Genomic DNA, 61,776 nt, shown 5'->3' on the forward strand with positions numbered 1-61,776 from the left:
GCATTCATGCAGCGGGTTTAGCAATGAACAGTTTATTTTTTTGTCTGGATAAAAAGAGAGTTTTTTGTTTCACTGTAAGGTACCAATTCATCATCTGCTGCAGCTTTATTATTGCAACTGTCCGTGCCAAACATTAAAATTATGAGTTTAAAAGTCCAGTGATCTCAGGGCATTTATTTGGCAGAAATTGTGTATAATATTCACAAGCATGTTTTTATTCGTTTATAATCATCTGGATATAAGAATCATGTTTTTGTCACCTTAGAATTAGCTGTTTATATGTAAATATGAAGCAGGTCCTCTTCGGCTGAGATCGGACAAACCAAACACTCTAAATAGGGCCACTGGCATTTCAGTGTTTTCAAGTGTTCACACTGGCCAACGTGGTTCTCCTACACGCAATCTGCAACCTCACTGTTAGATGCCAAGTCCTAGACACAAAATGGACCCGTAAAAGCAATGGAATCACCACTGCCACGCTCAAATAAACTGATGTCAATCCAGGTTTCAAAGGGTTAAGGAAGTTTTTCAAGATTTTGCCTCCAACATACTACAAAATTTGCAAGTGTCACTTTTCTGGCTATCATCTCCAGCACATGCATTTTTTTTATGTGGATCATGGCTCCCTTATATGTCTTGATGTCTTGTGTCACATACACTGAGGCCCAGCAGGACTTGTTTGAGACAATCAGAGTCCGTCTCTGGCTGATTTTCGCCCTCCTCCACCTCTTCTCGGTGATGGGCTTCAGATTGGTGTACACAGCAATTCCAATGTAGCGCTGCAGGCTCGTTGGCGGACACACTTGCCAGCATGTGTTTCCATGGAGACGCAGTTTGTTCACGCGCCCCTGCAGCTTGTGTCATTGACTTCAATTAGTGCAGAAGGCCGTCTTGCCTGAGCACATACTTACACAGAGAGCCAGGCTCAAAGGGCTGGAGAAAAATGTCTGTGGAGATCTGAGGGCGCGGAATACGTCGGAGAGGACTTCAGGGCTACAGAGAGGCTTCATGGTGTAATGGCATTCATCTAAATACCGGGAGACTGTCCAAATAAAACAACTGACATCTAAATTTAAACTAAGACCCCTACAGGTCATCAGTGATATCAGCTGACAACAATAAAACCTGTCCAGGTGAATCATATTTTCCGAAGATCACGACTTACAACAAAATCACTGTGTAGATTCTCTTTACTGCAACTGATAATCTGTTAAACCGCTCAGTCCAACTTTCACGTCTCTGCTGCCAGAAGAAGGAACAAGGTCTTCTTTCAGAGCAAAACCGAACAATTTTGACTTTTTTAAATTTGAACTCTTTCAGGAACATTTAGTTCAGCTGGTACGGCCAGCTGTCGCTAGATTTTAGGCCATTTTAATTATAAGTATATAATAAGTAGGACTGCATTATTGTCATATATTGCATAAATAATGGACAAAGCTACTGTGATGTTTGCAGACTCCTATTCTGAAGCCTCGAGTTTGACATTTTGGCAGTTTTGGAGCCATAAGTGACAATATTTTGACAAAATAAAATAGGTTGGAGCTGTGGAGGAGCGAGGGGTGGATCTGAATGATGAGCTGAAGACACAATTGGCAAATAGCCTGTCACTCAAGCCAACTTGCCCTTAAAAATGCAGATTTTTTTTATTAAAACAGTGTTTATTCTGCTGTAAAGTTGGATATTTTGACTTGGGGCTCGATGGGGATTTACTCTCAATGGCCTCAAGGGGCCATTCTATGAACTGTTGAATGAACTGTTTTTGGCACTTTTGCATTGGCTTCATTTGTAGCCTTGGAGGATGCTGCTGTATCTAAACACAACATCTAACTGAGACCGATAGGAATGTCATCAATTTAGCAGTTTATTGTTTTTTTTTTAAATTTCAAGGCAATCCATCCAAATTTTGTCAGGATATTTCACTTAAAGTCAGAGATAATAACTTTATGGTGGCACTAGAGGAAAAGTCATAGGAACCATATGTGCATATAATATGTCTGGTAAATGTTTTGCTGAATAAGTGCAAAGTTTGACCTTCTGGGGTGAAATGAAATGTCAAGAGATTTTCAAAGTCAGTGGGCTTCATCCTCTGGACACCATGAATGTCTTCAACAAATGTCATGGCAGTCCATCCAATAGTTGTTAAGGTACTTTAAAGTATAAGGCGGACCAATAAACTGACATTTACTGGCCCCTGGACGTCATTCTGCTGCTTTAGGGACAATTGTTGTCTTTTCTGTAGTTTTCCAAACACCCAGTGAGTCTGTTCCAGGCTTCATTTCCCCGTAGGTGACTTCAATTTCCACGTAGACAGACACAAAACGTTACTGGCAAAGTGGTGGGATGTGCCTTTAAAGTGATTCAACCTTGACTCTCCCAACTCATTACGAGCACACTCCCAGGCTGCATCTGTAATTACCGTGAACAGGTGCATCACTCAGCCGCATCGCCATGGAGTTAGAGATTTAATTTAGAGATGCTGCCCGGGATATTAACCCCGCTAATTACAACAGCGCACTCCACGTTGAACCACAGGGATGAAACGTTGTGGACCTCAGGGCGAGGAAAAACACACAATTACTTTCGCTTTTATTCTGAGGGGAGTACAGGTGGGGAGGACGTGGTGTTTACACAGAGGAGGCATCCAGATTCAACTTCTTTAGTCCAAATTGGGTGATCACAAGAGAAGATGACTTTTTTTTAAAAAAAAAAGATGGATGCATGTGAACAAAAGGTTTTGGAGTATAAAGGAATAATTCAACCACAAAATGACCATTTGTAAATCAACTAGTCATACCATAATACCTTGAGTTTGTGAAAGAAACTTTTTCTTGCATGCCTCCATGAAAAACTGCAAACACGTTAAATTACTGAATGATTTGGGACCACATTTAACAACCGCAAAACTTCCCCAAACAACAAATTCACAAAACCGGTGACATGTAATCCAGGTCTCATTTATCCAGTCGTGTGCTCACTTTCCAAACATTTACACCTTTAAGCTTTATGTTTTGTGCTTATTGGTAAATGTTAGCATGCTAACACAAGATAATTAATGAATTCATTTTATCCAGGTAAAGCCTCACATAGCAGCTAGCATAGACTCTTAGTGTTGTTTAAACATGGCTGATGCAAAACTCTAGGCTTGTAGCATTTATTGTTGGGAATATTTGCAAATATAAATATGTTTTCTTTGAAGGTATACAAAGAAATAACTGATAGTGGCTACTGAAACGAGAGCACCAAGCTCAAGATTTTCCAATAGCCCAAACAAGATGTGCAGCGGTAAAATAATGACTTCATCAGTAGATGAAAATTCAAACTTCTCAATGATAAGGGCACACACCAAATGAGCAAATGCTGGCTAGTGATTATTACAATCTGTGGCAATATTAATGCTGAATGTGGGCAGTGCCTGATATGACATACATGGAAAAGTATCTTTATAGCTTTCTACTAAATACTTCAAAATATGTTATATTTGGTACATTACCATTTTGTTATTTTCCATGCCTGTCTTATGACCATAGACTGAATGTAAAGATGAACAATGAGTCTCCGGTTCCTCCCATAAAAATGAAGCAAAAATATCTCAGATACATCCACTGCCATCTTGCGTTGATGTCATTTGGAGCCAGAGTCTGTGCAGTCGTGATTTCTGTGGTATCAAGTTTTTGCCCATTCACCCATCCGTCCTGTCACAAGCAGCTCCACTGCACACTTAACTTGCTCACACAGCTGTCAATCATGTCATCAAATCACCTTTTTATAGCATTAAATAACTAATTAAGATCAAACTTATCTGAAAAATGAACACTTGAATAACCACCAGAGTGATTAGAACCACCTAAAACAACAAAAAACATCTTTTAGTTTTGCCCATTTCTCATTACTGACCTGTAATGCAGCCAGTCACCAGGGGGCAATCAAGACGTTATGGCTTCACTTTTGGGGAGTTGTTTTATCGTCCACCTTTATGCTCCAAACTCAACGCCTGCCAGGCAGCATCTCTCCTGTGGGGCGGTTTGTATTTTTTATGTCCAATATCATACAATTATGACTGGTTAAACAAAACAACAATCAAGACTTCCTTCACACATAGCTTGTCACTTTTGTATTGGTTGACTGTGACTCACTAGTCAAAACTGAAGTTTAACTCCACACGATAATGAGATGCAAATTTGTTTTGCAACTTGAATGTTTTATTTGCCCATTCGTTCACATTTAATGGAGTGAACAGAAGGTGAATATTCGCCTGTGGTAATTCTGCTCATGGATGAACGTATCCTTAGACTGCATTTGTTGTTGGAGAGATCTTTGCTGCAAGTTTTAAGCACCCACCAATAGCAGTTTGTTAGGAATACAAAGAAGAACTGAGTGATTAGCGTGAAGAGCAGTATGACACATAAGGCCTATGGTCTTTTTTTCAGTGGGGGGATTTGAACCAAAGGAGGAAAGAGCTCTTTCCGTTTTGAAAGTCAAATTTAATCAACAGAAAATCCAATCCAAGGAAAAAGCCATTACAGAGGCCACCAATGACCAATAAGCACCAAAGAGGCCAAAATTCAACAAAAAAAGTCATTACAGTTTTTGCGCTCCCATGCCCCAAAGGACATTTGAAGAATCCTTTGAAGTATTTTGTCTTTAAACTGCACTGCTTATATCCTATGACTGTCTCTTTCTTAAAACACTTCATTCCATGTGCATCTGCGTCAGAATATTTTTCTCATTGGAAAACAGAATAAGCAGATACTGTTACTAGCCTGTGATCTTTTATTCATCCATTGGTCCTCTTCTCCTCACTTCTCGCCTCCGCACCAGGGAGCTCAGCATCTGACAGCGTTCACTGAAAACCACCAGCTGGAGTGACAACAAGAGGAAAGGAGAGGAAGAGTGTGTGTGTGTGTGTGTGTGTGTGTGTGTGTGTGTGTGTGTGTGTGTGTGTGTGTAAGGGACAGGAGGGCAGTAAGGGGCACAATGTGCTGACAGCAGCCCGGCCCTCGGAGCACAGCAGATGGTTGGGACAGGACTCGCTGTGGCTCCAGATCAGAACCTCAGCTCTCAAAGTAACAAGCTCTGAATAAAATTAGCTTTCAGGTTTCAGGTAACTTTGTCAACTATTTTATTATTGACCCCACTTTTGACAAGGATAATCCCAAAATGGTAATGTTTAGCAGGTGCGATGTTTACCGTGTTAATCATTTAGCGCGTCAGCATTTCAACATTTACTAATCAGCAAAAAACACAAAATACAGCCTTGAATTTCATGGCAGCTGAAAAATGTCACTCAATTTAACATGAACCAAAGAGACTCAAAATGACCACAAAGACACAGACGAGACAAACAGAGATGCAAAGAAACTGCAAAGAAACACAAAATGAAAATGGGCAAAACAACCCCAAAGAGACACAAAAAGACTAAAAGGACGTCCCCTGGAGCTGAAACCACCTGTCAGTCGCAGACTGTCCTCCATCTGCCGCTCATCTTACAACTCTCAGTTTTCGATGAGTTTTGTAGCCTATGTCTCTCTTCTCCTATTCTGTTCATCCCCAGCATCTCTGTATTCTTCTTCTAGTACCAACCTTACAGGTGTGAGAGCTTTGCAAGTTTCTTCATGTACGGCATGTCATCTAACATCTCACTGAAAAGACGAAGGCCAGTCACCTTAGATATTTCTGGCCTTTTTCTGTCCCTCACACACACACACACACACACACACACACACACACACACACACACACACCACAGCACACAACACAGAGCACCAAGTTGCCATGGCAATCAGATGATGAGGAGTTATGATTGAACGGCTGAGGTAGAAATGTACATGTGCTGTGATTGCCACAGTGTGCTGCACAGCCATTGATTTTGCCTTTCACGTCACAGACCTGCTGCAGTTATTATCGTTTCTGGGCTGAGGTAATTGCAGCCAATAAAATTTACTGCAAAATGTGTGACCTCATTCAGGGAGTGGTTTCTGTGAGTGCTGTTGGAAACATTTTGTCCCTTTTTACACCTTAAATAAAGGTGATGTTGTTGCGTTCCTTTTTCATTCAAAGTTTTCTGATGTGAGACATCCACAATGTCCGTCAGTTTACTTATTTGAGATGTTTTAGTCCTCTGAAGCGTGAGCAAAGTGGCCGGATTTCTTACAAAAACATGGGAAGATGGCTACGAGCAACTTCACCCCCACAATTAGCAAGAAATTACCTGAAAATGAGCACAAAAAAAAAAGTAAAAAAAAAACAGACAGGAAACTTACTTGAAGAAAGTTGTATGTATATATATATATATATATATATATATATATATGTGTGTGTGTGTGTGTGTGTGTGTGTGTGTGTGTGTGTGTGTGTGTGTGTGTGATGATTTTAAATGTAAACAGCTATTTCAAGTCATTTTCATCAGTGCATTTTTCACCTTTTATTATTATTATTATTTTTAGTAGTAGTAGTAGTAGTAGCAGTAGTAGTAGCAGTAGTAGCAGTAGCAGGGTTTTTGGTTTTTTTTTCAGTTCTCCAGACGTTTTTGCCAAGTTCCTCAATATGTTTTCCCCAAATTTTCTCAGCATCCATAGTTTTAAATGCTTCTGAAAGATATCAGAATACAGCACAAAAAAACTGATGGCCAGGTTGTAACGGGTTAAAGTAAGTTGGAAGGGTGATGAAATGATTTCCACAGGATGTGTTATTTTGAAGATAAAACCGAAAACCGTCAGTCAAGTTAAAGAGCTGCAGCCCGAACTGCAAAGCTTGTATACTATGACAGTTAGTTCACTCACTCAAGAAAAAATTAAACTCAACACTTTTGTTTTTGCTCCCATTTTTCCACAGGTGTAAATTAAAGATCCAAGACTTTTTTTTGCACACGGTAGATACATGTCTTTCAAGTTTGGTTACACATATCTGTGTTAGTGACCACTTCTCCTTTTCTAAGATTATCCATCCACCTGACAGGTGTGGCATATTGAGGTGCTGATTAAACAGCTTCGTTTCCGCACAGGTGTGACTTGGGATGGTCACAGTGAAAGGCCACTCTAAAGTGTGCAGTTTGATCACACAACACAGGCCCACAGGTGTCACAATTTTCGTGGGAAAAATATAGGAGGCAGGGAAATGTATCTATGGAGTGCATGAAAAGCCTTTAATTTCCAGTGTGTAAAATGTAGGGTTATTTAGTGGCAGCTGGCAGCGAGGACTGCAGACTGTGACCAGCTGATACTTCTCTTGGTAAGAATTTATCTTTCTATCTATCTTTTTTTTCAGAAGATTTTTAGTTGAAGTATCCACAAACTCTCCTTCTCTTCCAAAACAAATTGACCAGTTGATTAAAACTGCTAAAAAAAAAAAAAGAAAAAAAAAAAGCAGTTTTACGATTTAAACAAAACAAAACAAAAAAACGTTTTTTGGGGGGTTTTTTCTGATGCTTTTGTACCAGAGGGAACTACTACCAGACATGAATGACTCTATCTAGAGACAATGTTTTGTTTTGTACATTCTGGGCTACTGTAGAAACAACATGTCGGCCTTTGCAGGAGAGGACTCGCTCCATATGTAGATATGATAATCTCATTCTAAGGTAAAACAAACCAACATCACGATTCTTCTTTTCAGGTGATTATACACTAATAAAACATACATATTTTAGCTGATTTTTTTTTTAATTTCTGCCAAAATATTCCCCTAAATACTCCACATGGACCTGTAAGTCTTTGACTTAAACCTATAAAAAATTGGAGCACAAACAAACAAACAAACTTTTAGTATGAAATCAAAAGAAAAACAAAATTATCTCCAGTGAAAAAGATTTATTCAGTATTAGTATTCAACAGTTACATGTAGAGGGGTAAAAATAGGATATGAATAAAAATTAACTGCAGTTGAATACAAGTTTTAAATAGTTATTACAAACTAAATGCTAGAACTCCATGTTAATTATTTGTATTATCTCATATTCAAGGATAAACCTCTATATCTCTTTGTCGAACTGACGGATGTTAGCAATGCCAGCATTTGTTTAACAAGTCCTCATCAAAGTGATATCTTTACCCCCCCAAACCCACACACACAGAAAAGCTGCAGTGCTGCACAAAGCCCACATTCACAGTGTTTACTCCTAAATATTGGCACATCTACAAAAGATTGGGCCACAACACTAAATATTTATACTGTTAAGTTCCAGAACAGCAATGGGAAATATCCTTTTGATGTTTGTCCTTGTGTTAAAAAACAGAGGTGGACAGAAATTAACTAATTAATTATTGAAAACAAACCGCATTTAGGAAATCCTCTTAACCTTATTTGATAGTAGAATACTTTAAGAGACGTTGCCTTTTTCTTTTCTTTTTTTTTCCTTGAAAGAGTACGGCACATTGAAACAAATTAAACTAAATGCTCACCTGCACTCTGTCTTATGCTGCTAGTCTTGTTATGTTAACCTTAGCACAATTTGTATTTTATATTTGATATTTGATATTTACCTCCAATTTTCATTTGTACTTACAATATATATTAGCAGGTATTGTGATTTAAAGTAATTAAATAAAACTGCAGGAGTAGCGCAAGGCTCGTAAGTACTATACTATGGATAATATAGAGTTCCAATATATATGTTTTATATTTTCCAGGGTTCCTTATTTCAGACTGTTTCTGCACCCTCTCTATATATTTATATTCACTTGGCACTCTATATTATCCATAGTATAGTACTTACGAGCCTTGCGCTACTCCTGCAGTTTTATTTAATTACTTTAAATCACAATACCTGCACTGTCAACCACCTGAACTTGCATCACCATAAGTATATCTACTGTAGTATTGGATCTCAGCAGTAGCCCTAGGACTAGACTGTAGTTTCACTGCTATGTGTTTTTGTCTTATTCTTATTTTATAGTCTCTCTTGTGTATCTATGTTGTTTTTGCAAGTTTTGTGTAATAGGTTACCTACCTAACTCAAATATATATCCTGTAGCTATATCAACATTAGCAAAAAAAGACCTACTTTTACTGCAAATTGAGGAATATCATATATATTCACATACATTTTATTTTACATGAACGTAGCTGAATTCAGTGCAATAAGATGTTGTGACCTGACGTGTTCCCAAGCGCCCTGCCTGTTACTGAAATAGAAGCATCACAGTGTGAGCACGGCATGGGTTCATTATGCTGAAGTTTAAGATTTAATGAAGTACATGTATGCTGTGACAATACCTGTGAAGTAAACTGGGAACAAATGAGAGGCCAGAGTAAACTCTTTTGAAATGCTGCATCTGTTTTGTATTGGCGTTTAGACTTACCCTGACACTCCTCTGTTCATAAATAAAATTGTTTGCTCACTAGCTGTATGTTAGGAAAAGGTGTTATGCGTTGTCGTTGTTTCTTAAGTAGCAATGATGCGTAGATGATGAAGAAACCTCCTCTGACACCGACTTGGTTGCATAAGAATCAATTTATTACAACAAAGTTCAGCATCCACCAGGCACCATGGTCTGCCTGGGAGAGGATTCAAGATCAATGTGAATCTCTCTATCTTACAGCTCATGCAAGTCTCTTATATAGGTACAGGCATCAATACATTTGTCAGTAAAGCAACTCCTCACCTGCTGTGATCAATCACAAGACCCCACAAATATGTCCTTTTTTGAAAGGAGCCTCATTCCATGTTACTTTTAGCCTGGCGCCAGTATTCTGCACACTTGGCTCCCAGGCCTAACCATCCCGAGACCTTTGACCTCGAGGTCTCCTTGCCTAACCAAAATAAGAACCTTAAGAAACTGAGCATAATACACCTCAGCGTCAAGATAGAATTCAAAAGGCTGTCCCTGATTCAAGTGTCAAAATATGATGAAAAGGGATGAGATCATGTTAAAAGAGAGGAATGAATAAAAAACAGGAAACAGCAGAACTAGGTACAAATGTAAATGGTAAAGTACTTTGATAAACTGAGGTTCAAATCTTGTCATGATTAAAAGTAACAAAATGTGTGCTTAATTTTGAGAATTCAGAAATGTTATGATATCATTAGGATGGTGTTGATATTAAGAGTTTTGTGAGCTGTGAGCCATTTTAAGACATACAGTCTGTTTTCACAGTTTGACGTAGAAATTGTGCCTGTGATACATCATGAAAGTCAGCTGAGGACGTACGTTTTAAATATACATTTTAAATAAGCATTTCCTCTGTGTTCGCCTCATACATTTGTATCCTTTCTCCTTATCTTTTTGTTGTCCATTCATGCCATTAAGACTATTCATATTCTTGAGTGATCCAGCATTAGGGATACACAGGTGTTTTGCATTGGGGCTAATTACTTGTATGTCTGTCAATATAAACGCTGAAGTGTGCTCTCAGTCTGTTTGCCTGGTGCGCCTGGAAGGGCCATGCTGAAGCTTGCATAGAATTAAATAGTGTGCAGAAGTTATTTTTTTGTGTTTATTTGTGATTGTCCTGTAGCACCCAGCCATGGGGGGAGTGGACACTTAACTCGTAGCATAAAAATGAGCAGTTTGTATTTTCTAGTGTAAAATGACTGATGTGAGTTATTTTAAGGGATTTGTCACCACCATGTTTCTTTTCCAAAACCTTACCTACATTACTTTACTTACCTAAACCTAACCCGTGTGACTTTAAGTCATTAAGTCCATAATGGGAAAAAGCAATTTTTGACCAATTCGTTAAATTTCACATGAACCGTTGTTTGTGCAGTTTTGAAAGATATACAAATTGTTGTATGATGATATTTTGAGCAGTGACCACCGTAACACATTCTGACACCTCTGTTTCTAAGAAACTGTGCATGTATTGTATGTGAAAACATGTAAAAGAAAAAAAATCTAGTAGCAAGGTTAGAACCAGCACTATTTTTGCCATTTTACAAAATGTCACCTAATTTTTGATGTCTCATAGCAAAGATGACAGTGCACAAACAGTTCACAAACAGTACACAAAACTGTTTTGTCCGTTAAATGTCAACACTGAAAACAAAGTTTCTGCGAACATTCACCCTGAAAGGATTTTTCATAAGGTTTGTTTTCAGTGAGTGTGGACTAGGCCTTAGGTGTGCTCCTAATCCAAGTAACTCTAATTTTATTTTTTGCACATTAAATTGCACATTATGCCTCACTTTATATTCCTCATACATAATTTCACATGCAGAATAAACCAAAATCCTTTTGTATTATTTTCAACTTATTTTCTGTCTCTCAACTCACCAGACTCAGTGCCCATCTCAGCCTGCCAACATATCATGCTTGTTCGCATCACTAAGCTTTCGAGATGCACGGCATGTCTTTTCTTTTTTCAATCTAAACCAAACATCTGTGTGTGTAGGAAGGAACTGCTCACGTGTGGCATTTAATAGTTTGATGGCTTTTTTGTGGTACATCTCTTTATGAAATAAATACGCTTATCAATCTCTACACACGCAGGCTGATATCAAACAAGAAGAGCTTAGATCCTTTTACATCCGCCACAATGGGAAATTATGTAACTATTGTCTTCTTTGTATGTGGAAAATAAACACAAGACTGATTTTTCAAGCAACTTTTTACCTTCTGACTACAGATAAATTGAAAAATTATCCATACTTGTGGTTGATACAGAAATGTTTAGAGTTTTTACCAAGCAGATCCAGAACATAATATCTGCTTCATTTTTCATGCATTAAACATTCAGCCCAATTACAAGATTGAGTAATAGCTTGATTAAAGCAACGACCTCAATCACCGAATTAAACAAATAAATATAACAATTTGATTAAAGTGTTTACAAGGTTCACAGCGGCCTGATTTCCCTGATACCAGATTATATGATGTTATTTTTGTCCAAAGGGATGTGTGGAAGAAACCACAAAACATTTGGTCCAATGAGAGTTTCTTCGGATATTTGGGCCGTTGGAATTATGAGCCATCACAAAACATACATTGTCATCGCAATTTGTCAAAAATCGATGCTTGTCTACATATGATGCACTAGGTACCCTCCTATATCTGTTGTTGATGTTTAGGGACGATGTGTTAATTTCTGCTGTTAGATGCATTGTGTCTTTTTCAAAATATACTTACAATTCACAGGAAATGTATAGACTCTTTTTCAAAACATACTTGTAATATTTGTAAATCACCTCCTTCTTACGTTTATTTCCTTTTGGAACACAAGCATATAGTTAGGTTCAGGCAATGGAAGCAAATGATTAGGTTTAGAGAAAAACATTCTGGTTTGGCTCAACCTCAAGGTTTGAAGAGAGTTACTGCCCAAAGTTCAAGTAGGGGTCTTGCTCATGAGTGAGGGAGCATGAGATATATAGGAAGTTATCTTTAAAAAGTGACATAATTTTCTTGTTTCCCCAAGCTCACTGTTGACAGTGACATCATCACTTATTAGTACTAACCTCTGTTTGAATAAATCAGCTTGGTAATTTTTCTGTTGGTTGCAGCAGGATGACCTATAACTGCGGTAAAAGACCACAGAATTGATCTATGGCTCGTTTCTTTTGCTACAGTCTGTAGCTCACTTCACCTCAGTACTTTTATTCCCTCCTGTGTTATCTACAGGAAGAGCACTAATAATAGGCTGTGAGATTTGGAAAAACTATTGCTTCTATTGTACCTTTAAAATCCCCCAGCAGCAGATATTAATGGTCAGTGATTATTGTAAAACTGCAAACTATTTGTCATGTTTGTGAACATTGTGTTATTTTTGTTTCTTTTTTCTGGTAATGTGGATTTTATCCTGCTAAAACTTAATGTCCTCTGGTTGGTGCAAGTGTAAGAAAAAGAGAAAACTCAGTTTTAATGTCTGTTTTTGCTTACAGTCTTTATACATCTCTCTTTTTCTGTCAGATCTAAAAGGAAAAGACTGCCGTCTTAACTCTGCACATAACCAACAAATACTGTATATGTAAAGCACTTCAGACTCTTTTGGTCTCCATGACAACAGGGACGTTTTGTTCCTTTTTTTTTAATGCAGTGGGAGCTGCATCCATACTGTGCGTGACTGACAGAAGTGTGCTATTTAAAACGGCTTTGTACTTTTATTCTCAAACATTTCTACTTTTTAGCAAAGACGAGAAACATTTTGGATGCGACACAATATACATTACTTAAAATCATTATCTCAAATTCTACCAATACTTTAATAATGCGTGGTTCTCTTTAGGCACAGAAACCGGATGGTTAGAAATAGAAAAAGATCATTATCCTGGTCGAAAATGTACCAATGGCTCTATTTAAAAGGAAGAAGGAAACAAAAAACGCTTCTCATGGCACTATCTCAGCAGGAAACACCGTGATGGTGGTAAAACGACCCCCTTCACCTCCAGATGACAAAGTCAGCTCATTTACATAACTCTAGAAATGCTGAAATGATAGTAACGTGGTTATGTTTAGGCATAAAAACCACTTAGCTATGGTTAGAAAAAGTTTTGGCTTAAAATACAGTGTTGGTGGCACAATTCCAATTGGAAACGCAGTGCTGGCCTGGTAAAAACAAAAACAAAAAAAAACAAGTCCTTTTCTTGGCACTATTCTAGCAGACAGCGCAGCAATGGCTCTGTAAATAACAACCACTTTTTTAAGGCACTATCCCTGCAGAAAACTTAGCAATGGCCTGAAAAAGATCACTTTTTGCAGCATTATCCAGGCAGAAAATGCAGATGTGGCGCAGTTAAAAAAAACACCCCCTTTTCTTGGCAGTATCCAAGCAGAAAAGCAGCAATTGCTCTGTGAAATAAAGGGGAGGGGGGTGCTTTTCATGGCACTATCCAGGCAGAAAAGGCAACAATGGCTCTGTAAGAATGATAACTATCCCCACTGAAAATACTGTGATGACTCACTAAAAACAACAAGTTTTGCTTTGGTATCACCATCTACCATCCCATTCACCTCCTCATGATATTATCAGCTCATATAGGTCACTTTGGAAACATTAATGTGATTCGCATGAAACATGTATTCATGGTTTGCAGAAATGTAGAGTGCCAACATTTTCTTTTGGCGACTGGGCTGGATCACCAACAAGTAGCATTCAGTAACAACTCTGTGATGGAGCCTCGGGTGATTCATGAGATTTCAGTCATCAGAAAAAGGCCAAATGGTCATTGTAGCGTATTGAAAGCTCCAGCTGGGTGAACAAAGCCCGGAGGTTGCGCAGCTGGCTTTCACTCGCCTTATAATTAGTTGTCTAAAGCAGAATGACAGTGATTACTATGTCTCACATGGCAACCATTAATCAGCAGAGCAAGTGAAAAGTGATCTTTGTTCATGCATAGACCTGTTCGACTGTAGTCTGAGGATGTTGTTAGTAAATGTTTAGAATGACAAGCGGTAGTGTAGAAACCCTTGACAAAAATATAAAGCAGAACTGATAAAAGATGGGGAAAAACTATCGCAGATTTTGCAGCAGAAGAAAAGTTTCAGATTTACTCACAGCGACGTCATCTAAATAAATGTGCATTTAGCCAAATTATTCACGGATGGTGAGAATTACCCATAATTGTCTCCCTCTCAACTTTAATGTGTGCATGACGTGCACAATGTTTCAAACAAACCATTAAGTTTAGATACAATCTGGTAAACGCCATTTAGAGGAGTTTGTGACGCTGTTGCCTGACTTCATTAGTGAGGCGATGACTAAGAAATAAGAGTCATAGTGGTGAAAACAAAGACACCAATGCCATAGTGTTTTGGAATAAACAGATCCACGCTGCATATGAAATTAAGGTTCTTAAAAGGGTTTCATTTCCTGTTTTTTTTCCTGATTTTCGGTGTTACAGGCATTTCCATATCAATGTCCTGCTATTGTGTTTGTCTCTTTTTGTTGCTGAAAATAGGATTCCTCCCTCTTCAGCACTCTCAAGTGTTTTCAACCAAAACCTTTTTTCAACCTTTTGTGACTTTTTAACATAAAACAGGTGTGTGTGTGTGTGTGTGTGTGTGTGTGTGTGTGTTCCAACATCAGTATTTTGTGGAATATCAGAGAAACGATCAACCATAACCTCATTCATCTCTTTGTTTACAATGCTAGCAGTGAAGGGAAGCAGAACCTTGAGCCAATTAATCCCTCATGTTGATCCTCACATATTTTGGCATGATCCATGTTTTTAATCAACTTGAGAAAACAAAGAGTTTGCATACAACAGATGTCTCACAAAAAACAATGTGGTGAAATTCAAAAGCTCATCACGAAAGTTTTCAAAATGAAAACTTACAGAGGCATGACTGTCTTTCATGAACTTAAATATGTGATCGCCCTGACAGATCAGTGTATTGTAAATTCAGAAAACACATGCAATCAGACACAACACAAGCAAATAAACAAACAAAAAGTTAGATTTTATAAATATAATTTTGATATAAGCTCTTTTTTTTTTTTTTGCTCCTTGTACCAGCAAGGATAACTATGTACATGCATGCATTCATTTTTGCCAGTTGACAACAACAGTTAATCAACAGTCTTTTGGTTCAGGACCAATCTTTTATTACTAAATATTGAGACATCTGTGAACCCATTTGGATGTTAAATGAAATACCACCTCATGCAAGAGTAAAAAAAATTTTGCAATAAATGGGTTTTTTTTTAATTGACATGTTTCCATTAGGCATATATTATATTCCCAATTTCTGTTTTCCCAATGTGAGGGTTGATGGAAACCTGCCTTTTGTAACATCTCAGTATACAGTATTTTTAAAAAGAAGAGATAGCTTTGTCCTGTGTAGTAGTGCTGTGCATATTTAGGCCTAAAAATGGCATTTGTTCTCCTTCATCTGCCTTTATTACTACTGCTGCTTAGATTGCAACAGTGGAAATGCCTGAACACGGTAACTATCAATAAATACAATAAACACACACTCATACACACTAAAATCTCCCCTACTGAGTCTTCTGAGGCATGATTTGCCGTTCTCCTCTCCCACACCAGTGAAAGGACCTCGTGACGACATGTGTCATCCATTACAGAACATTTCGTTGAGCTGCTTTTCTTTTTTTCTTTGACAACCTGCAATTATATCAGCATGCTCTGAGAAGTCAATCCACACTGCCAGCCGCACATTAAAGGCAATCAAAAGCTTTTGAGCGGACTTGTCAGGAACAAAATGGAGGTCCAGGCCCTACACTGTCATGCCGACACAGACTTCAGAGCGTGCCTCTTAAAGACCCTTTAAACATCATGAAAGTCTCTATGTGTTACATATCAACCTCAATATATTATTTTCAGATTACAGTTAATAACTTGGAGTTGAAGAGTCCTGAAATAATGACATTAGCATGTGTGTATTTGCAAGAAGAACAGATATATTGTGCTGTTTAGCTTAAGAAAAGTTATTGAACAGTTTAGGCAATTATTAAAAAAAAGTGACCAAATGAGACAATTCATCTTACGTAGTGGTGGTATTTTGTTGCTTGGTGCTATTGCCTCATAAAATTAACAACACATTTCCCACAAGCTATGTTGTGTCCCTCAAACTGACTGGCATTCCTCCACATGCATTTGTTTTTAAGAGCAAGAAAGAGGGCGAGAACTCGTAACTGAGAATTTTTGCTCATCTCACCATCTGCCATTGTGAGAAAACATTACGTCCTTCTATGCTCGAGGATCAGCAGCCTTCTTCCTCTTCCTCCTCTATTTTCTTTTTTTTTTTTTTTTGTGCCATAAAGCGATCCAGCGGACCTCCTGAGAAATCTTAACCCTGTAGAACACGAAATGTAGTGGCTAGGCCGGCTGAAGCTGCCAATCGTCTTGGCAGTGATCTCTTTGTTTGTGGTAATTTTGTTAGTTTGTCAAAAATAATGGTGGTAATGAGTTGTTAATGTTAAAATGCTTCACATAGGACATTTAATATTTAAAAAACACCTATTCCAATGACAACAAATAAAGGCAGCTAACTAGAAAAAAAATGATATTTATCTAAACTCACAGCAGCATGTAACTGCTATATTTTAGGCCAATTGTTTGTGTCACAATGTGAAAACTAGTGTGAAAGAATTTTACCATCTCAGCAACCAAGTGTTTGGAAACTGCAGAGACTAATGTCACTATGGTAATTCATGTTACTTGAAGACATGCCCTTTTCTTCAAGAAAAAAAAACTCCACACAGAGTAGCGGGAGCATTTTGTAACTAAAAGGTGCCCAGTGGGGTTTTCTTATGAAGACAGAAAGTTTACATTCAGAGTCGCTCACCAAACATCAAATGCATTTCTGTTAGCATACAACATTTGCAGAGCTGTTTTTTGATATTTTAAATCCTGCATTGTTTTAAATTGTGTATCTGCGTACTGGTTAACACTCTCTATGGCTCAGGAGGTAGAGCGGGTCTTCCACTAATCATACTATCAACGGTTTGATTCCTGTCTCCTCTGGTCCACATGTTGAGTTATCCTTTTGGAGAGATACTGAACCCTGAATTGCTCTGTGTTCAAGCTGAGTAGCATGTTGTACCTTGTATGGTAGCTGTGGCCAGCAGTGTGTGAGTGTAAGATTTAGACAAAAACAAAGTAGGCGGCGGTGGCAACATGGTTTCATCATAAGTTGTTACATATTGACGCTTTACAGTGAATTTCTGCGTCTACATATTAAGCACTATGTATCATTTTGATTCTGCTATTGATGTTCCAGGATACCGCTACCATGATGTCAACACAAGCACATGGTGGGATTATGCTGCACATGGTTACGTGTAGGCAAAAAAGCATATGGCCACCAACAACAGGAAGCAAACACCACGCTCCTGCATGAAATTCCAGGGTTTGTTGGACCCATCCACTACCCTTCCCAACCACCCGACCTATAGGCACCTTTGTACTCATTATAGTACGTCATTACCGGCAGCGTTTCACCCTGATGCTGTCCAGCAGTGTATCATGCTCCCACGGCAGGTGCCGTGTAATAACACTGTGAATGGTTCTGTCCAGCTGCTTTCTCAGTCGATATAATCCAGCTGCATATCATGCAGATGTAAAAGCTGGCTTTTGGCGTTTGAATCTTATGCCAAAAGTACTGCAAAAGCAACAGTATTTGACGATTTTGGAATGAGAACGGGCTGGTGGAAGAGGGACTAATAATGAATCTTTTAATGGACACAGTGTTGTAAACGGCAGTGGTCTGTGAGGCCATGAAACACACTGTGACGTTGACAGATAATTCTTTTCTGTACGTTAGAATTCTTTTCTATTCTGCCATTTTTAAAATGTCTTCATCATCTCCTATAGTCATATCTCGCTTGAACCGCGCAACTATTCACTGCCCCCACGATCTGCAGTGGCAGTGGTCCGTTTCATCTCTATCCATAACTGTTCAGAATATGTGCACAGTCCTTAGGCACACCTGAGAGGACAGCTACAATATTGTCATGCTCCTTTTTGTGTTGGATTTCTATGTTAAAATTTTGGGCCACAGGAGCCCAGAGCATCAGTCAGTATTTACTATCACACATCCAATTTAGAGACAAAACACCAAGCAAAGCGACGGTGGAGGAGGTTGCAATAATTTACATTTTAATGGAGGCTGTGTTGTAGATGGTGGTGGTCTGTGAGGCCGTTAGATACATCTTGATATGTGGACGGGGAATTCTTTACACTATATTGCTGATTTAAGTGATTAAAAAGGTGAGAAAATGAAACAAATGTAAAAAATTCTTGAGTTTTAAATTGTCCCATGAAACTCAACTTCTCTTTTATCTTCTGTCGACAGAGCCCTGCCTTTTTCTCATATGCATAGCTTATTGATTAATCCTCTACAAGAGGGACACTCAGTGGGACACAGATATGTGGGAGGAGAATGACGAGGGGACGGGGGTTAGGACGAGGTCTAGTTCCCCACAGAGTCCTCTTGAGATGAGGTGGGTAGGTGGGCTTTGCACTCAACCAATTGATGCTTTCCTGTCAAGCTCTATCCAAGACGAGTCGCCATGGCAATCCAGTGGTCTGTTTGTTGCGTGATGGCAGAAGAGAGACAGACAGAGAGAGGGAGATGTGTCCTGTGGAGAACCTTATCGAGTGGCGGCCGATGGAGCATAAACACCGACAAGAGACTGACTTTTGTCAATAAACCAAAAAAACAACAAAACAAACTTTTTGGCAACAAAAAATCTATTTTCATCGTTATTTACGGTGTGTGTGTGTGTGTGTGTGTGTGTGTGTGCGAGCGTGCATGCATGCGTGTGTGTGTGTGTGTGTGTGTGTCTGCATGTGCATGCATGCTTGTGTGTGTGCAAGCGTGCGTGCGCTCTATGTGTTCCAGGTGCAGCTCACTGACTTTCTAATGACAGATAACTGATCACCTGTGTGAAGGTGTGGGCTGGATCGATACATGTAAGTGGCTCTTTTTGTTTGTTCGTCTTTTGATTTTATTTATTTGTCTTTTTGTAAACGAATGCTACTCTGTTTTATTTGTTGGTGTTGTTTTGTTCCTTACTTTCAAGTCGGTAGTAACACTGCACAACTGAGTATTGATTTGCTCATAAGATTCAAATCTTTAGGGCCTTTCTTTGCTTCCAAATGATCTTTGCGTAAAGAGCATGATTACTCTCTAAAGACATAGAAAGAGTGAAGGCTCAGGTGAAACCAAAAATGACACCTTTTAATCATTTAATCTTGAGGTATAAAGCTTTCTAGAAATTTGCTGTAGCCTACATACATTTTGCTAAAAAAAAGAAATTATCCCAAACCTAATCTAAATACTTGTCGTGGCAAAATAAGTCCACAAATGTAAATAAAAAATGAACTGCCAAAAGTACATTGAATGAAAAAACAAAAACAAACATGTTATCCAGGTAATTAGTCTATGCAATACAAAAATACATATAATTCAAAGGATGCTCCTCTACCTGATGTATCCCAGGCAAGTTTTTATTTGAAGTTTTCATTTGAATATAGGAAATAACCATCTCCAGTGTTCTGTTCTCAGCGTGGTGAGGCCGTTTAATAGCCAGAAGGTTGCTGGTTTGACCTTTGACACTGACAGACATTTCAATTATGATGTCAACCATCAATGTCACCGTGTCCTTGAGTTAATGCCTGAACCCTTGAATCAATTATTCTGTGCTGTGAACACAATGAGGATACTGTCTATGAATATATTCCAGAAAAAAATCAAAATTCAGACAAAAAGCATTTTTAATTTTTTTTGGCTTTCTCTGTTTCCATTCTGCTCACACACAGTTGTAATTATCACGGCAGCGTCAGACTGCTTTTGCCTCACTGCTTCGTCTAAAGTTCAGGCTGGAAGATGCAGCTGAGTGTTTTCCATGGAAACAAGCTTCAAATCATTGTCTTACCTGCTATTATGCCACAAAAATAGCCTGCAGATTGCTGACTGCAGTAGCAGAGAATTTTTGAATTTCTCTCAATGGGAGCATTTCCATGGATGTCCTTGAGGCCAGTAACAGTGTTAAAATGTTCTGGGAACAGCAGGAGACATGCGTCACTACCCTCCATCCAATCAGGCGTTTCCATGGATTATTGTGTCCTTTTTTTACTTCCAACATTTAATTTATTTTGATAGGGTGACTGTCTTCAAGTCAGTGATCAAAGCATTTCCTGTTTTCTGTTTTGTTCTACGGGAATATCCACATCGTGGCAGGGTTTAATACTTTTTATGCCTCATTGATTTATGGCCAACCCATCAAGAGAACCCAGCTGGGTGATCAATCACCGCAGCTCTCAGAACACTATCCTGCATATTGCTGCCACTGGAAATTGTCTCGCCTAGATCCAGGGGCGGGTTTAGAGACTGAATGAGGGGGCCAGACCGAGGCACAGTTTCAAAGAAGGGGGGTTAAAAAATGAATAAAAAATGTGTAAAGACTTATATTTAAAGCCTTGGTCCATGCCAGTGATGAGCTTTCAGTCACCACCCAAAGCTCACGACTATTTGTGAGCGTTGGGACCTAGATGGAGCATTAAATCAAAAGCTTTGCCTTCCAGCTTAGCTCCTTTTCCCCCGCAAAAAATCTGGCTCAGCACCCACATCATGACACATCATTCTGCCCTCACTCGTGAACAAGATACTTGAACTCCTTTGTTTGGAGCAGTAACTCTCCCAACCCAGAGCGAGCCATCCACCATTTCCAGCAGAGAACCATGGCCTCAGACTTGGAGGTGCTGACTCTCATCCTGACTGCTTAACACTCACCTGCAAACCACCCCAGTGCATGCATGATGAAGCCAACAGAACCACATCATCTGCAAAGATGCAAATCTAAATATGAAGGAATTTCATTAAATAGCTTCTGTTTGGGACTCCACATAGCCTACAGCCATGGCCAGATTGCGAGGCAACTGGCCCCTGGACACAGACATGTGAGAGGCCCCCCCAACCCTATAGCGGAGCAGATAGAAAATGTCTACAAACATCTCTGTGATCATGTTTGCAGAGCTTTTTAGTTTTTAGCAGGTTTCTTTGTCATTTTTCTCTTTTTGGCCATGCATTTCCTTATGGTTGTTTTGTGTCTCTGTTGTAATTTTGTGTTTCTTTTGTTTTGTGTCTCTTTTTTTGTGTCTCTTTGCGGCTGTTATGCATCTTTTGTGGGTGTTTTTTGTCCCTTTGTTGTCATTTTACATCTATTTGTTGTTGCTGTTTCTTTGTTATTTTTGTTTCTTTGAGGCCTTTTGCATCTACTTGTGGTCTCCTTGTGGTCACTTGCTGTGTCTCGTTGTGGTTGTTTTTTTCCTCTGTGGTATTGTTCTCTTTTGCTTTGTGTCTCTATCTTTTTGTCTTTTAATGGCTGTTTCTTTGTCATTTTTGTCTCTTTGAGGCCTTTTGCATCTCCTTGTGGTTGGTTTATGTTTCCTTGTGTTTGTGTGCTGCATGTCTTTGGGCTTGTTTTGTGTTTTTGTATGAATTTTTCTGTCGCTTTTGTTTTGTGTCTCTTTGTTTTGTGTCTCTTTGAGGCCATTTTGCATCTTCTTATGGTTGTTTTGTGTCTTTTGGTGGACTTTTTGTCCCTTTGTAGTTGTTTTGCATCTCTTTTTAGTTGCTGTTTCTTTGTTGTTGTTTTTTATCTTTCTCTGGCTGTTTGCATCTCCTTATGGTTGTTTTATGTCTCCTTGTGGTCTTTTTGTGTCTCTGTGGTAATTTGTGTCTCTTTTGCTTTGTGTTTCTTTATGTCTTGTTGTGGCCGCTTTGCATCTTCTGGTGGTTGTTGTCTATGATCATTTTGCATCTCTGTAGTTGTTTTTGCATGACTTTGTGATTGTTTGGCCTCTCATTGTGGTCGTTTTATGTCTCTCTGGTAATTTTGTGATAATTTGGTATCTCTTTGTGAGCATTTTGTGTATCTTTGTGCTTGTTTTGAATCTCCTTGTGGTTGTTTTGGGTCTTTATGTGCTTGTTTTATGTCTCCTTATAGTTAGTTCTCGTCTCTTTGTAGTTGCTTCGTATCTCATCGCGTCATTTGGCCTCTGTGGCCATTTTGCATTGGTTTTAGTACCAGCGTGCATGTTTTGTTGTTTCTCTTTGAGATCGTTTTTCATATTTTTAGTGTCTTTTGTGGTCATTTTGTGTCTCTTTGTAGCCATTTGATTGACTTACCAACAAAAAAATAACAGCCACTTTATACAGAGACTTTTGATCAGTCCTGTTGAGATTGAATTAAAGCAGCTCTCAGTGTTCAGATTGTTGTTTATTTTCAGATAAAATGTTGTAATGGACTTTTGCTTTGAGTCCATCATGCCCTGGGGCTGTTGTTTGGTCTCTGTCCGTGGTGCTGAAAGTAAACAAGATTGCCAGCGGCAACACATGACGCTACAAATCACTTTTATGGGAACATGGCTGCTTTTTGGAATAAAATGTCACATTACAGCTTGACTAACCGGTATTTTGGATTACTGCGGAACACAGGTGGGAATTCAGATGTTAAACTTTTGACTAAATGTGAGTCATACACATCAAGGGGTCGACTCAGTGCATCACAAATTGCACCCAGCAGGGAACCGGACCTTGTGCCTTCTGACGCGTCTGAGCGGCCCAGGCGCAAATGTCAGAATTTTATGAATAGTTTCTTGTCTATAACAAAGTCCCACGCATGAAGACACGTTTTATTCCCTTTCAGTAAAACACCCCAGTGTCCAGACTTATTTTTTAAAAACATGTCTCCCCCTCCAGCGGCATTTGTAGACTGAACTGTTGTCTCACTTTGTTGTCCCTGTGTCTGACGAGGTGCGAATCCCGAAGGAGCTGACTTCCCCCTCCTCCTCCTACTCCTCCTCCTCCTCTTCCTCCTCCTCCACATCGTCGTGGTGCCGCAGCAGCAGCAGCCAACGCGGTGAGTGCGTCCTGCAGCAGCAGCAGCAACAGCAGCAAAGGCACCTGTCGTTTTCCGGACGACCGTTTCGGGAGTAAAGCAAGGTGTTCTCCAAAAAGAAAATCATAGCGGTGGGGATCCGTGTATATCGATGGCTTCATGTGCAGATATTCCCGCCTGTGAAAATTACGCATCGGTAAGTTCTCTTTGACTTGTTTTGTACGCTGCGAGCTTTTACTCACATCTCTGGCTTTCGCTGCGGAGGAGCAATTAGGAAGGCTTTCACTGAACCCAAGGATATATGTGTTTTTTTTTTCTTGTTTTTTTAAAAGCAGATTTCTCTCTTAAATGACAAGAGCTGGGGGTGAATTTCGTCTGAGTGTTCTGTAGGTAGACGCTTTTCTTGCTGATGTTTTCCATGTGCAAAGCGAAGGTCATCCACATGCACTGATGAATTTAACGTTAAGGGGGGAAAGGCTGGGCAAAATTAGTGTATTGATTGTGCACCACCAAGGGGGAAATCATTTGTCACTCATTGATTGTAATTCAGACTGTTGCATTTTTCTTCCACAAAGCGTTTGTGACATTTTGGAAGCAGTAATTTAAATCAATGACTCTATAGATAAACTGTTAATCCTGTAATGCAGCCTAAAGTATGGCCTTTATGGCACAGAAACATCAACTGAACGTATTATCAAAGCTGCCAAGAACTGATGATTTTCATGGCTGCGTGACTGCACACTGACAGACATGCAATCCCCCTTTTACAGGCATTAACAGGCTTGCATTTGGGTTAATTGGAGGCGTTCTCCTGTCTTACTGGGATCGTTTTAAAATGAAGATGAATTATTAATGCAGCACAATGTTCAGAGGAATTCAACACAGGGGAAGGAAGCTGATGCGTTAAGACAGATCTTTAAAATTCCCTCTACAGCGGAGATGAATCATTAAGGAGAGCTTCTTGTTTTGTTTGGGTTTTTTTTTCTGTATCTGCAAGCAGTGTAATTCATTTACACTCAGTTACACAACCCAGTGATCCCTGTGCTAATTTTAGTCAATGTGGTTCCTAATCTTCCCATCAAGGGTTAGAATCTGTTCTCTTGGGTGTTCCTCACTAGTTTTTTGGTCAAGTTCTGTGGCAAGTTCAGCCAATATTTATGATTGGAAATCCCCATGAAAACGTTTATATCCATGTGTCTTTTATTTAAGTACTACTGGATAAAATAAATAACATTTTGAAGCTCATTTCATGCCCACCATAGAAGGAGAAGGCAGTTTTACTAAGCTCTGTGCGCACCCTGAGGAAATTTAAAAGAATGCTTTTTGAAGAAAAAGTGCAATAGTTGACGGTATGAAAGTATAAAATGCTGGAGAAATAGATAGGTAGTTTACCTAACCATGCTTTGGCAATGAATAGTAATGTGCATTTTTCTGCTCTGATGCCAATTTAGGAAAAAAAAAAAGTTTTTTAAATAGGGATGAGACTTCATGCATGTAAATTACATCACCATAGTCTACAGTGCAATTCTCTTTCTGGCCTCCAATGAAAAACATAATCTAAACGAAACAAAAAAAACTGTTTTGGTCAAAGTTTTCATTAAACAGTTGTTCACGCTGCACATTATAAGACAACTTCCCATTCTGAGATATTTGTAGAAAGTGACTCTTTTAATACCAGCCCGTTCTCATTCTGAAGTCATCAAATACTGCTGCTTTCCCAGTGATTTTGGCATAAGATGCCGACACCAAAAATCACCTTTCACAACTGTATGATACGCCACTGGACGGCATCAGCTGAGAACACCACCAGACAGAACCATTCACAGTGTTATGATGCTCTGCTGGACAGTCGGTCAGCACTTACCACAGCAGCATGACACACAAACAGCCAGCGTTAGTTAAAAATGTGGATCAACGAACCGTGTTGTATCCGCATTAGACACCGCTGGCTCAGGTTAAACCTAACATTCATGCCCTTGTTGGCTAATCGTAAGCATGTGATTTGTTGATATTCCAACTTCAGTAGCAGCATCCCAGAATGTCAGCAGCAGATGCAGAAGGTTACCTAGAGCTTAATATGTAGATGCATAAGAACAATGACAAAGCAGCGATATGTGACGACTTGGGGTGAGGAAGTGTTGTCAATACATGTACCTTCTAGGGGCTGGAATCACCAGAGGCCCTAAAATACAATATTATCAGGACACTTCAGTAACGATGCAATATTATTGCAATTTTAAACATGTTGTGATATGCTGATTATTGTGGTAAAATATATTGTGATTTGCGATTTATTACCTTTTTTCAGTTGCAAAATTATGTCTCAAAAGGAAAAATTATTCAGCAAAATGTATCTAGTGGACTGAAAATGCAATTTATTTCAATATTTTAGTAGGCTACTGAGAGTTTCATTTGCATTGTAATATTCATAATTTATAAGATTAATAATAAAAAAAAACAATGTAGGGTTCGTGTAATGATTTGATATTTCCACACAAAAATATCCTAATACTATGCTGTACCCCTAGTCCCTTCTAGTATTAAAATAATAGGATCAGCTGTCTTAGAGTGAGCGAGTCATATTTTTAGTCTTTTTGTTTTTTAAATTTAGGATCAGTTTTAGTTTGAACAATGAAACCTGCAAGAGCTTTATGGCTTGATTCACAGAGGGTGCCACTGTATAAATGACTGTGTCATCTGCGTACATATGTGTCTCGTCTGGGTTTATTCAATGATCTTTTTAGCTTACAAAAAAATTATAAAATTAGATAGGGGCTAAACTTGATCCCTGTGGGACACCTGTTTTTACTGCATATGATGCTGAGGTTTAGTTTTCTGCTGAGACATACTGAGTTATTTCAGATTCTCACAACATAGCTGCAATATTAATATGAAGGTATTGATTCAAATACATTGGATATTTGATTTTCTGGACCATTTAAATGTTCCCTAAATTCTCATCACTTTCTGCTCATATATCCAGTTCTGAGTAAAGAGCAAAGCAAAGACTCTCTTGCCTTCCTGCCCTCAGGATAGTTTTGATGTTTAGCCCCTTCTGCTGTTTCCTGCACCAGTGCTTCCTCAAAACCAAAGCCATATGGATTTGTTCTGGATCCCAAGGACTGTTTTTTGCCTCCAGCAACATGACTGCTGTGACATTTTGGGTTAAAGCGATTGAGAGAAATGGAGCTAATTGATACCATGTCTAGAAGGTAGATTTCTCTGTCTTCCTTGTGTGTTTTATGTTTAAATGTGCATTACAACAGTTTGATTCCTGCCCTACTTGACACATGTTATCCCTCGTCTATATCTGCGGGTTTTTCCTCTGAGCACGGCCTGTCCTATTACTTGATAAAGCATCCGAGTGATGCTTTAGAGGTAATTGGATTTGGTACTAGAGGGAAGGGACACAGAGAGGAATTCGTCTGTGTGTGTGCATGAATTAGCTAAGCTAGTTTATATGTGTTGTGTGTGTGTGTGTGTGTGTGTGTGTGAGTGTTATGTGTCTTCTGTGCTGGTGCTGGCCAGTGTGTTTTGTATTGGTGGTGAATCATTGTGTTTTCAGGAAGAAAGAAGGGGGGTTGGAAATTGAATGTGTGTGTGTGTGTGTGTGTGTGTGTGTGTGTGTGTGTGTGTGCATGCGTGCGTGTATTTTAAAGTCTTACCCATATAAAATCAGAAAATAGGGGGAAAATGCTCAGCACTATTTCCAGAATAACAGGTAACAACCCAAAATCCGAAGATACTCACTTCACATAAGAAAATAGAAATCAGTAAATTATTACAATACTTTAACGACTATTAGAACATTAAAATACTTGCTGATTAATTATTCTGTCAGTTCACTAATCAATTTATCCACTTATTTTTCTGGCTTTTCTTTCACCAGTTTAACATGTAGTAAATTTCAAAGGTAATATAAATATAAATAAATAAAAATATAAATTTACAAGTTCAAACATCCACCAATTGTCTTGATTCACAGACTAAATAATTTTTGGCATCTGTGGTTCCAGAAGTTAAAGTTTCATTTATTTTCCTTGTAGACATAAAACTCTCCTAAAAGCGACAGTAAAAAAAGATTAATAAGTGTGTCCAAAAATATCAGATTTTTTGAGGAGAAAGGTGAAGATACAAGCCTGTGTACATGAAAACTTCTTGGTGGCAGTTGGCTACAACCCTAACCCTTATTTATAGAGACCAAAACCATTCAGCCTAGGAGGGTGCAGCTTGGTCAATGGCAAGAAAGAAAAGTTTAATCCCAAGTAAAATCAAATTGGAAAGAATATAAAATGAAAATAATGGAAATGGAATAAGAGTAGATATATACTGTAATAAACTTGCAAATGTATTCACAGAAAATAAGAAGAATGGCATAAAATTAATGGAAAATCTGACAAAAATACTATATGTAGTATAAATGTTATAGAAAGTAACATTGGGGCTATTTTTAAGGACATTTTTGATATGACAATTGAGGATAAAAACACCACTTTGCAACTAGCATCTCAAAAGCTGAAACATTTTAACCACTATTCACAACAAAAGATATTCAATACAGAAGTTTCCGAAACACCACATCACACCACACATATCAACCACGAGTTAAGAATTTCAAAATATTAACATAATATTATACTAAATCACATCATAGTATATCTGCATTTTGCTTTTTGTATTCTGGCTCTCACTAATAGAATAAAATAACAGAGTCACACATTGTGACACGGTGACAACACTCTTGTTACGTTGTTGTTGTTGTTTGTTCTCTTACCAATCCTTTTTTTTCCCTGTGTGTTGTATTTCAGAGCCCTTGATGCTGAAGTGTGGTGACGCTGAGGGGAGCAATTTCAGTGCATCCCTGTGAACGCACACACCCCGATAAACACACACACATATTGTGGAGCCTTTTGGATACACACAGGAGACATGAGAGGCTACCTGCTGACTGCAATCTTTCTGCTGCCCTTGGTGAGTAGACTGTGTGCATGCATCCATGTATTGTGCACCACATGTGTAGGTGTGTGTGTGTGTGTGTGTGTGTGTGTGTGTGGGTGGGGGGGGGGGGGGTGTTCTGGAGCATACAGGAATGCGTAAGAGATTGAGTGTGTCTCCATCATCAGCCAGCTTTTTCTCTGCTTCAGATTTGGTTTATTTTCACATGTGTACTCTATGTGTTTGTGACAAGCGCTGGAAGCGTGGAAATCACCATATGCCGCATCAGCACATCAGCATACGTTACAGGTCCTGGATCAGCTCTCTGCTAAGACGACCGGCCGCCTGTTAGAACAATAACAGATGGCCCGGCTGACCAGAGCGCTGCCTATCCATCTGCTGTGACTCACTTTTATTAGCGGTCTCATTGAAATAAAAAGCAGAATGGAAGAGTTGTGCAAGATGTGTGGGAGGAATTATATCCAGCACTGCGATGCGGCACAGCAGCAGTTTCCCTGGTGAAGCTACACAGATACATAAATTGGTTTTGCTTTATGCAAAAATAACTGACATCATCCTTTATCAATGAACTTGACGATGATGTCTTTATACTTTTATACCAGCACCAGAATCAGTTTAATGACGGTTTCTAGGAAGACTGAAATTAATTCACAATGCGATCTTGCAGTTACTAACATCTCTTCTAACCTTTAAACCTTTTAACGCTGCCCCCTAACAAGTGCAACGGGTTCCTCCAGCTGACATCTCTGCACTGCGCCGTCTCAAGCTGACCTTCAGCAGCTGATGTGGCAGAGACATCTGTGGTGATGTACTTATTGTGTGTCAAACGGGTCTGTACGCCGGGCCAGTGGTCTGCGACGTCATATTGGAGTTTTATTATCTGTGCTGCATGCTGCTGTGGGAGCAACTGAGTTATCTGGCCCTGGAAAATAGAACCGGGGGGAGGGAAACATGGCTCTGCAGCTTCAAAATGGACGGTTTATCTGGACAGACATCTGTTCAATGGAAAAATGAAGAGTAACTGGGAGAAGAGATTGAGAAGCACAATTTAAAAATATTATTCATCTTTCCTTTGTCGTATGCAATGTTGTCATGAACGCTTTTTTAGCAGTCCTCAGTTGACCCAAGTTGGGAAGCACCAGCTCTTGGTAAATTCAAGCTTTCTTTGTTAAGTCCCCTCTTATTTCTGCCAGCTCATTTTGAATTTATTTAAGACTGGATCATTAAAATTTTGCATTTTGGGAAATATGCTTATTTGCTGTCTAGTGGAGAGTGAGATAAGAAAATTGATCCTGCTCTCTCCGCCCCCTTTAATATCAGCAGCCAACATATACTCATACAGTGGTTTGCATGATATCCAACAAATTAGCACCCCACGGATGATATCCATGATTACATCCCTGAGGTGAAGTTGCGTAATTAACGTGAAGTTATGGAGGTTAGCTTTAGAAAAGAAACATGGTGAGGACGTACACTAAAATGAGTTAAAGTTCACTCAGAGTTTACACCGTTTACACCATTTTTTATCCATCCAGCACCCCAAATTGCCTCCTTATTGACCACTCAGCACCGCTTCATTCTTTACTCCTGTCAGCGCACTCGCCATGTCATGTTACCAGCTCATCGTTACGTGGACTGTGATCAAATTTGAGTGCATTATTTTTCAGCAGGTTTTCATTAATTTTCACCCAGATAACTACATTTTTTCCTTGCTGAGTTCACAAAGAAGGTAACGGATATACAAGGCCAGCACTGAGAGGCTCAGGAGAAACTTCTACCCTCAGGATCTGACATGAGTTCACTGCGTAAGGGCTGATTTATGCCCTTTTTATGTACCAAAATAGACTGGTCTGTTTCAAACATTGTAAATGTCACTGTCCTCATGCTTCCATGTGTCCTTTATGACGGCATAGATACATCCAATAGCATCCAGTGGCAATAGAGGGCAGATCAAAAGTTTCAGTTGACAACAAACAAGGCGACGCTGGAGGAGGTTATAATAATGTGCCTTTTAACGGAGGCAGCGCTTTAGGTCTGAGGCTGCCCAAGAAATAGTTGGACACATAACCCCATCATGAAACAGCAAACATCAGCTACAGCTGCTCTCTCTTCAGGAATAGAAACAATGTGTCTGTGTGTGAGGTAGAGTGAGGTGTAAATGCAGGGTGTATTCTGCCGTTGAATTTGAAAAAAACAGTAAAAACCAAGTGTAATAATAGTAAAATAAAACCAAAACCTGAAATAATAAATACTGTCATACAGGCTTATCTGCACTTGTGCCAAACAGATATTAGTCCTGCATCCAATTATTTCTAATTTCTGGGAAGTCTACCATATGTATTGGCTCCTCGCTGGTTACCTGCTGCTTAGCAACATGGGTGCTTGCTACGGTTAAAAAAAAAGGTTTTACTTTCAAGCAATGCCAATGTCTGTTTTATTAAATAATATCAAACACTATTGACGACATGAAAAAGTGGCTCCTTCAATAGCTGTTTTTTGTGTTTGTTTGGCTAGCGTGGATTCTGTCCAGCGTCCAGTATTTGTTGTCTGGAAATGGAATCGTACCAGGATCTAGATTAAAGATGGCTCTGATGATGTTTCACGTAATTCACGCAGTGTTTAAAATTCTGCCCACGTGCAGCAGGGTAAAGAAAGGAAGTGAATCATGGGACATCTTCACAGTCTGTTGATGCCCCATCTTATCTCGGCAGAGAGGCCTGGAGTGAATTCATAACGGAGGGCAGAGAGCGAGAGCGATGAGTCAGCCATGGCTCAGAGGGCTGGGACATATTACACCTATCAGTTCACTGAGTGAAGGAGGAGGGTGCATGAAAGTTATGGGTGCAAAACAGAGATTGGCTTTAAGAGAGTGAGAGGGAGAGTTATAGATAAGTTGACATGCAGTAACTCTGCTACCTTTGGGTAAATAGTTTTTCTGACTGCACATTGGAACCAGGCAATGTTGTGTTTGTGAAGTGAAGCAGAATATGTGGGTGAAATACAAATTTAAGATAAACTTGGAAAAAGTTGTGTACCGATTTGATTGCTCAAAAGTGGATGTAAACTGGCAAATATCTGCAGAACCACAATTTGGAGCCTCCAATTACAACTCCCTCATCCACCAGTGTGTTAATCACAAGGCGAATAACAAGAAAAAAATGTTTTACCACTAAAATGACAAACACATGGTATCAGCCTGCCAGCATGTTTTCACGTCTGGGTGAAATTAAGGGTTTATTTAAACCAAACCAGAGTTGGTTGTTGTTTGAAGATGGTTTCTGAGACATTTATTTGTTTCTGTCAACTTTGAATAAAGTGTGTTTAATGTTGATAAAATAACTTTTTATTTAAATGGAGTCTGGTAGGTTTTGACGATAATGACATGGAGGCTGTTTCTCTTCCTCTTTAAGAAAAGGTCTGTCTATGTAGGGATCTTTTTTATGTTTTCAAGCACTTAAAATGATTATTCTAACATGGGCCAAAACAAGCACATTTGTGGACCTAAATTGAAAGTGCACAAATGCAATGCATTACATTGAAGCCTTTTCTGTTTCTGCAGCACTCTCACTCAATACTGGACCAATTTCAAAAAATGTTGTCCCCATTAGTCACTTAGACACAAAAACATGGCCTGAAAAATACAGAATTTAACCTTTAATGTCGCATAAAAAGTGTAATTTTGAATTTGGCAGATATTACTGTGTTTATATCGTACTTTTTGGCAAGAACAAGAAGCTGGTTATGAAATATTTTCAAGGCCTTTAACACTATTCTCCATGGTGCAGTGAATCATTATGGTTGACATTTATTGTGTGTGTTTTTGTTTATTTTCTCCAGGTGGCCTCAGAGTCCGAGCATTGTATAATCAAGCGTGAACATGAGAAATGCATGGAGAGGATCATGCTGCACAACCCCAGCGATGACCTTGAATTAGGTAAGTGAGGATTTGTCTGTGAGTTTATGTGTGTGTCTATTTTTGCAACCTCCTGTGTGTATAATTTGACATGAAGCCATTGGTTTTCATGGCTATGCCGCTGTGATCAAATTGTTTTTCTCCAGTTGCTCTGAAAACACAGAGCTGCTGATGAAAGTCATACATCTCCTAACTTTCCGGGAACAAGGGAAAAAAAAGGACTACTACTACTACTCAAACAAATTGGCATTTTTCAGTTTATGCAATCAGTGTTTGAAAAGGTCATAGAGGGACATGTGAGGATGAAAGATTGGTGCAGTTTTCTATCATGTTCATATTGCAAATACATCACCTTGACAGGCCGCTATACTGAACAGGCGACCATCCGGTGATACACAGATCACAAACCAAATGTCTGCCTGTAATGTCACGCTGAGCTGCTTTCACATTTCTCACGTTCCCGTTTCCAAAAAACAGTGGAAACTTGGTGTGTGATTCCAGGAAGCAATTATTTTCTTGGCTATGGATTGTGGTTTTCATTAGCAACTGCTGCCGGCCTCCCGCTGCTCTAAAGTCGCCAACAGACTGCATCTCCCAGACTGCACTGTGACTCACGGCTTCACTGACAGCAACGAGGCTCCGTGAAAAAAAACATGAAACATAAAAGATTTAGCGTGTAAGATAACAAGTTAGAAGAGGAGAGGAGCTCGTTTTTCATCTGTAGATCTTAAAGGTCGACCTGCAGTCTGCCTTCCTGTGTGCACACCAAACTGCTTGTGCACTTTTTAATGAGTTTTTATATGCAGGTTTTGTATTTTTAAATCTTTTTCATGTCAGGAAGATTAGAGCAAAGGTGCATGACTTTTAGTCAAGCATTTTGTTACCATTTTATTCCCCTCCTCTTCTGCAGCATGGTTTTGTATTGAGCCATGCATTTTTAGACCATATATCCACACGTGTTGACCTGTCTCAACCCTTTCACTGATCCTTGTTTCCTCCTTTCCCTTTAAAAGGAACCATTCTGTGTTTCTGCTGACAGCAAATCGTTGGAGAGGAAATAAAAACGCCTGGTTTGCAGAAATCAGACTCAGGGATTGAGAAAAACAGACCAGGGAAACAATAAATAAGAGAGGAGAAAAAGAGATACTTGTTTTAGTTTGGTCAGATGTGTTTTTTTCTGGATTTATCAAGATCCGCTTGATTTTTTTTTTTTTTGTTTTACCGATATATTTTTAATTGAAGTACTCTGGCTTTAGATTGATTTGCAGGCCATGTAAAAATGGCTAAATTATGATTCGCTGTCTGGTTTTGTAATTACCATCCAGCTGAATTTGGCGCAGTGCAAAATAAAATTATGACATAAAATGGCCTGTGCACTATGTTTATTATTTCATAACTAAATCATCTTCAGTTCAGAGCTTGTCTAAAGCTAGATGAGACTACACACTACAGAAGAAGATATTTGAATACTCTTTAAAATGTTTTAAATCTAGAAATGACTTATTAGTTCATCAACAAAACGTTGATCTGTGATTTTGACTATCAATTAATGTTAAGTAATTTTTCCATTTCGCACTTTCTCCAATGTGAATTTTTTTTTTCCCCCGTTTAATATATAGACGTATGAAATAACACATAGCCATTCTGAACCTTTGAGTTTGGCGTTTGGCCTCTTGGTTTTTGGGAGCGAGAGGTGACAATGTTTGGATGAGAGGGTGAAACTAGATAAACAAGGGTGGATCTGATTCATATACTGTGGCGATGCCTCACAAACAGCCTGTCATGAGGCCCCGCCCCTCATGTGCATAACTGCAGGCATGCTGCCTTAATGAAATGAAAACATCTAAGACATGTAACATGTAAAAACCACCCCCATACAGATGTCATGCCTGTTGAAACTAGTTATAGACTGAAGCCATGTTTTGTACCAGACTGTAAACATGTTTATTTCTGCTGTAAAGTTGGGCATTTTTACATAGGGGTCTACAGAGACTGCCTTGTTTCTGGAGCCAGCCTCAAGTGGCTGTTTAAGGAACTGCAGTTTTTTGCACTTATGCATTTGCTTTATTATTCAGCCCTGGAAGTTGCTCCTTTTTTTAAAAAATTATTATTATTATTATAACTATTTTCTATTTAAAATCTTTGTGTGTTTTGGACTGTTGGTCAAACAAACAAGACATTTATTTTTTATCTTCTTGGCTTGTAGGAAGTTTTTTTTCCACTATTCACTGATATTTTATAGACAAAGCAACTAATCAGGAAACTAATTAACAGAGATAGTAATGAGAGGATTTGCAGTCCCACTTAAAACTTAGGCTGTTGCTATTAGCACCCAGGTGTGTGTAGCCAACAATGCTATTTGCACCCAGGTTGGATATCCTGAGTGTCAACTTCTAAATATGATGTTAACCCAAACCGGTCTGTCCAGTGTGGATTCGGCAGCTTTGTACTAAAAAGTGGGAAAAAAAGCTAAGTCTAAAATTAATAAACCAGTGATGACTTATCTGGGACTCAAACCCCAGTCTTCAGGGCAAAAGTCCTTTGCTTGGCATTCATCCATCATGTCTTATTTTTCCATTGACTGTGGAGCGTTTTGTACTATGTGACTTTCTGGTAGTACATTTGTGAGATTTATCTCATAAGTTTATCATGTTTATTCTCAGAGAATATCTGAAATTGGCTAGTATTGGCCCTATCCATGATCCATGAGCCAATCACAGCACACAGTGAGATCCATAAAAATTTGTCGTAGGAATGGTTGGACATAGACAAAGACACTGCATACATTTTGTAGCTTGTTCTGTCCTTCTTAAGCTATTTGTAAGATTCTAATAAAAGCAACTTCATTACATTTAGATGCAGATCTTTCTATGACATGTTTTTCCGTTCAGACCAGTGTTTATTAAACAATATGAATGAGGAGAAATCGGCTCTCATCCGTATTCTGCTTCTCTTGCACTTACACAGCAAACAATGACAAATCTCATCCAGTTGTCTGATTAGATCAGCTTTAAAGAGAACTAAAAAAAAAACATGCCTGTGTTTGTGTCTATGCATGTGCAGTATGTGTATAGATGCTATACGATGTATCTTTGTAGCCCGGTGAAGATTGAGCTTACTGTGGGATCCTGTGTGAGATAGCCAGTGATGCAGACAGAGTGCTTTATTAAGCCGGTTACCTCTGTAGCTCAGTGCGGCTCATTTGGCTCCGATTTGCCCTTTAAAAGGTAATTGGCTTTGTGTCCGGCTCACCAGACAGAACCAAAACAGATTAGAGAGCCAAGCAGAATATAGAGAAAGGTCTGCAAACACATGCACACACATGCATGTTCAGGAACACACAGATGCACAGCAAGCTCAAAAACACCCTCAAAATGTATGAGAGCGAACACACATACAATCAGATCTGTACCTGACTCTGCGACTCTATTAAACCAGCCGAGCATAAACAGAATGGTTAACCTGGAGAGATGGGGGAATAGAGAGGGAAGGGACGAAGAGGTACTGAAGATAAAGGACAGAAAGAAAGAAAGAAAGAAACAAAGAAAGATGGAGAAATCAAAGGAAAGATGGCAGGACTGAAAAAATACAGGATGTGAGATCTGTAAGTGATGGTGAGTAACATTATGATTGACGCTGATGAATAGAAGACAAAAACAAAACAGAATCAGCGTTGACATGACGCTAACATTAACAGTCACGTATGGGTGGACAGCTGGCAATTGATTTTAACTGCTGAGATCCGTGAAATTTGCAAACTTGTTTATTTCTGCTGTCATTTTCAGCAGTACCTGAAACATTTAAGGATATATAGTTTAACTCTTTAACCTTTATCGACATCACTTTTTCTTTTGCCTTTTAGATGCCTCTAAGTATTGAAACCTTTGAAATTGCAGCAAATTGATTTGATTTCTTTCAAAAACAAAAAAGGCAATCAGCATTTTGGCATGAAATGCTCCGCAAATTGCAAAAAATAAGTGAAAGGTGATGAGAAATGACCTGAAATGTAATGAAGAAAAAGAAAGAAGAAAGAAAAATAGGATAACAAAAACAGGAAATTACTTTTAACCACAAAACAAGTAAAAAAAAAAAAAACTAAAACAAACAAGGAATATATGTATATATATATATATATATATATATATATATATATAATATATGCTGGAGATGATATTCTTCTGGAAGCCGTTTCAGTGTTGAAATTTAATTAGTAAGGAGGTTAAACAGTCTGCTAAACAACTTACAGCATGCTCAGTAATATGGAGACTATCACTGCTGCCAAATACTGCAGCATAAGAGTAACTGCTGATTAACACAAGGGTATTTAGCAAGGATCTTTGCACTCATCCCTTTTTTCAGCTCAATGAAAACAACAAAACTCCCAAATGAACTGCTCTGTGTGTGTGTGTGTTTTGGTTAATCTAGCAGGTTAAACCAATTGAACATAATCTTAAAACTATGTGAAATTTAATTGTTACTCCTCAGGGACACAAACTGCTCAGAGGAGTCATTGTGTGTACACTATGTTGTTTTCAGAGTATTCTTGTTGGTGTTGTGGTAGATCAGCTGCTCCATCAGTGATAGTGACAACAGGTTTGCATCATCAGGTCTAATTGGTATTGAAGATTTGGACACTCCTGATGAAATAGGTAAAACAGTTCAGCAGTAAATGATGTTCTGATAAGGTTGGTGCTCTCATAGATGTTGGTATGTGAGCATAGATTAATGATGTCAGCAGCAACAATTATTTTGCCTTTCTTAAAGCTTTGCATTTGTCTTATATTAGAGCAGGTGGTTCAAGTTAAGATGAGAAGGTAAAAACTGGTTCTTGGTCTCCAGCCCTGAATGCCTTCTGAACAGCTTTGATCCTGCAGTGAGAGCAGCCCAGATTATTATGTCATGGATTCAAATGTGGCAGATTTGTCAGCTAAAAATTATTTATGTGAAATCCAGCATAGTATGACATAATCAAGTTTCAAGATTATTCTACCGGAAATTTCTTGGACCCAGTACTGTTGTTTACTATGAACTTTTATGATTGAAATGTCATCTAGGCCTACAGGCCTAATGGATAAAACCCAACCTGGCTGCTAAGAGTTGCATGTTGAGCAATTTGCATAATTAGCATAATACGCAAAATAATAACCAAAAAACATAAATTGTTATGGTTTTGCTTTTGGTTAACTTAAAAAGCTGTCTAAGAGTCTAAATTGTGATGTTTGAAGTTTATTTATTCGTTTGTGATGTCCAGAAATTCATCTATTACCATGCTGCAGTCATGCATAAAAAAATGGGTAAAAATAAGGAAATAGACATATTTTGGCACTTTTTTCGTTTGTAATTCTATTTATGTCCAATTTCTACCCGACCTGTGTCATGTATCTAAAAAATAGTAATTCAAACCTGGAAACGTCTTGGAATTACAAAAATCCTAAATCCTAGGTTTCAGAAAGTCAGGGAATTTTGTTTTCTGAAATGAATTGTTACAATTAGCTTCCGTGGCTAACCGTCCTTAAAATGTAACAACAGCAAATTCAATTCTTCATTTTCTCCCACGTTTCATCTCTCCCTTTGGTGCATCAACAGTGTACATAGTTAGAAGTATTTGAAGTAAATATGACATCACAAACTACTAGAAACAATAAAAGGTTGCCATTAATTAACTTCATAATTACTATACAGTTGTGTTTGTGTTATATGTTGTGTAATGTCCACAGACTTTTTCCTCCTTTTTCGTATAGCAGAATTTTTTTTCAATTTTGTCTGTGAAAACATGTCCAAACACAGAGGAACACCAGACAGTTTATTTTGATCGTTTTTTAGGTGGCAAAACTGGAAATTAGTCTTCCTCAATATTTGTTGTGTCATGCTTTTAGAAAGATGAAAACAGTGAACAGTTAGATACAAAATAAGATGGGGGCTCAACAGGATGATTTTTAGCCTTGGCAACTATCATGTCTTTCCTAAATTATGTGCAGTTTTAAGGCATTCTTTCAGCTCAAACGGCTTTAGAAATAGTGCATATAGCTGCCGTGATGGGGTAAAAAATCGCCTCAGGGGAACGTGCCCAGGGCTTTGGGCTGAGCCCCAAACGTTTACAACATCTGGCTCCGTCCCAGATCAGTAGCTCCCCCGGCTTTATGGAGCATGATTGTGAGATTCAGCTCATTGTTTAACTGTCTGGACTGCAACTTTGAGGTTCAGTCTTACTGTTCTCATAGTTACTATCTCTTCAGCTGGGGGTGTTATTTCAAACACCCCAACTTTAAAATCCTCTCCATGTCCCCCTCACTTTTACAGTTTGTTGATTTTTATTGAAAAACCTCTGATGAGTGACACTGAAACTTGGTGATTGATAAGTATAAACTCAGGCTACCTAAAATAAAGTGTTAAAATGCGAGAAAAGAGATATTCTTACATCAAGAGAGATAATGAGATTTGAAAGCTGTCTCCATGTTGACAACGTTTGCAATAGTTTTATGCATGTGGGTGTCATGAAAATGCTCAGTATCTTTATTACCTCGCCATTTAATTCAGTCAAATTCATTCAGTACTATTAGTGTGAGAATCATTTCATCACTTTTACCACAAGAGATCGACTGACAGGAACTCCACACTGACCCTGTTGTGTTTGTGTTTGTGTTTCTCTCAGTTTGTCCGTGGATGTGGGATAACCTGACTTGCTGGCAGGCGGCAAGCGTCGGCGAAGTCGTGGTGGTCAACTGTCCGGAGCTATTCAACGACCTCATGGACCCCGAGGACGGTGAGCTGAACGAGGAGATTATGTCTCTCATTTGATCTCATCTGTGTTTAAAAATTAATAACATTCAGTGCAGCTTAGCCTGAGGCGTGTTTTTTTCCTTACAGAGATGGGGAAGGTCAGTCGAAACTGCACCGAGGACGGCTGGTCTGAACCTTACCCACACTACGTGGACGTTTGCTTATTCTATGACAACAGCACCAAACTTGTACGACCTCTTTTACCTCGTCTAAATTTCATATTCCGCTTTTCACAGAAACACTTGACTAACCTGCTGTCTCCAACATCAGACAGATGACTTGGTGCATACGTACTACGCCTCAGTGAAGGCCCTGTACACAGTCGGCTACAGCACGTCGCTGGTGTCTTTGACGACAGCCATGGTCATCCTCTGCAGATTCAGGTGAGCATTGCAAAGTCACGTTTCTCATTAAAGCTTGTTCTCTGAATTTGCTTTAACCATCTGAATCCATAAACTTCAAATCAAATTCAGTCCGAATGGAAGTAAGAGTGAAAAAAACAGTAACAGGGTTACAAAATTCATGAAAATTAGCCTTTTGTTTTTACATATAGGTAGGTTTAATATCAATATTTGGAGGGACACATATGAAGACGGTTTGGGGTCCTACAGGAAATTTAGAGCATCAAGCACAATTTTCTGCATTCTGGTGATTTTCTCAATCAATCAATCTGGATGGGAATGTCCTCATTTTCATCAAAATTAAAATCCTGTGCTAATGTTTGCATTGGTGGGACGAAATGCACATGATCTAAATATTGAGGGGAACATGTCTCCTGTGTGTCTCCAAAAATCTGTGCCTGTGATTTTACAGCACTACGGCAAAAGTCCTCAAAATACTTTACTAGTTTGTAATAATGAATCTGCAATAGGGCTAAAACATTTTTGGTAATCATTTATAATTTTTCAAGCAAACTTGCCAAATATTTTAAGTTCCAGCTTCTAAATTTTAAGGATGTTTTTGTCATGTGATACTATACTATTTATCTTTGGTTTTGAACAAAATAAGTAATTTAAAAGTGTAACTATCAGTATTTTGATGGACTTTGATGGGTTTTCGTAAACCTTTTTTTCACATTTCCTAAATCAGACAATTAATCATTTACTTGAGAAAATAAGGCAACGGACTAATTGAGAATGAAAACAATCAATAAGTTGGTCAGTGCTCTTCTGGCGTTCACCTCTACATATAAAGATGTTTGCTGTGTGCTAAAAACAAACAAACTCTGGACTTTCGCCCTGGAGAGTGCTGTTTGTGTCATGTGTGAAACCAAATGTCAGTTGAGTTATGTACAGCATACTGTGCTGGTGACAGATGTCACATGGTGTTATATTACGTGGTGTTACATAAGAGTCATGGATGGATTACTGAATGGACCTACTGGAAACAGGCCCAAGGGCCTAAAGTGTCAGGGGTCCCTCCAGGGCTTCACTTACAAAACGTCAAATATCAAATTAACACGTACGAACCAGAAGAGACTCAAAATGACCACAAAGAGACACAAAATATTCACAAGAAAACTCAAAGTGACAGCAAAGAGAGACAAATTCACATTATTATTGAATAAAATCCATAAATAAATTTGCTTTGATAAATTTTTAAAAGTGAACACAAGATAAGATATAATAAATTTGATTGCTGTCTCTTTTCTCTAGGAAGCTCCACTGCACCAGAAACTTCATCCACATGAACCTGTTTGTGTCCTTCATCCTGAGAGCCATCTCAGTCTTCATCAAGGATGGTGTGCTGTACGCTGAGGAGGACCACTGCTTCGAACACACGGTCAGTAACAACAACCTCATATACTGTGTGGTCATTCAGAAGCCATAACACACACATTATCTGTGACAAATTACAACCTTATAAGGTTTTCATCCACTGGAAACAAAACAACAGTGAAGGCACGTGTGGTTAATAATGGAAAAGAAGAATTGTCGATTCAGGAGGCTAATTATTTCATTAATTTAAATTTGAAGCAGATAATTGCAAAATGAGGCCTTTATTATTCTAAATGATCTCTAGTCGGATCGCTGCCAGGTTTACAGTCAGTATAAGAAGTTTGCAGAGTATTGGCAGTTGCAAAAATGTTTTCAAGATTAATCGGTTCCAGACAACATAATTAAAGGATTTCATCGAATTGCAGCCACTCATTTTCAAAGGGAAAGCATGCGTGTAAAATGTGATCAAGCCTGTTCTGTTTAAGATACAACGAGAGCTTCACAGACAGAGGAGTTGAAACACTTCTCCTGTTTGATACGCACCTTTGAAGGAACTTCAATCACATGCAAATTTTTACAAAAAGCAAACACGCTATTAGATGACTAATACTCCCTGATTACAAATGCAGAACAAGCTCTTAGCCTTTGTCTGGTAACAACACATTGCTCAATGCTGTTAAGCAGGCATGATAAATAAACCTAATTAGGTACGCTAATGGCTCCAGCAAGGCCGGTGGAAATCTTCTACTAGACACTCATTAACATATCAATGGTTACTTTGGCCTTTTTTACAAACCCGCTGCTTTACCGTTGTCACTATGGTGATCATAGGTCGCCATCGTGGCATCGTGCTGTAATTGGTTGACTCCGCTCAGAATATGCACTCTTTCATTAACGTGATGTCATTAGATAACAGTCCACCTGACATGTTGGTGGGTCTCTACTGCCGGCTGTGAAAACATTTTTAATCCACACATGGTTGCTAAATGCTACATTTTGAGGGTAATTGCAGTGTTGTGCACCGTGTTGCAAAACTGTCACCTAAGCGACAACGATCTCTGTTTACACTGTGATTTACGGGAATTAAGGACGTTTGTCACTCTGACATTTATTGTCTTTAGCTTTTAAAAGAAAGGCTGATGATTTAAACATGGATTTTACTTGTTAAAGCTGCAACAAGATGCTTTTACTGAAGATTAAACAACCACCTACACCTCGGGAACATAGTCAAATAAAAATGTGAAGCTCTGGCAAATATCTGATGATGCCTTGCATCTTTTTAGGTGCTTGAATATGATATTGTGTCACTGGCTTCTAAAGGACTGTACTATCAGAGGAGAAGGCTGTGGTGTGACTTTGTCTCTCTTTTTTTATAACCCTCCCAGGAGCTGCAAATATTTATTTTCTTGAGTCTTCCTGAGTGACTGGGGGAAATGCATGACCCTCCCTCCACCAATAAACTTTTTTTCCCTTTTTTTTTGAATACTCACTCCAAATATATGTATTGGAGTGAAATATATGTGAAATTATGTATTGGAGCAAACAGTTTGGAGGAAGGTATCACCAAAACAAACAGCTAATTTTGTAACAAACTGCTTATACTCCTTACAAATTGCATCACACAAGCTGTGTATGCACTTTCATAGAATGTTGTTACTTCAAATTATTTATTTTAGGCAAAAAAATTTTAATTTGCAGGTAGTCTAAAGTGATTTTGATGATTGATGATGAAGTGTTTGCCATGTGTAATGTGTGCAAAGACTCAGAAATTTGAAAATCCAGCTATGATTTATGTTTTCACAGTTTCTGGTTGGAATAAATTGTGTTATTTAGGCATTTTTTAAAAAAGAAAACATGCTTTTCAAACCCATCAGTGGCATTAGAGATAAAGAGGGTATTTAAAATAAACATAGAATATTACTATGTAAATTTATATACCCCTTTAAGCCCATTGAAAAACACAAGTCCCTCCCTAATACTTTAACCCTTTTCACCACCCACTCCACCTTATAAATAATAAACAGTCCCCAAGTGAGATGATAATAAATTTAGGCTGCCTCAAATACTCTCAGTTGTACAGAAGTGAATTCACTGATAAAATACATTTCCTTCCCTCCATGTTTCCCTTGTGCAGGTGGCGTGTAAAGCAGTGATGATTTTCTTCCATTACTGCGTCATGTCCAACTATTTCTGGCTCTTCATTGAGGGTCTGTATCTCTTCACTCTGCTGGTGGAGACTTTCTTTCCAGAAAGACGCTACTTCTACTGGTACACAATCGTAGGATGGGGTAAGTGTCCAGTCCTGAGTCGTTATCATTAGTGGTGGTATATTTCCTTTTGTACAGTTTTAACTTTAAAAAGTTAATTTGCTTGTACATTTTTTGAGTACTTTTTTCCTAATTGCTTTGAAATGGTGAATACTGTTGTATTTTGAATAACATAGAAACTCTGGATTCTTATCACAATCCTGTCTCCTAGAAATTACGTTAGTATGTTACTACACTGCTTTCTTAATTATGTTGCTGTGGAAAAAATAATCGCTGCCTGGAAAATGCTCAGACATTTCTTTTTGGTGATAAAACACTACATTCATGTACCGTACCGTGTAGCCTACACGGTGAAGGAAAGATGTGATCAGAGAGGGTAGCGAGCATACAGAGTGCAGATCCTTAACACCAAAACTTCAGGTTCATGTTCAGACTCCTGTCTTACATTTACGCAACAAAAGCACTTTGGTTAAAATTAGGAAAAGAAACTGGATATTGTATCGCAAGGTTGCCATTTTGGCTGAAAACAGCTAAAATACATTTTTAGTCAACATTTTGATGATATGTTCAGTATCAACATATTTGCAACTTGACAGATACATAAATGAGCAACATTTTAGAATCAGAATCAGAAATACTTTATTGATTCCTGGGGGGAAATCATGATTCGTTACAGTGGTTCTAAGGTAAGGCATGGAAAAATGAAAAAAACAAAAAAACATAATTTCAAGGAGACAGAGCTACCCTTTATCTATTGGAAGGATATTTAACTATATTATTCAGGGGGCCAAGTTTTCAGAAAGCTAAGGGCCCAGGGGCCGGACATTTCCCTGAATTATTACTGTCGTTATGAATGTACACTCTACACCTCACACACTGGAAAAGTAGCCTAATCATAAACAAGCTGCAACAAGAGCAGCATGCAAAGGAGAGCTTTTGTTATCAATAATGAATGTTGTGATTGGCTGTTCCTGACAGCACAAGACTGCTCTGCTGGTTTGAAGGATTTATTGTGGTAATTTGGTCAGGATTTACATGATTTTTTCTTTTAATTGTTAAGGTTTGAAATTGTATGTTTTTGTTAACTGAAATAATCAGCGGGCCGTTGTTGGCTGCCCGTTTAATGAGCCTGATATATAGCTACAAATTTATCTTGTTTAAACAGTTGTCTGTCTATTTATTTACCAAGATCTTTAAGACTTCAGACAAACTTTCCAATAAATGTTCTTTTAACACCATGATAATCAATACAGCTATAGAGGCAGCACTTGAGACAAACATTTTAGGAAATGCATTGTAAGAGTGATCTTTGATCTGATCTTTACAGAAATGAATGATGTAAATTCAGGCTTAGAGCCACTAAAATTTGAAGCTGTTGCTATGTATTTGCATTTCTCAGTGTGTTCAAACAAATGACTAAGTATTATTATTCTAAATGTACCACATTTTTTCCATTGTATTAATGATTACTGTTATTACAGGAACTCCCACCATCTGCGTCACTGTCTGGGCAGTTCTGAGGCTCCACTTTCACGACACTGGGTAAAACTCCTCTTTCAATATTGGATTTAGTGTCAGAAAAGGAAGGAATGCATGTTGACTGTTGGCCATGTTCATAGTGTATAAAGCACCTAAAAACCTTTTGTATCAGAGCAAAGCAGGTCCGGGCTGAGAATCACACCCAAAAATTTGAAATTTTTGTTTGTCCCATGTTGTAAAACATTAGATTCTAATTTTTTTTTAATGTGAAGTATACTTAACATATAAATATTCTAAAAGCAGAAGAAAGAAATGCACACCATCTGTATTTAGAAATTGTGCCTTTAAAATGAGCCATCAGAACCTTTAAGAGGGTTCAAGTAGATGTTTAACAAGGTGTTAGCTCATTTTTATCTTTTATCATTTCTTATACACAATATATAATGTAATATGTGAGCGAAAGCAAACATCATTTAGAATTATTGGATAGATTTTTCCAAACAGGTAAAATTATCATTTTAGTCCTTTTCCTCTTTAAATCCCCCTCTTCCCTCTGACCCTCCCCTCCACCCTTCTTATTCTGCAAAAAGCCTCATGCCTGACATGTTGTTTGCTGCCATGTATTTCTAAGTGTTGAGAGAGAGTGACAGAGAGCATGTTGAAGGATTATTGTTCTTCTCCTCCAGATGCTGGGATACAAATGAGAACACTGCCCTCTGGTGGGTGATCAAAGGACCAGTTGTGGCCTCTATTATGGTATGACAGATGTATTCATTCAGTTTCTGTCTCTCTCTCTTTTTTTTTCTTTTTCTTTTTAACACATGTGCAGTTTATTCTATAATGACTGGAATATAATTTGTGACATCTCATAAAGATTTATGTTATTTGTGTGTTTATTTGATTGGTTTTCTTTCAGATCAATTTTGTCCTCTTCATTGGAATAATCATCATCCTGGTCCAGAAGCTGCAGTCCCCCGACATCGGAGGGAACGAGTCAAGTATTTACCTGTAAGTTACAATACGGAAGTTTCGCTAATGCCAGTGTGTACGTCGTCAGAGAAAAATCTGTGTGTCATACATTAGAAATTGATGAAGTGAATCAATATGATTTTAAAATTCTCTTTGCCCCAAAACAACCCAGCAGCCCAAAAAGATGTGATTTTCCTTTGCTGAAAGGAAACAGCTGGAAATAGTTTACATATTTCTTATTATCAACAACTCCCATGAGAACACTGAAACCCAACAATTAATTTATCCTACTAACAAACAGAGGCGTGAAATTAATTTAAATGACTTGGACTCGAGTCAGATCGAAGTCACAGAGTCAGAGGAGACATGCAACTGTACAATGACTCAGGACTTCACTTGAACTCAAGACTTTTGACTTGGAAATACCTGATACCTTCCCCCATGTTATATAAAAAGCGTGCCACTAATCAGTTCATTTTATTTCATTTGCTAAATCAACTAACATTAATGCTGTTCATTCTCACTGACGTTGGTGCAAATGTGGTGGATGCAAATGTGTGAGTCAAAAGTTACAGACGAAGAAATAACAACATAGCAAAAAATAAGCAAATAAGCACAATTTTTAAAAAGTATTATAGTAATATAGTTTGAAAATGTAATATATAATTACCTTATTACAGTCAGTGAAGAGCATATTATGACTTGTTTAGGATTCATAACTTGAAGTTTGGGTCCTAGGACTTAAGCCTGATATAATTGAATCATGTCTGCCATAGAGCTCCATAAAGTAATAATATAATACATAACTATTGAAAATAAAAAAAACTCCACTCCAATAAATACTCCACAGAGCATCAAATATGTATTAATCCTCAGCTGAAAATAGTCCCTAGCAAAGTCAAAATTGTCCTCTTTTTTGAGGCTGTGTGACTTAACATCCCTGGTACAACAAGGCTGTAAAGCCGTGTTTGGCACAATGATGTTCTCATTCAGTCAGAAGTGGGGTATTGATGTTTTTTATGTCGTAGAACAAAATGGGAAAGTCTCTTAACCTAGTGTTGACCACAGACCTTATTTCAGACTAACTAAAAACCCAATAAAAAAAAATCTCTGACTTCCAGACCAGGGAAGTGTGAATGCTGAGACACTAACACATTTACAGGTTTAAGGATTCATTCCTGCTGCACTCTTTTGAGAGAGGAACTTACCCATTGTTGTTTTTTTTTTTTCTGGTATTTTCATGGGATTTTGTTGATGATAATAAAAATACAAAATAACAACAGCTTTTTCCTTTAATCGAAAATTATATGACACCCTGGACACAAGATGAAAATGTGCAGTTACTCTGGCCTTTATTACCACTGCATACATAGATATATATACATATATATATATCATCCTTGTCCCTTTAAATACACTATCTAATACTAACTTAACATTTTCATAGAGGAGCCATGCATTTATGAATTTATTGTAGTGCACCCATAATAATCTTATTTTTAAGTTTTTAGCATTAAACCTCCTCTCAGACACTTTTCAGAATATATATTTATTTGTAGTACCTGTTGGCATGAAGCTTGAGCCTCATTATGGAGTCGTACAATAGTCAGACATCACCACAGTTGTGGTCCCACAGGACAGCATCTTTGGAGGCTCGGCAGATAATGTCATTCTCATCTGTTGCTTAGACCTGTGCGTGCGTGACCAAGTGTGTGTGTGTGTGTGTGTGTGTGCGTGACCAAGTGTGTGTGTGTGTGCGTGTGTGTGTGTGTGTGTGTGTGTGTGTGTGTGTGTGTGTGTGTGTGTGTGTGTGTTGTGTGAGTCTGTGTCCCTAAAGACATTGTCTTTGTTGTATTGTTGTGTTGTCTTTGTGCTGTGTAGCAGCTGTGCTCAGAAATGCTTCAGTGAGCCCACACAGGCTGTTCAGCATTCGTGCAGGATGTCAGAATTATCCACCATCACACTGTAAGTGTGTGTGTGCGTGTCTTTGTCCGCTGACACACATGTTTGTGTGTGTCTGCCTCCTGTCGACTGCATGTGTATGTGTCTGTATGTGTTTTACACCAGGGGTTTTTAAAGTTTATTTAATGATCTGAATTCCCAAATGCATTCTCACACACACATACATACACACACACGCAACACAAGCTGTTACACAATATACACTTACAATGTCAGAGTTTTAAGTGTATTGGCTTTATTCTGCTCCTTAAGGACCCCTGGGTGTCACTGAACTGCATTGTGAAAATACTGTTTTCCATATTTGTACCCTACATGATTCCAAGGTGTAATATGTTGTGTGTTTCGATGTATTTCCATTCATTATGCGTATGTCAGACATAATGTTGTACTGCAGCAGAGATATGACCACATTTCAGACAATCTTGAATTTCTCAGTCTCGATCTTCAATGATTTTTAACTAAAAATGGATTAGTACACAAAATCTAACCACAGATTTAAAGGATAAGGATAAGGCTGTGGTTATTCTGTATTCTTATTCCTATTGTCAACAAATCCCATAGAAGGCCAAAACCAACAATGTACAGTATTTACTCAACATGGCTTCCCCCATGTCATCTGCGTGTCTGTTTGTTTTCATTGAAGTTGTAGATATTTAAAAATGGAGTTAATTGTGCATTTTGTGAGAACTATTTTCAGCAGCAAATTAATACATATGTATTTGGTGCAGTGGTGAGTAAATAGTATTGACTCAAAATAAACCACAGTGCCCAGGTTCAGTGTGATTGAGGAACATGTCTCCCAGTGCAACAGTGTGGCTAATTAATGTGTTTTAATCATTTTTGGATAACAATGGAGCTCTATTACAAAGAATAATTCAACATATCAGGCTTTGGCTACAAGGAAAATTGTTTTTGGATCAGTTCATTGTTGGTTTTGGTATTTTCATGGAATTTGTTGGCAATAAGAAAAAAAATATATAGACATCTCCCAAATTCTACTTAAATGTGAACACTAAAAATAATCATAAAATTGTGACTGAGCCTGCACTTTAATCAGCATTTATGTCTTAATTGAGCTTGAAGAGATATTTTCTTTTTTGACCTCACAAAAAATTTAAACCTGTGTGCGAATGATTAGTTTACAACAGAAACTGTTTCATAACATTGCATCAGTAGCTCTGTTCTTGCATCACGTCCAACTGACCACCACCAGTAGTTGTGTTTGACTTTCGCTTCAATCCTATTAAACTCTGTGTGTGTGTGTGTCTGTGTCTGTGTCTGTGTCTGTGTGTAGGCGTCTGGCGCGCTCCACCCTCCTGCTCATCCCTCTGTTTGGTATTCACTACACTGTGTTCGCCTTCTCACCTGAAGATGTCAGCAAGAGGGAGAGACTGGTCTTTGAACTGGGACTGGGATCCTTTCAGGTACACTTTTACAGCTCTAACATCCGGTTTGAAATACCAGATGACGAATGAGAGAACATGATGTCATAATAAATCATCTGACTATACAATATACAAAGACACTCTTTGGGAGAGTGATGTGATATTCAAACCTATAATCACTCACTTTCCACAGCTGTGCAGCAAACTAAACACACCACCAACTAGAAAGGCACTGAGAGAGCGCAGACCTCCAAGGCCAATAGTCCAGTCTTCTATAATGCACAACTCTGCAAGCAAAACCAATATATATGTGAAAATATACTCCCAAAACTTTAAGGATGATCTCAAAATGTGGTTTTGCCTCATCATCTCAGCTGTGCATTTATTATATGTACTTCTAAACTGGAAATATTACATATACATTCATGGAAACACTTAATTAGTATTTGCATATGTTCCAGTACCAAATGCTTAGACTAAAATAACACTGTTGTTACACAAAACTGTATGTTAACAGGGAAATAATTTTTACTTGAGTCAAATTTAAATTTGTGTTAAAAAAACAACTTGTAGCACAAACCAGTATGGTTTAATTACTTTATATAAACACACATGTTGTTACAATTGTACCTGTTCTCTCATGAAACTGTTGTCAAAGAGTGCTTCCTTACAATCTTTTTCTGTATGAAGTTTGAGCAACTACATGTGTAGGTTAGCCCCGCTTATTACGGGTCCATGTAAATGTAGATTTTAATGTGTTGTCATCGTGTTTCCACATTTGGCTATGTTTTTCACTGTTACACTTTACTATCATCCATTAAATGTTTGGATGTATTATATTCACTACGCCAAGGCCAAATGCCCTGTCTTACAATGTTAAAGAAAGTGAAAGATTTTATTTTATGTATCCGCCTTGTGATTTGGATCGCTTGGATTCTTCCTTCGCCTGTGCTACAGCCTTCCACAAAGTTTTATGAAAACTTGGCCAGTTTTTCCGTTTTTTTTTTTTTTGGTTTTTTTTTTCTCAAAACCAAGCTGACAAACACACAAACCAAAAAGAAAACATAACATTCTTGGCGGAGGTAATACAAGTTGGAGGACAGCAGTTGGCATTTGGAGTTTTTCCTGGAAGCGAGTGTGAAACAGTATTAGACAACAAATTCAGTGATAATGATTCAAACTGCTACTACTGTAAAAAGGTATAACAAGACAATAAGAAAACTACATTCATAAAACTATGGACTACATGTGAAATTAAGGATATTGTATCTCATGACAGAACAAAACAAAGGCCAAATGATCAAAGTGAAAAAGTGAAACATTTACTCGCTCCAACCTCTCAAATGTGAGGATATGTTGCTTTTCTCTGTCTTATTCCTTCAAGTTTTTGACTCATGGTTGGAAAAAAATAGCCATTTGAGTCACTTTTGGGAAACTATGATAAGACTTTTTAACTCTTTTCTCATATTTTATTGACAAAATTATTAATTTGTTATTTATTTGCAAATTAAAACACAGTTTCTCTTAAATTGTAGTCCTGAACAATTTGCTTTCATTTTTGATATGCATAAACACCACATAAATCCCAAATCTACAAACATTTATGCAATATCTGCCTAATCAGTCTCATGCCAAAAAATAAAAACATATCAGCATAAGCCATGCAATCCTACAATTTAGCACCCTTTATTTTTGCCAGTTTACTTGAATGAAATAATGCCACTTCTGCAACAAAAGGAAATGATAAACAAATCTTGGACATAGTTTTATAGAAGAAGTCATAGACAGGCAGACATGTCATACAGTTTATTAATGACACATTACAAGTCCTCAATAGTGAAGCTGCAATATTTAAAACACTGTCGGTCAACATCATTTTATTTATCTTTTAACAGAGATGGCTGAGTGTATCTGTCCCCACTGTCAGACTCATATGTCTACAGGCTCTGCTGATTACACTGAAGTCATTTGATGCAGCTATTTTTAAAAACAACAAACGTATTTCAGTCTCGTGCTGTTTTTCTCTAATTTATTGTCATTTTTCTCATCCTCAGGGCTTTGTTGTAGCCGTCCTTTACTGTTTCCTCAATGGAGAGGTAAGCTTTTGTCCCTGTTGATAAACAGTTTCACTTCCTGATGTTTTCATCAACATCTTGTTTTTCTGACATTAATGATACCAGAAATGCTCTTATGTTATTTTTGATACACATGAGCATATTTTAGAATAAACGCCTAAATATATGTAGGAATTATTACCCAAAACTATAACACTTGAATGCAGCCCCTCTATTTAAAGGGAAACACCACCTAAATTAGGAAAACCAGAATGTTTTTTTTTAACCTTGAAAACTTCAATCAATATTTTGAGTCTATGGCATAAGCCTCAAACCTGTGATGTCATCAAGTTTAAATTTTGGATTTTCGTGGACCCACGGGGTGTTTTTTTGTTGTTGTTGTTGTTTTAAAAATACCTAAATTAGCTTTAGTCTGTTGTAATGTTCTCAGTTCTGAAATACACACATATACTCTGAAGATTCACCTGGGTGCTCTTTAACATTTAATCCAAATTCATTGTCTATGGAGCAGATAAATACTTTATACATACTGACATCAAAAATGTGAGTTTCACCGCTGTAGTTTTGGGATTTAAAGGAGAGTTGTTTAAGTTTAGAAATATTTTTAGACTGTCTTACACCATAATAATAACATATCTGAATTTTTAAATTGGATGTAGCTCCCTTTTAATGTGTTCAGTAGTGGAAGAAGTGTTTAGATCCTTCACTTAAGTAAAAGTACTTATACCACCCTGTGAAAATACTCTGTTACAGTAGATACATATATTTAGGAAAATGTACTTCAAATATTAAAAGTAAAGGTTTCTGTGCAGACAAATCTTAAAAAGCATCCCCCAAAATGATTTAAAAATAAATACAGATAAAATGACTTAAATCTTTATCAAAATAGTTGGTGATTCATTTTCTGTGTATTGATTGAGTGATTAAATAACTAATTGTTGCAGCTGCACTTGTGGAAACTGTTTTGTAATTTTAATAATAACAAAACTTAATATTTTATAAGCTCTTCTCTTTTATGTAAAAACCTTAATATCTAAAGCAAATTAAGTTTTTCAGATAAATGTAGTGAAGTAAAAAATACAATATCTTCCTCTGAAATCAAGTGGAAATATAGTATAAAGTGACGTGAAAAGAAAATACTCAAGTAAAGCACAAGTATATCAAATTCATACTTAAGTACAGTGCTTGAGTAAATATACTTTACTACATTCCACCACTGAATCTCTTAAATTGTTACCCAGAAAACTTAAGTGTACTGTACCTTTTCGTGGAGCTGGTGCAGCTTAAAGTACATTAAAAATGACCTTGTGAAGTTTCTCCCTGAAGGTGCAGTCGGAGATCAAGAGGAAATGGCGCAGCTGGACAGTGAACCGGTACTTTGCTGTGGACCTGAAGCAGCAGCGGCACCCTTCGTTGGCGAGCAGTGGAGTGAACGGCGGGACTCAGCTGTCGATCCTCAGCAAGAGCAGCTCCCAGATACGCATGTCCAGCCCGATGGCGGAGAACGCCAACATCAGCCTCCCAACCTGAGCGTCTGATTGGCAGGAATCAACTTAAAGGTGCCGTTCCACTTATGTACACCCAGACCAACCAGAGCAGACCAAAGTGGCCCCTCATACCTCTTACATTTTGTAGTATGGCCTTTGAAAATGAGGTATTTCTGGAAGCATTTACTGGAGATTCATCAGAGGTGCATAGCTGACTTTGATACTTTAGAATTTAATTTTAGTTGACTCAGTGGATAGTGATTTTTCTGATTAATTATGCACTTGATATTTTAACCAACAAATTCCCCTTCGTAGAATACAAAAGAGAAAAATTATTAGAAATTCTCTTCCCACCAATGATTTTATTTCAGATTTATCCCCTTTCATTGTTTTATTTTGAATTAATATTAATGTAGTCAGTGCCAAAAAACAGTACTAGTTGTAAAACAAAAGAAAACAGTAGTTAAACATCAAATGTAGGGGTCATACTTGGCTGTTGGTGTGAAAAGTAAATGTGCTTTCAAAGTGCCATACAGGTTGCCTGACTGAATCTGATCTCAGTCGAAACTTTAAAAACAACCAAACGTTCGCCTTGCTTGTACAAATGCTCATTGTTTAAATGTTTCATCTAAAATTTCGACATTTTTCTACTATCAGCCGTAAGTACAGAGTATGTCAAAAGATATATTGAAAAAAGAAAATAGCTCATGGACTTTGTAAATAGTTACTTTTGATGTCTAGATCAGAGTTTTGTTTTTTTTCTTTTGCATAATGCAGTATTGTAATGACCTTTTCAAACAAAAGGAACTGGAGCCCAAATCTGTAGACTTCATCACATGTCCTAAGAGACCCAGAAGATCCTGCCCACTATATTCTAAACTATTTGTTTGTATTAAGTAAAAACGCACACACACGCACAGTATATACAGAGGAACACAGTGCCAAAACAATTGAGCGCTGTAGGGCAGTGGTTCCCAACCTTGTAGTTTAACTCTGTCTCCTAGAAATGATCTTTATGTGTTACTAAACTGCTGTCTTGATTATGTTGTTGTGGCAGTGCAAAATTCAGGCGATGAAACAATACATTAATGCATCATGTATGCTTCAAAAAGACAAAAAGAGGTGGTTAACGAGGATGGCGAGCACATGATGTGAAGGACCTTGAAGCCAGAGCTTCAGGTTCAGGTCCACACTTCTGTCTTAGGTTCACGAAACAAAAGCACTCTGATTAAAGTGAGTGAAATATTGTGATTTCTTTAAATGGAAATATAATTTTTTTTTATTATTATGCTGTAGAATCATCAGTTGGAGACCCCTTTGTCAACTGAGATTCCTTTAAGGCAAGCAGTCGTCTTTTTTGGTTTGTTTTGGTTTGAGGTTTGTTTGTTTTTTTGTCGGTCAGTGTGGAGTGTACTTCTGGGAGCATTTTTGTCCCCAGATTTTGCTGCAGAGCGAGCACTCCTTGCATTTATCCAGCTCTCCTGTACAGTCAGTGGCCAACACAACAACAGCTTCCCAAAGGAAGAGAGGCTTTGCCCGTTCAGGCTGTAAAATATTTTCTGCTTTTTGCGTAAAGGTGATGAATTTACAGCTCACAGAAAATTAATACTATCTGGCTTTTGTTTGATATCTAGTATCTGCAAAAATGTTGTTGCACATTTCCAGTCCATCATTAGCGTAGTTAACTTGTTTACTATATTATGTGTATGTCACCGTCACCAAATCCCGGTTCAAACTCTCAAAAAGTTTGAGACAAAAAGGAACAAATAGCTGAATATTCATATTAAAAAGCCAAATCTGTCGGGACAAGTGGATACTGTTAACTGTTAACTGTCTGTTAATGAACTTTTCATTGATAGGTTCAGTATCAACATTGTTGAGACTTGCCAGATGTGTTGATCAGCAGTGTTTCCTCATTATGTTATAGAAAACATAATTTGCTTGGCATGATGTTTCCCTAAAAAAAAACCTTGATGATCTGAATTTAAGGAATCAAAAGATGAGTCTTAGAGGTTGAGAAATATCAGCTACAACAAGTTGGAAATGAAAAGCAATGTTTTTCTGCTTAATTAAATTATGTTAATTTTGCAACATTAATTTTAGTATTTTGTCTTGTTAAGTACCAGATACTTTCATGTCTGCAGACTTTGAATGAAAAGCTTTGAGACAGGCTCACTGCTTTAAAACAATGTGTAAATACAAAAAAAAAAGAAAAAAAAGGTTGGGAACCATTGCTGCAGAGGATATCACAGTACCAGAGGGAATACAAAATAGGATTAAAAAAATTAAATCTTTCAATCTCTGAACTGATTTATCCTCACAGCTAGTGTTAATAGTTTCCTTCAGTTGATTTCCCTTTCAGTGTCAGTCATGTTCTTGCAGACTGTGAACATACGTGTGCCATGTAGTGGATGCTTTAAGCTCCTCATAGTGCAATGACTTTATATGTGCAGTTTTTTATCAGCAGGAATCAAACCCTCAACATGCTCTGAAAGAGAACAGGACTCTTTGTCTCTCTCAGCCCTCAGCCCATCGTGCCATATTATATTGCTCTCCATTTTATTTTTTTAATAAAGCATCTTCAACACTCATATTCCAAAGTGCCTAGTCAGTCACGAATAGCTATCACTTTCATTTCCAGTATGATGAACAGATATTTTAGAATCGTAGTAAGAGTAATTTCCTGCACAGAATGTACAGAATGGTGTGTTTTAATAGCATAGTTATGCTTTTTTCATCGTTTTTGCTCATTTATTGGTGAAAATCTTCAAGTAAAAAGAATCCTGCTGGGGTTTTTTTCTTTTTAATCATAATGAGTAATATCTCAACATAACTGCTACTTTATATAGCCTCAAAATAACTCCGGTTTCAATTCGGCGTCAACGTCAAACACATAAACAGCTTCAAAAACGGTCAACGCAAAATGCTTTACTGTGACGGCTCTTGACAATCGCTGAGTGCTGATTTTCTCTTTTTAGTTTGTGCACAGACTAAGCTCACAAACATAAATAAATCATTGAATAAGATGAAATGTGAAAGTGTACAGGAGGATTTATTCACAATATTTACTCAAGATATTTATTTTTTTGTACTGTCATTTGAGTGGATTAAAAGAATGTAGTATCTTAAAACAACAAATTGAACATTGTTGAAAAGAAAAGGATGTATATTTATTTTCCATAAGCCAGTGCCATGTGACTCAATGTACAGTATACATGCTTTCTTGTGTGTAATTTAGTTGTGTGCCTGATGTATGATTTCATTACACTGATTGATATTGACTCTTTTGGTCAAAGTGCCATAAAAGTTGTGCCATAACGGGTGAGATGCGTGGCACAATGTGTCATTTCTAATTTTAAATACAGGATTTTTTTTTTTCTGAAGCTGCATAGGGTATTGTGAGAGATGAAACTGAGATGTAAACTCTAACAAAAAAATTTTAAAAAAAAGAAAAAAATGAAAAAGCATACATACTACTGAAGAGATGCATCTGTTTTATGCAGCTGCTTGGCTGCTTTTTGACAAAACAGTGTGTGACTGTGAGATACTATGAAGGGAATAGCATATTTTTAGAAGGAGGAAAGACAGATAAAACACAAAGTGTGTACGAGGGTGCGATAAAAACCACTCTGCTGCTTACGTGTTCTATCACCAGCCGTCACTCTGAGTCTGAATCAGCTCAGATGGAAACGACCATGTCTCAAAGCTGTTAATGTCTGTGAAAAGAAGAGTAGAAAACTCCTCACTTGACCATGTCTGTGCTGTATATTTGTTTAACCACAAGGTGGCAGCAAAGTGTTTGTTTTTTAATTTGATGGCTATACAGAGAGGGCCATCTTTGACTCATTTGCTTTTTGAGCCTTGTACTTTGAATTTTGGATGGAAAAAAAGAGGCAGTGTGGGGCATTGCAGCACCTAAATGCCACATTCTTAACACTGTTCACATCTACACATTGTGATTTTGTTTCACACAAATCAACAAATAAGCCTGCAAATGAGTATTTTCTTAATGAGGCCTGATGTTTTCTCTCAATCCCAAAATTTCCTTTCTGGTTTCTTTAGTTTAAGAACAAACTGTGAACTATTTAAAAATTCAAAATATTTACTGAGATGTGAGGAAATGTTGAGAATTAGGAGGACCTTTTAATGCTCAGGCTGTGTAACTTTTCAGCCTAGTCGCCAGAAGAAAATGTTGGTATTGTACGCTTCTGCAAACCACAGATATGTTCAATTTTTGTGTTTCATATGTATCATATTAATGTGTGTAATGCTGCGTTCACATGGAATCAAGGAGACAGATCGATAAAATAAGGTGAAATACTGCAGCGTACCTATGAATTTATGGCTCGTTTTGAAGGTGATGTAACCGCTGTTCCTATGTTGCCAAGTTTACATATATTAGTCAACTATAACAATAAATTAAAAGGATGTTTTGCTTCCTTTTCATTTTTACTTTTTTAAAGTTAGCAGCTATAGACTGAAAAGACATAACTTAAACACTGTGCTGCTCAAAGGCTATTGCCAGCAACCTCCGCTAACTTTTAAGGCCGAATGTTTTCTTGCATATGACTCAGTGAATGAGCTGACGTCATGAATCATTCAACACACCTTAAATAACAATTTTATAACTTTGACTACTCCATTTGTTTGTACTGTACCTCTTGCATGACATATATTTTAGTGATGATTGAATCTTAGAGTGCTTCAAACCTTTCATGAATTTCACTTGCATTATGCGAATAGCGAATATTCTATTTCTTCACTTTGAGAAAAAGCACTAAACTCCTGGTGACAACATAAAACTGAAAACTGAAATGTAAAGTAACGTATAGTATATCTGCTATATGTGAAATGTAAAAATGTAATATTTGAAATGTACAAATTTATCATTTGAAATGTATAGATTTAATAAATGAAATGTACAATCTTAACATGTGAAACCTACAAATTTTAACAAATGAAACGCACAGATTTAACATATGAAACCTACGAATTTAACAAATAAAATGAAAACATTTAACGTACGAAAAATACAAATTTACTAAATGCATACATTTATCATATGAAATGTACAAATTTATCATATCATATTATAAAATGCACAATTTAACACATGAAACCTACAGATTATGTTTGTAGAAACATACAATGCCAACATTTATTCTAGCGCTCATGTTCAATTTTTAGCTCAGTTTTGGCTTCAGCTGTCCACACACCTCTTCTTACAGTGGAACACTAATCCTTGTATACGCATGTCAAAGACAGGCCCTTGGCATGTTTCTGAAAGCAATAGTCTGACATTTTCAGAAATATGGTCACTCACTTTCTTGCAGCGAGTTAGATGTCAGAAAAAACTGCAAGTGTCAATACTTTCATCCAACTTCCAGCAAGGGAACCCGGTATTTTGTGTTTTTCCAAAAATGTCAAACTGTTCCTTTAAATGTAACTATTCTTACTGTGGCATATCTCTGTGAGCGTGTTGAGCCAGTTTTAGCAAGTGTTGAGTTTGTGTGTGTGTGACTTCTATTGATTGCCAATGAATTTTTTGAATGTACTGATGTTGCTCAGCTGCTCTTAAATGTTGCCTGCTATCAATTTGCCATGGTGTACAAATGATGTCTTTTCTTGATTATATATACAGTACACTGTATATGTATATTTTTGGCACACAGGAGGACCTCTTGATGAAGACCTGTAATGTTTGTGACCGTGTTTTTGTACGTTTACGTTTATGTAACTGTTTTCAGAGTGTGTGTGTGTGTGAGTGTTTGAAAGTTGGAGTGAGTGTATTCTGTGCGCATGTGTATGTAATGACAAGCATTAATGAGGATATAAGTAACTTAAATGTCAAAAGAATATCTATAAACATCCATATTATGTTTTATCTGTGACAGTGTGTCATGTGTAACATGCATTCTGGTGTCTGACATTCAAGTCCAAGATTGTGTAAATTTGACTGCAAAATAAATCTATCTGTGGTAAATTGAGGAGACTGTGATTGATTTTGCTCAAGTGTCCCGTCCATTGAGATGGATAGAGTACAGATTTGGCTGTAGTTTTATGGGTACACCACTAGCCACAGCTAGAGGCATTATGATTTCGTGTTGTGTTCATCCATTTCATTCTTGTGAATGCTACATCTCAAGAATACCTTATGGGTATTTTTATTTTTTTTTTTTTTTGGCGCAAACATCAACTTGGACTCAATGATGACCTGGTGAAGTTTTGGTGGACAAAGGTCAAGGTCACCGTTATCTTACATCCGCCTCATTGCAATGAAGGTGATATCTGAATACATGAAGGTTTTTTTGGGTGTTTTTTTTTTTTTTTTTATTTGGCAAAAACGTTCACATGGAGTCAGCAATGAACTGATTAGATTTTGGTGGTCAAAGCACAAAAACAGAGAAGTTAATACATCTCAAACCATTTATTACAGTTTTTTCCTACACAAGCCAACCCTCACTACATCCACAATACTAACAAAGGAAATACAGTTTTTTTGGTGTAAAAAAGTCCAACATAAATCACATGACAACTGACAATGACAGCTGAGGTGCTTCATGGAACAGTAGGCTACAGTGCAATTTCATCTATAAAATATATTTTTATATTTTATATTTATATTTTTTTAAAAACCAGGGATTGCACCAATCCCACTTTTTTTATAATATTGAATCTCCAGAAGAAACTGTGACTATGTTACATCTGCACACTTTGTGTGTATCATATCTACATTTCTGAGGGAACAGAGTACATAAGCTGACTTTTTCATTGTCAGGTTGAGGGGATGGTGGATTGTGTGACACCTTGGCAAGAAGAAAGCCAAGCCACAGACCCCTGCTTAAGACCAATAAAAGCAATGGTAATTTAGCAAGTGATTGCTGTTTCTCCAGCTGCTTTTAGGCACCAAACGATGGTGTTTTATAGTGACATGTCTCTGTGGCTTTGTCAGGATATTTGGTTATTGAGCATGTTATCTTGTGGACTTTATTTATGGATATTTCTGTTTGTGTTTTTCCTTGTTCCCTTTAATTTGTGAATCTATTTCCCATTCTGTTTTATGTAGTAGGTTCAGTCTATCCCACTCCCACAGAGCACCCCTGTCACATGGTGGGACTAATTTTGTGGCACTTCTAGACTTTTCAGATTTTATTGGACCAAATTAATTGACCTCATGTGACAGACTCAGAACTTGCAATTCCACTGTTTGACCACTAAAAAATAGGTTTCAGAGTTTGATGCATTACCTGATAACCTGGGAAAGATGGACACAAGACTATGTGGGAACAAGGGGTGACACAACCAACGCATCGCTGCTTTTCCTCCTGCTGGGATAGTGTATACGGCCCACGAGACCATTTGATCCCGCCCACCACGCAATTCTAAAACTATATATAAACAAAAAATGTGGACAGCAATAGAGTGGTGAAGGGATGATGTATTTTTGTAGCCCAACCAGGAAGTTAGCATTGCGCTGTTTCCCTCATCCAAAACCTTATAGGGTTTTTGAATGGGATTTTCGCCAAAAATTAGCTTTGTGACAAACACAAGTTTATGAGATTTACGCATTTTGTTTAACATGATAATCTTCACAGATGAACAGCATTTTGTTTGTTTTGAAGCGTAAATGAAATCGCCAGAAGCAAAAAGCTGTTGTTAGGCCATACACAAACTACATCGTGGTCGCACGACTTAAACGTCACAACTAAAAAACACTGTAAAACATGTTAATACACAATCGAAAAATATTATAAACAGATAAATCTACAAGTGCAACTCTGTAAAGCTGTAGGCGGAGAAATGGGTTTAATGAGTTCCTGTGTGTGTGATGACCTCTAACGTCCCGACAAACACTGTAGCCCGATTTAGCCACTTGTTTGCAGCCACCTTTTTTAAGACAAGTAAAACCTTCAAATTTCAAAAATTAGGGTTTTTACGGGCGTATTTTACGTTGCAGAACAAAATGTCTAAATATCACAGACACAGACTTTATATAAGGCATTAAGGCAACACATTCAAATAAAACATAGACTTTAAGACGGGGGAACCAGAAGGGCAAAAAAAAAAAAAGCCCTCCGCGTTTTAGGACTCATCACTTTCTTTTCTGGGATGACAGCTGTGCATGTCCGAGTCAGGTTCAGGGTCAGTGAACACAACACGTGAGGTTACGTGCCATCGCGCGATAACATTGGGATTGATTGACGTGAAATGCGTCATGGCGAGTGCCACGTTAAGGAAGGTGGCTGCAGAGCACCACGTTTTCCAGGAGAAATGGACAAACAATATGCTTTTGTCGAAGTAAAAGGCAGGACACTTTGCCTAGTTTATGGTGTGGCGCTGGCAGCGATAAAAAAAGGCCAATTTCGAGCGTCATTACAGCTTGAAACATGCTAAACTGGACGAGTTTGATAAAATTAACGCTCTTCGTCGGAGTTGGGGTGTCAGCTTTCACAAGAGACTATGTTAGGAGGGCAAGTTTTGTGGTGAGTGAATTAATAGCTAAGAAGCTGAAACCTCATGAAGAAGGAGTTTGTGAAGGAGTGTAATTTACTTGGACTATAATAATCGTGAAACCGCGATAACTGTGGTTTTTCATACTATATACATCTAGAATCGTTGCATATGTGTGGGACTTTACAAAAAATGGTCCTTGATAGGAAAAAGGTTCCCCATCGCACTTGCAAATGTAACATATCTGTGATTTGTAGTAATGTACAATGCCATTTCTCCTGGCGATTTTGTGATTACAATGCCCAACAGAGTGATTCTTCAGATTTATGTTAAACTTCATTGTTTTTTGTTTTTTTTTTTTGTTGTTGTTTTTTAATTTGTCTATAAATGTGGACTGTTATCAAAATGTAGGGGACTCACATTTGAGTGAAATCTTGAGCTCTAAATACACACAGTACAATTTTGATTTGCTTTGTACCAGTTTGGTATCTGCTTTAGTGCAACAAATGTCCCCCCAAAATTGGGTTTATTTATCACATCTGGCAGTAGCATTAAAAATGACAGATGAAGAAAAAACAAGCTTAAAAATATTCACAAATATTTCAAAGATGGCTCAACAAGGCAGACGACTCCTAAAAATAAGAAGCCTTTTAAGACATGTTGCACCAATATATGGAAGCTTCACACACAACAGCAAACACACAGCCATAAATACATTCACCAGATCCCTCTGGATTTTCATGATTGAAATGTTCTCTCCAGCAGCAGCTGAATTGCTGCACACACACTCAACAAAAAAATCAATTAGTACATTCAGTCCATATCAGTCCTGCACATGCTTTAAGCCAGCACCGAAAACTGCTTCTGTTCAGCGCAGCTCAAACAATTAGACAAGTTAAGCTTGTTTCGCATTATTTAAAGTTCAAACATTTGCTGTTTCCACAGCTGTCTCTATATAATCCCCCAAACATTTGCTCTATTTGTACTTCAAACTGTAAACACGTGAAATCATCCTCCTCCAGGTTCTGGGCCAGCTCTGTCCCGACTGCGGCCTTTCCACAGCATCACAATGACATCCTTACAAATCAGGCACCAG

General features: G+C 37.9%; 1 protein-coding gene across 4 annotated transcripts; it reads left to right on the top strand.

Annotated features, from left to right (window-relative positions):
- Nucleotides 1-23,253: 23,253 nt before the first annotated feature.
- LOC121951410 (pituitary adenylate cyclase-activating polypeptide type I receptor-like) lies at nt 23,254-56,931 on the top strand. 4 transcript variants are annotated; one of them, XM_042497722.1, is made up of 15 exons: nt 23,254-23,434; nt 28,047-28,209; nt 32,032-32,128; nt 38,760-38,870; nt 38,975-39,075; nt 39,158-39,270; nt 40,543-40,669; nt 42,740-42,893; nt 44,354-44,414; nt 45,038-45,107; nt 45,268-45,359; nt 47,202-47,285; nt 48,577-48,706; nt 50,722-50,763; nt 52,056-56,931. In XM_042497722.1, the coding sequence occupies exons 2-15, from the start codon at nt 28,168-28,170 to the stop codon at nt 52,278-52,280; spliced, it is 1,449 nt and encodes a 482-aa protein (XP_042353656.1). In that variant the 5' UTR covers nt 23,254-23,434; nt 28,047-28,167; the 3' UTR covers nt 52,281-56,931. The 4 variants fall into 4 exon arrangements, with proteins under 4 accessions (XP_042353656.1, XP_042353657.1, XP_042353658.1 ...); XM_042497723.1 differs by having other exon boundaries at nt 52,069-56,931; XM_042497724.1 differs by lacking the exon at nt 47,202-47,285.
- The last annotated feature ends 4,845 nt before the right edge of the window (nt 56,932-61,776 follow it).

This window comes from Plectropomus leopardus, chromosome 12 (genome assembly GCF_008729295.1).
Source record: "Plectropomus leopardus isolate mb chromosome 12, YSFRI_Pleo_2.0, whole genome shotgun sequence".
In the NCBI taxonomy this organism is placed as follows: domain Eukaryota; kingdom Metazoa; phylum Chordata; class Actinopteri; order Perciformes; family Serranidae; genus Plectropomus; species Plectropomus leopardus.

Excerpts from the sequence above, each read along its gene's own strand:
- LOC121951410 (XM_042497722.1), top strand. The coding sequence starts at position 28,168 with ATGAGAGGCTACCTGCTGACTGCAATCTTTCTGCTGCCCTTG. Across the intron at positions 32,129-38,759 it reads CAGCGATGACCTTGAATTAG|TTTGTCCGTGGATGTGGGAT; the intron begins GTAAGTGAGGAT and ends TGTTTCTCTCAG. Across the intron at positions 44,415-45,037 it reads CTCCACTTTCACGACACTGG|ATGCTGGGATACAAATGAGA; the intron begins GTAAAACTCCTC and ends CTTCTCCTCCAG.